Raw genomic sequence first — 72089 nt, 5'->3', positions numbered from 1 at the left:
AGAGTGGGAAGGCAAGCTTCATTTCCTAATTCTCTTGGGCTAATCTCAAAGCTTAGTCATCACAATTACAATGTGACTGTCTTTGGGCGCTTCATTTCCATTGTGATTTTCCTGTTTTGTGCTGTTCTCCTGGTTATGTTCACTTAATTCTATTAGTCCACATACATTTTCCCACCTTTCTCTGAATACCTGTTATGTACAATTCCTCTTTTTTTTTTTTCTTTTTTTCAGACCTGTCATTTTACTAGCAATTCCAAGTGTGTTAACTCCCTCCACTTGTGTAGATAAACAACTTATCTCTTTCCTTAGAGGCTTATAGGAGAGCTGCCTCAGATCCCTGAAAGGTTAAATGGCATTCCAAGGGTTCCACAGTTTGAATATGGCAGGGTAGAACCTGAACTCTCATTTTCTTGACCTACAGGCTGGCCTGCTATCTACTGGGGCCTCCTGTTTCTCATCATTTTTTCCTGTACAATAATCTATCACTATCATGTAGATATGTAATAGGTATATTTTTAAAATTTTATTTTACCATTTTTTTCAGAAAGAAATCTACCTTTTCTCGTCCAATTGCCCTACTCCTCACTGAGAAAGAAAGAACATCAAAACTCCTCTGATATGCTTGTCAAGTCAAGCAAAATAAATTTCTGCGTTGGCCATGTTAAAAAAAAATAGTCTCATTCTGTTCTCTAGCCTTACATATAATCAGCTGAACCTGAGATATCTTTTTCCAAAGAACTGCTGTAACTCCCTCAGGCCCCACCCTAATAACAGCATCAATAGGGCAACTGTAATTCTGCACAGGCCGGGCTCGAACCCAGGGTTGCCTGGCTAAGGCCAGCTCCACCCTCCCTGTGCCAGGCTCCCTGTCCCAGAGGAATCATTGCCCTGTCCTCCTGAAGGGAGAATCAGAGGAGAGAGGAACCTAGACTGCGTTTGTCCCAGGGCGTCCATCAGACATCAGAGCACCAACATGGAGCTGGTTTTCAGTCTGGGCTTCACAGAATTATTCATGGCTGGCAGACACTTGGGAAGATATCGAGACCCAAGTCTTCCCTGTACAGAATAAGCAACTGAGGCTCAGAAAGGAAGTGCTTTACCCGACTTCACAAAGGGAAACAACAGAGCGGGTCCAGGATTCGACATTCCAACCCAGGTCCTCCCAATCCACATGCCCCACCCTCCCCTTAGGTTTCACCTGGCCCCCATCGCCTTCCCTCCCACCCCCCCCCCCCCCCCGTCTTCTATGCATCCTGTTACAGCGGGAGGCTCCACAGAACCTCCAGCAGAGGAAGCAGCCAGCCCAGGGCTCAGCCACCCGATCTTGAGCTGTGGACCCCTCCCTCGGAGAGCTAACTGACCTGGCACGTGTGCACTCACCCAGGCTTAGCTTTACCCTTGGGCCCATGTGCGTGACTCCTGCATCTGGAGAAAGAATGCACATTTCGGTCCCCCTCGAGGCGTTGCTAGGGCTACAGCCGTCTCTAGGATCGATTCCTTGCTGTTACTGGCTTAGGAATCACTTCACTTGGCGCCTCTGGTGGTTAAAGTTTTCTTTGGAGAATCAGCGAAGGCCCAGAGAAGTCCGTGACACCAAGGGAGAACTCCTCGTGAATTCCCCCAACCTCTCTGAGACCCGCTGACAACATGAAGAAGATTTTAAATATCTTTGGGAGGAGGGCTGAAGGCACAGCTCCCACCTACTTCTCCCGGAGGGACAGCGGAGTCCGACCCTTCGACCCGGCTACTGGTTATTACATCTTGAAAGCCAAGGACCTCGATAAGATCCATAAAGCTGCCGCCTTCGGGAATGTGGAAAAAGTGCGGAAGTTGCTGCTGCACGAAAAGGCTGGAGTCAACGATCTGGATGAAAAGTGCAGGTGAGAGGGCGGTGGGGCAGAGTGAAGGGACGGCCTCCAGGAACAGCCTCAGACACCCCTTTCTCCTCCCTTCACGGAGGTGCCTGTGTCTGGGCTACCCCTTTGCCAAGTTCTTGCCCTCAGCACCTGGGACAGCGCAGGGTCAGGCGCTGCCTGCTGGAGAGTGGATCCCAAGTCCTTACTGCTGGCACCCCCTTCCCCTCCTGCCTACCCATTTTTAATGAAGGGAAACTCCTTCACTTTTCCTTTAGCCAGTCTCCAGCTGACTTCCGCTTGCTCAGTGGTGGGGCAGATGCTACCCTGTTCTAGTGAAATGTTGTTTTCAGCCTTTCACTTGTACCTGATTCTCTGCGAAGGCCTTCGGGAGATTTTCCTGGCACACATATCAGAGTGGTTCGCCATTTCCTTCTCCTTGTCCTTTTCCAGATGAGCAAATTGAGGCAAAGAAGGTTAAATGACTTGACCGGGGCCACATAACTGATATTTGTGTAAGGCTAGGTTTGAACCCATGAAGATGTGTCTCCTTGATCCAAGGCCTGTTGGGATGGAAGCTCAATTCCATGTGGACAGTCTCGTGTGGGTAAAGGTGGGAACTTCTAAATTTTAGAGTTCTCTTGAGGCCCCCCCATGAAACACCAGGGAATCGAGGAGTGAGACCGAGCTATCTCGTGTATTTCCGCCTCTTCCCGTGAGAAACGTGATGGGAGGAGCATCCCCGCCCTCGAGACTGTCCCGGATCTGGGCACACCTATTGTTATCTAATAGGCACGGTATTCAGGTGCAAACTACACGGCCGGAGAGCTTAAGTAGGGTCAGGAAAGCCCGAAGGCGCTCTTAGCGCTGAGGGGCCCTTACAGGACAGAAGGCCCCTCTTCCTTCTCTCTTCCCTTCTCTCTCCCCCTCTCTCCCCACTTACACTTCTACTTCCAATCTCTTACCGTAAGATATTTGCCTCCTTGGGAGATTTCTCTCTCCCTTTTAAGGAAGAGCTCCCCCTGCACATGTAACCAGGACCCTGAATAAAGCCTAACCCTTGTTCGACTCTGGAAAGTCTCTTCTCTCATACGTTTATCCGGTTTGGCCAACCGAAGACCTGGGACAGGTAAGGTAAGACTCGGGTAGCCCTCAGGCCTCTAGGACTAGCAAAGGCCCAGCACTCCTATTCCCTGGGCCACCTACCTGCCATCTGGAGAAATATGTTCACTATATAAGGAGTGTAAAAGCAACAAAGCAGAAAAATGCTTTCCACTTTTATTAATCTCGTTTTATGTTCCACGAACCCAGCTAATTGCAAGATACAAAGAAATCTGAGGGCTGTCCCTGCTTTCTAGGAGGTGAGGTTAATGGGGATGGCAATCTGCAAGGGAGACTGAGGAGAGACGCAGAAACTTAGGAGGAGAACCAGGAAAGAGTAGTGTTACAAAACACAGGGAGTTAGGAGTATCAAGGTGAAAAGGGTTCTAGTTTGAAAAGGCTTCAAGGTCAAGTAGGATGATGACTGAGAAAAGACCATTAGATTGGGCAGTTAAGGGAGCACTCATATCTTTGGACAGTTTGGAAGTAAGTGTGGTGTTGTTGTTGTTTTTATTAAAGTATATTTATTTTTAGTTTTCAACATTCATTTCCACAAAATTTTGGTTTCCAAATTTTCTCCCCATCTCTGCCCTCCCCTCACCCCAAAACACCTTGCATTTTGATTGTCCCTTCCCTCAAAATGCCATCCCTTCTATGACACCCCTCCCTATTCTTATCCCCTTCTTCTCTCTTTTCTTGTAGGGCAAAGTAGATTTCTATATCCCCTTACCTGTATTTCTTATTTCTCAGTGGTATTCAAAAACAATTCTCACTATTCATTCCTAATACTTTGAATTCACACTTCTCTCCCTTCCTCCCTCTTCACCCACCCCCACTGAGAAGGCAAACAATTCAACATAGGCTGTATAAATGTAGTTTTGTAGAAGACCTCCATAATAGTCATGTTGTGTAAGACTAACTATATTTCCTTTCATCCTATCCTACCTCCCCATTTATTCCGTTCTCTCTTTTGACCTTGTTCCTCCCCTAAAGTGTTTGCTTCTGATTACTCCCTTCTCCTATTTGCCCTCCCTTCTATCACCTCCCTCAACCCACTTGTCCCCTTCTCCTCTACCCTTCTGTAGTGCAAGGAATATTTTCACACCAAACTGAAGGAGCATGTCATTCTCTCCTTAAGCCAAATATGAAGAGAGTAAACTTCTCTTTTTCCCTTTCACCTCCTCCCTTTCCTTCTTCACTGAAAAAACGTTTTCCTACCTCCTTTGTGAATGACAATTTGCTCCATTCCATTTCTCCTTTTCTCCTCCCAATATACTCCTCTTTTATTCCTCAATTTTATTATTTTTTAAGTATCATCCCTTCTTATTCAATTCGTCCTGTGCTCTGTGTGTGTGTGTGTGTATTTGTGTGTGTGTGTGTGTCTTTATAATCCCTCCAACTACCTGAATACTGAAAAAAGTCTCAAGAGTTACAAAAATTATATTTCCATGTAGGAATGTACACAGTTCAACTTTAGAAACTCCACTATGATTTCTCTTTGCTCTTTACCTTTTCATACTTCTCTTGACTCTTGTAGTTAGAAGTCAGATTTTCTATTCAGTTCTTATCATATCACCAAAAATGCTTGAAAGTCCTCTATTTCACTGAATAATCGTTTTTTCTCTCTGAAGTATTATACTCGCTTTTGCAGGGTAGGTGATTCTTGGTTTTATTCGTAGGTCCTTTGATTTCTGGAATATCATATTCCAAGCCCTTTGATTCCTTAGCAAAGAAGCTGCCAGATTCTGTGTTATCCTGACTGTATTTCCACAATATTCGAATTGTTTCTTTCTAACTGCTTGCACTATTTCTCTTTGACCTGGGAACTCTGGAATTTGGCTACAATAGTCCTAGGAGTTTCTCTTTTTGGATCTCTTTCAGGAGGTGATTTGAGGATTCTTTCAATATTTATTTTGCCCTCTGGTTGTAGAGTATCAGGGCAGTTTTCCTTGATAATTTCATAAAAGATGATGTGTAAGCTCTTTTTTTGGTCCTGGCTTTCAGGTAGTTCCATAATTTTAAAATTTTCTCTCCTGAATTTATTCTCCAGGTCATTTGCTTTTCCAATAAGATATTTCTCATTATTTTCTTTTTTTTTCAATTTTTGGTTTTGTTTTTTAATTTGTTGTTTTCTCAAAAAATCATTAGCTTCCATGTGGTCCATCCTAATTTTGAAAGAACTATTTTCTTCAGTCAGCTTTTGAACCTTCTTTTTCATTTGGCTAATTCTGTCTTTTACAGCATTCTTCTTCTCATTTCCTTTTTGAAACTCACTTGCCAATTGAGTTAGCCTATTTTTAAAGGTGTTATTTTATTGTTGTTGTTATTATTATTATTATTTTATTTGTTTTCAGTGTTCTACAATCACTTCCATATAACTTAGATTTTTCCCCCTCCCTCTCCCTCCTTCCCACCTCCTTTCCCCATCTTTCCCCGAGTTGGCATAAAATTTTATACAAGTTAGTCACGTAGCATAGAAGAATTAGAATGAGTGGGGGAAATCATAAAACAAACCAAAGTGTCAATACAAACGAAAATGATCTGCTACATTCTGCAATCGAATTCCATAGGTCTTTCTCTGGCTGTGGAAGGCATTTAGCCTTAAGAGACCATGGAGAATTTGTTAAGTCCTTGCATTGCAATGAAGTTGAAACTCTTCCAGAAAAAGTCCTTGCACGCTGAGATTGTTTCTGTGTATAAAGTTCTTCTGATTCTGCTGCTTTCACTCACCAACAGTTAACAGAAGTCTTTCCAGGCCTTTCTGACTTCTTCCTGTTCATCATTCTTACAGCACAATAGTATTTCATTACGTTCATATACCATAATTTATTCAGTCATTCCCCAGTTGATGGGCATCCCCTTGATTTCCACTTTTTGGTCACCACAAAGAGTCCTCCTATAAATACTTTTGTACATGTGGAATTCTTTCTCATTTTTATGATCTCTTGGTCAAAGAGTATGTACATTTTTGTAGCCCTTTGGGCATAGTTCCAAATTTCTCTCCAGAATTGCTGGATCAGCTCACAGCTCCACCAACAATGAATTAATGTTCCAAATCTCCCATATATTCTCCAACATTTATCATCACCCTGTTTTGTCATGTTAGCCATTCTGATATTCATTGACTACTGGGTTTTGGGTAACTGACCTATTCCATAGGTCTACCCTTCTTTTTCTTAGCCAGTACCAAGTGGTTTGGATAATTGCTTTTTTATCATACAATTTCAGATCTGGTAGAGCTAGGCCACCTTCCCTAGCAATTCTTTTCATTAGTTCCCTTGCTGTTCTGGACCTTTTCTTCTTCCAGATGAATTTTGATATTATTTTTTTCTAACTCTACAAAATAATTATCAGATAGTTTGATTGGAGTGGCAGTGAATAAGTAAATAAATTTAGGTGGGATTGTCGTTTTTATTATATTGGTGCAGCCGACCCACGAGCAACTGATGTATTTCCACTTACTTAGATCTGACTTTATTTGTGTGAAAAATGTTTTGTCATTGTGTTCATATAATTCCTGGGTCTGTTTTGGCAGGTAGACTCCCCAATACTTTATAGTATCTACCCTAGATTTAAACGGGATTTCTCTTTCTATCTCTGGCTGTTGGGTTTTGTTAGTAATATACACAAATGCGGAAGGTTTGTGTGGGTTTATTTTGTGACTTGCAACTTTGCGAAACTTGTTTATTATTTCAAGTAGTTTTTTACTTGATTCTCTTGGATTCTCTCAGAATATCATCATATCTTACTTTCTTTTTTGCCTATGCTAATTCCTTCAATTTGTTTTTCTTGTCTTATTGTTACAGCTAACATTTCTAGTACCATCTTGAATAATAGTGGTGATAATGGACATCCTTGTTTCATCCCTGATCTTATTGGAAGTGCATCTAGCTTATCCCTATTGCATGCAATGCTTGCTGAACGTTTTAGTTAGATACTGCTTATTATTTTATGGAAAGTTCCATTTATTCTTAGCAATAGGAATGGGTGTTGCATTTGTCAAAAGCTTTTTCTGCATCTTTTTGAGATAATCATGTAGTTTTTGTCAGTTTTGTTGTTGATATTATCAATTACATTAACAGTTTTCCTAATATTGAACCACCCCTGCATTCTTGGTATAAATCCTATCTGATCATACTATATTATTCTTGTGATTAATTTTCTCTTTTCTAAAATCATATTTAAAAATTTTGCCTCTATGCTAGTTAGAGAAATTGGTCTGCAGTTTTCTTTCTCTGTTTTGCCTCTTCCTGGTTTAGGTATAAAAACTTTAATTGTATCATAAAAAGAATTTGGGAGGACTCCTTCCCCTATTTTCCTAAATAGTCTATATAATATTGGAATTAATTGTTCTTAAAATGTTTGATGGAATTCATTTGTGAACCTTCTGGCCCTGGAGATTTTTCTCTAGGGAGTTCATTGGCGGCTTGTTCAATTTTTCTTTCTGAGATAGGGTTATTTAAGTATTCAGTTTCCACTTTTGTTAGTCTGGGTAATTTGTGTCTTTTAAAATAATCATCCATCTCGTTTAGATTGTTGAATTTATGCGAATACATTTGGGCAAAGTGATTTCTTATTATTGTTTTAATTTCCTCCTGACTGGAGGTGAGTTCACACTTGTCATTTTTTTTTTATTTTCTTAAATTTATTTATTTAACTTTTAACATTCATTTTCACAAAATTTTGGGTTCCAAATTTTCTCACCATTTGTCCCCTCTCCCCACTCCAAAACACCCAGCATTCTAATTGCCCCTATCACCAATCTACCCTCTCTTCTATCGTCCTTCCCTTCCCTTGTCCCTATCTTCTCTTTTGTCCTGTAGGGCCAGATAACTTTCTATACCCCATTACCTGTGTTTCTTATTTCCTAGTAGTAAGAACAGTACTCAAGAGTTGTTCCTAAAACTTTGAGTTCCAACTTCTCTTCCTCCCTCCCTCCCCACCCATTCCCTTTGGGAAGGCAAGCAATTCAATATAGGCCATATCTGTGTAGTTTTGCAAATGACTTCCATAACAGTCGTGTTGTGTAACACTAACTATATTTCCCTCCATCCTATCCTGCCCCCTATTGCTTCTATTCTCTCTTTTGATCCTGTCCCTCCCCATGAGTGTTGCATTCAAATTGATCCCTCCTCCCATTGCCCTCCCTTCAATCATCCCTCCACCCTGCTTATCCCCTTCACCCCCACGTTCCTGTATTGTAAGACAGGTTTTCATACCAAAGTGAGTGCGCCTTTTATTCTTTCCTTTAGTCGAATGTGATGAGACTAAACTTCATGTTTTTCTCTCACCTCCCCTCTTTTTCCCTGCACTAAAAAGTCTTTTGCTTGCCCTTTTATGAGAGAAAATTTGCTCCATTCCATTTCTCCCTTTCTCCTCCCAATATATTTCTCTCTCTCCACTTAATTTCATTTTTTTAAGATATGATCCCCTCCTATTCAATTCACTCTCTGTTCTTTGTCTTTGTGTGTGCTTGTATGTGTGTGTGTGTGTGTGTGTGTGTGTGTGTGTGTAATTCCAACCACCCAGATACTGAAAAGTTTTAAGAGTTACAAATATTGTCTTTCCATGTAGGAATGTAAAGAGTTCAGCTTTAGTAAGTCCCTTATGACTTCTCTTTGCTGTTTACCTTTTCATGCTTCTCTTCATTCTTGTGTTTGAAAGTCAAATTTTCTTTTCAGCTCTGGTCTTTTCATCAAGAGTGCTTGAAAGTCCTCGATTTCATTGAAAGACCATTTTTTCCCCTGAAGTATTATACTCAGTTTTGCTGGGTAGGTGATTCTTGGTTTTAGTCCTAGTTCCTTTTACTTCTGAAATATGATATTCCAAGCCCTTCGATCCCTTAATGTAGAAGCTGCTAGATCTTGTGTCAACCTGATTGTATTTCCACAATACTTGAATTGTTTCTTTCTAGCTGCTTGTAATATTTTCTCCTTGACCAGGGAACTCTGGAATTTGGCCACTGTGTTCCTAGGAGTTTCTCTTTTTGGATCTCTTTCAAGCGGTGATTGGTGGATTCCTTGAATACTTATTTTGTCCTCTGGTTCTAGAATCTCAAGGCAGTTTTCTTTGATAATTTCATGAAAGATGATGTCTAAGCCCTTTTTTTGATCATGGCTTTCAGGTAGTCCAATAATTTTTAAATTGTTTCTCCTTGATCTATTTTCCAGGTCAGTTGTTTTTCCAATGAGATATTTCACATTATCTTCCATTTTTTCATTCTTTTCGTTTTGTTTTGTGATTTCTTGGTTTCTCATAAAGTCATTAGCCTCCTTCTGTTCCATTCTAATTTTGAAAGAACTATTTTATTCAGTGAGCTTTTGAACCTTCTTTTCCATTTGGCTAATTCTGCTTTTTAAAACATTCTTCTCCTCATTGGCTTTTTGAACCTCTTTTGCCAATTGAGTTAACCTATTTTTCAAGATGTTATCCTCTACAGCATTTTTTGGGTCTCCTTTAGCAAGGTGTGGATCTGCTTTTCATGATTTTTTTGCATCTCTCTCATTTCTCTTCCCAGTTTTTCCTCCAGCTCTCTAACTTGATTTTCAAAATTCTTTTTGAGCTCTTCCATGGCCTGAGCCCATTGAATATTTGTTCTGGATGTTTGGGATCCAGAAGCCTTGACGACTTCTATGTCTTTCCCTGATGTTAAGCCGTGTTCTTCCTCATCAGAAAGGATTGGAGGAGATATCTGTTCACCAAGAAAGTAACCTTCTATGGTCTTTTTTTCCCCTTTTTTGGGCATTTTCTCCCGAGTGACTTGACTTTTGAGTGTCCTCTCCACACCCACCTCGCCTCCAGGTCCCCCAAGCCAGCGCTTTTGGTCTGAGATTCAAATGCTGCTTCCCAGCCTCAAGGCTTTGGGAGGGGGCAGGGCTGCTATTCAGTGCGAGATTAAGTTCAGGTGCTCAGGTGGGGGCAGGGCTGCCTCATGAGGCTCAGTTCCCTCAGGGGGTTTACATGGAGACCTTCCACAATGGATCTAAGCTCCTGCCTGCTTTTGGAGCCCCTGTCTGCTGCTGCCTGTGCTGCTGCCTTCCGAGGGTGCCTGAGTTATGGGGACACCCCGCTTTCCTCTCGGTGAGCCAAAGAGACTCTCTCACTGACCTTTAGCACCCGTGGGTGGAGGGATCTGGGTGGCTGCTAGAGATGCCGTCCCTCAAGCCTGCTCGGATCAGCTCCTCTCGCTGCCTCGCAGTCGAGGCAGGGTTGGGCTCTACTCTGGGTCCAGTGTGTGACATTCCTTTCGGGTCAGTTTTTCAGGTCTTTGTGGAACAGAAATCTCCTCCACTCCTTTGTTCTGTGGCTTCTGCTGCTCCAGAATTTGTTGGGAGTTCTTCTTTACAGGTATTTTATGGGCTGTGGGTTCGGAGCTAGCACACGTATGTCTTTCCACTCTGCCATCTTGGTTCCTCCCCCCCACCCTTTTCATTTTGGAAATTGGTAATGTGGCTTTCTTCTTTTTTTATCAAATTGATCAAAAGTTTATCCATTTTATTGTTTTTTTTTTACTAAAAGCAATACTGATTTTTATTTATTAGTTCAATCGTTTTCTTAATTTCAGTTTTGTTAATCTCTTCTTTGGTTTTCATCGTTTCTAGTTTGGTATTTCCTTGGGGATTGTCAATTTGTTCTTTTTCGAGCTTTTTCAGCTCCATACTCAATTTATTGATCTCCTCTTTCTCTAATTTATTCATGGAGGCATTCAAAGATATAAAACTTTCCCTAAGAACTGCTTTTGCAGTATCCCGTAAAATTTAGTAGGTTGTCTCATTATTGTCATTCCCTTGAATGAAGCTGTTAATTGTTTCTATAATTTGTTGTTTGACTCACTCATTCTTAAAGATTAGATTGTTCAGTTTCTAATTAGTTTTTTTTTTATATTTCCATGACCTTTGAATACATATTATTTTTATTGCATTATGATCTGAGAAGGATACATTGACCATCTCTTCCTTTGTGCACTAGGCTGCGAGATTTTTGTGGCCTATTACGTGGTCAATTTTTATATACGTCCCATGTAGCTCTGAGAAAAGGTGTATTCCTTTCTATCTCCATTCAATTTTCTCCACATATTTATCATATCTGCCTTATCCAGAGTTATATTCACCTTCACCCCCTTAACTTCTTTTTGTTTGTTTTGCGGTTAGATTTATCAAGTTCAGAGAGTGGGAGGCTGAGGTCACCCAATAGTATAGTTTTGCTCTCTTTCTTCCTGAAACTCCCTTAACTTCTCTAAGAATTTGGAGCACTTCTCTATATCATTCGGAACACATATGTTTAATAATGAAATTTCTGCATTGTCTATGGTGCCTTTTAGTAGAATATAGTTTCTTTCCGTATCTCTTTTGATTAGATAGATTTCTGCTTTTGCTTTGTCTGAGATTAAGATTGCTACTCCTGCTTTTTTTTCCATCAGCTGAAGCACAATAAATTCTGTTCCAACCTTCTACCTTTACTCTGTGTGTACCTCCCCTTTTCAAATGTGTTTCTTGTGAACAACATATTGTTGGATTGCGGTCTCTAATCCATTCTGCTATCCATCTCCGTTTTCTGGGATAGTTTATCCAATTCACATTCACAGTTATGATTATTATTTCTGTCTTTACCTCCATCCCTTTCCCCCTCATTTATTCTTTTACTTCTCCCTTCTCCCTTCCCCAAGAGTTTTAATTTTTGGCTGCTGCCTCCCTCAGTCTCTCCTCCCTTCTTTCAGGCCCCTTCCCTTTTAATCCCCTTTTCCCTTATACTTCTTCCCTCCCTTTTAGCCTTCCCTCCCCTTCCTTTCCCCTTTCCTTTCCTATTTCTTATAGAGCCAGTTGTATTTCTACATTTACTGAGTTTACTGTACTCTCCTTGAATCTAATAAGATGAGAATACCTTTCAAACAACACTCATCTCCTCCCCTCTTTCCCTCTACTCGAATATATTATTGTGCCTCTTTTTGTGACAGAATTTATTTGTTCTGCCTCTTCTTTTTCACATTTCAAATTACCATCCCTTAACACCCTTAAATCACATTTGTTATCATCTCATCATTAAATTTATGCCCCCTCTCTCTATCTACGTATATCCCTTTTACTTTTCATAATAAATAAGCAATTCTCAAGATTAACAAATATTCATGTTCCCTTATAGGGATGTTAACAGTTTACCAATGCCATGTAACAAGTTTTTCCCCCTCTTTACCTTTCTATGCTGCTCTTGAGATCTGCGTTTGAAGATGAAATTTTCTATTGCATTCTGGCCTTTTCATCAGGAAGACCTGGAAATTCCTTATTTCATTGAATATCCTTCTCCTTTCCTGAAATAACATGCTCAACTCTGCTGGCTAATTAATCCTTAGTTGTAGTCCCAGCTACTCTGCCTTATGCAATATCATACTGCAATTTCTTCAAACTTTTAATGTAGAAGATGCCAGGTCCTGTGTGATCCAGACTGTATCTTCTCGATATTTAAATTGTTTCTTTCTGCCTGCCTGCAGTATTTTATCCTTCACTTGATAATTTCGCAACTTGGCAATGATATTCCTTGGTGTTTATAGTTTGGGGTCCCTTTCAACAGGTGAATGGTGGATTCTTTCAATGACTGTTTTGCCCTCCGTATCTAGAACTTCTGGTCAATTTTCCTTGGTGATTTCGTGGATGATGTTGTCCAGCCTCTTTTTTCATCATGACTTTCTGGTATACCAATAATCCTTAAATTTTCTCTCGTGAATCGCTTTTCGAGGTCAGCTGTTCTTCCAGTTACATTTTTTTACATTTTCCTCTGTCTTTTGATTCTAGATTCTCTTTCACTGATTCTTGATGCCTCGTAGATTCACTAGCTTCTACTTGGCCCATTCTACTTTTTGTCAAATTGTTTTCTTCAGTTAACTTTGGAATCTCCTTTTCCATCTGCCCAATTGTTCTTTTTAAGGAGTTATTTTCACCAGTTAGGTTTTGTACTTCGTTTTCCGTTTGTCCAATTTTCCTTTATAGAGAGCTGTTCTCTTCAGTGCACCCTTTTCTATATTTTCAAAATCATTGGTCAGTTTTTCTTCTATTTCTATAATTTGGGTTTTAAAATTCTTGCAGAGCTCTTTCAAGAAGGCTCTTTGTTTTTTCCACCAGTTCATATTCCCTTCTGAAATTTCAGATGGGAGTACACTCTCACTGCTGACCTGTTTGGTATTTGTGCTTTAGTTCTTGTCCCCATAGAAAGATTCTGTGGTCTTTTCTTTTCTGTGTTGCTTTTTATCATGAAAATAACCCTTTTCCTGACTTTTAGGGTAGTTCCTTGCATCTGTGGCATAGGGAGCTCTGTCCCATATTTGTTGTGCCTAAAACTTGAGACTTTGTGTGTTGTGGCCTCTGGTTCTTTCAGCTAGAAATTAAATGCTGCCGCTTACCTGGTGCTGAGCTAGCTAGTATTTGACAGTGGAGGCCAGTTAGGACTTTTTGGGTTTCCCCACAATTACCCTGGAAGAAGCTCGTCAGTTGTGGGGGAGGGTTGATCTGGATGCAGGCAGCTCCTCTGCTCAGCTAGAGCATAGGCAAGGTCAGCTTTCTGTGCTCATGTCTTCCTGATTCCACTGGGGTGCTGAGGCATGTCTGTGGTTCTGGCGTTGGCAGTTGCTGACTTCACCTCCCTGGGATTCAGGAACTTCACCTAGTTTGTTGGAGTGGGACTATCTGGGACAGCTCTGATCCTGCACTGATCGCCTTTAGGCCACAGCATGAGGAACCCTTCTTAGCGATCTTTCTAGCCTCTTGTGCTGCGAGTGTGTTTACCCCTTCTGCTGCTCCCACTGTTCCAGGGTTTTTTCCAGGGAAATAATCTCTGCTCTGGTCAAGGTCATCAAGGCGAAGGAAATAGCAGTTCCCAATCACTCTGCCATCTTGACTCCTGGAATTGGAAAATCAAAGGTGTTACTTTCTTCAGTATTTCTTTGGGTCTCCTATAGCAAGCTGTTGATTCGCGTCTCATGATTTTCTTGCATACCTCTCATTTCTCTTCCCAATTTTACTTCCACCTCTTTTCCTTGATTTTCAAAATCATTTTTGAGCTCTTCCATGGTCTGAGACCATTGCATATTTATTTTGGAGGTTTTGGACCCGGAAGCCTTGACTTCCTCTGAGGTAATGCTTTGTTATTCCTCATCCTAACAGAAGGAAGAAAATACCTGTTCACCAAGAAAGTAACCTTCTATTGTCTTCTCTTTCTCCCTTTTCTGGGCATTTTCCCAGCCAGTTATTTGACTTGTGTGTCCTTTGTCAAGAAGAGAGCATCTTCTGTGGACCTGTAAATTCTCAGTTCCTCCAAAGTGGCACAATCGAGGTAGAGGAGTTTACTCCCTTCCTGGCCTGCACACTGGTCTGGGAGCAATCAAAAACTTTTCTGCCTAGAACCTGTAAATGAAATTTCCTCACCACAACCATCCCCATTTCCATTGCCAGTGCGCCTTGTCATCCATGGGTGGAGCTCAGAGCTGAGAATCAGATCAGTGGCTCAATGCCCCCAGCGGCTCTAGGCAGAAGTCTCCAAAAGTTGCAGCTGCAGTGCCTGCTGCTGGAGGTCCAGATTCCTCTCCCCTCTCCTGGCTGAAGGAGCCCTCCTACTGATCTTTAAAGCTGTCTGTGGCGTTTGTGGGTTGAGCAATCTGGGAACTGCTAGCGGTGATGCCTTGAAGCCTGTTCCTGGTCCTGTCACTGCTGCATTGTGCTGTTCTGCACTCCACACGCTGAGCTCAAGTCTGTAGGGTTTAAAGAAAGGGCCCAGAGAGAAGGTGCAGACACGTATAATCAATGATCCTCTTAGAGCATTTAGACACAAACGAGATGAGAAATGTAGGATGAGAATGAGGAAAGATTAATGAAGTGAAAATGATTTTGGGAATGGGGTAGAAGGTGTGCGCATGTTTGTAGGCAAGCAGGGAAGTAGCCACTAGGCAGGGAATGATTGAAGAAAACCAGAATATGAATTAGAGGGGAGGGTGATATGCTGCAGTAGATATGATAGAATGCAATCACTTGTACCTATAGAAGTTTTTCATGGGTAAGGAGAAGAGTTATCTCTTCTTGTGAGATGGATGATGGAGGAGATAGTGACAGAAGGCATTTGGATAATGTTAGATGAGAAGAAGTGGGGCAGGGAGATCTCAGGTAATGGTCTCAATTATTTTCAGCCAAATATGAGGCAAGATTTTTAGCTGAGGAAGTGCAGAGTGAAACTTGGGAGATTTGAGGAGGGATGAAGAGGTTTGACTTTTGGCTACTGTGGGGAGTGTAAGGAGACTGTTTTTCATGTATATTTTATAGAATCTGCTTCCTTACTCTCTCAACATGCTTAATACAGCCATCTGATTAAATGTGTGTGTTAGAGTTTCTCATGGGATGTGGACTGAATATGTGGTGTCATTGGTATAGAGAATTCCCTTTACACTGCAGGCCAGTAGCTTTCCAGCAAGTTAGAATCTTAGAAAATTGCTCAGATCCCTGAGAGGTCACACTGTCAGTGTGAGTCAGAGGTAGATCTTGCCAGCATCAAGGCTGGCTTTCTATCCACCATACTGTGCTCCCTTTCTGTAGTTTATTCAAAAACATATGCATGGGGACCTTTAAACATGAGTCACTTAAATTATCCATAGGGAAGTTAAGTTCCAAATATAATTTTCAAGGCCATATATATCTTTTTTGTTTGTTTACTTTGTTTCTTAAATATTGAAAATCTGTGGAATCCAGGATGGAAATGTGACGGTTCAGAGTGTCCCAATTGAATTACATATAGTTTCTTATTTGGTGAAAATGTACAAAAATAATATGAGATGTGTTCTTAGAAACAATGAAACGCTGACTTGTTGTAACCACGACCCATATATTGAATGTAATTTCCAATATTAGTCATACATCAGCCTTCAAAATTAAAAGTGATAGCTATATTATGAGTTTTTATTAATATTTTCAGTTGTCTAAAAGCAAGAAATGCAGACATTTCCATGTTTCCTGTGAACATAGGTCCATGTCAGTTCATCTGCCTTCACATTTTTTAGAGCCAAATTAGGAATGGATATGTGAGGACAGCCTCATGGGTTAAAGCAGCTGGAGAATTGGCTCACTGAAGTGGCTGAAACCAAAGGCTTTCATGGTTCTCTGACTATCCTTACTCACCTTCCTCTGACACACATGCTGTGATTTGCAGACTAATAACTTTTGCCCTTCCCATAAATATATGTTGTTTTGTTGAGGTGATTATTAAAAAATCAATTAAAATAGAGTGATGATAACAGAAATGAGTGTAGGAAACTTTGTTTATAATACAAATGTTGTCTAAAACTGAAAGAAAAGAAAAACCTACCACCAGTCACTATACAGTTTAGTGCTAGTCCATTCTCAAGGTTGAGATACTTTTCAAAGTGTTCAATATGAACACTTATGAAGAGAATGCTAGCCTGTTGAGCCTGCATGGTATGTCAACTAGATAATTATCCCCTAGTTTGAAGACTAACTGTACTTAACATGGAAAGAAATATTCCTAGAATGATGAAAGTTGTAATTGCTAACAGCAACTACATGTGAATTCCGATTGAAAGTTGTCACAGATTCTTGTCGTTCCTCTGTCTTTGTGGTTATATTCTTCCCTAAAATGGACAGCAACGAAGTTGGCCTCCCCCACTATTGCCACTCAGTCAGTGTGATGGCTGACCCGATATCTTTCTCTTTCATGATCCTCTACCCTAACATTTGAGGCTGTTTTCCTTCCTTACTTTCTGATTTCTTTCACCACCCATAACTCGGTTTCTTGCTGAAGTAATTCTCAAATGTATATAAACACGTTTTTAAGTTCCTTCCCCTCTCTCTCCCAATGCCTTCCCAGGAATATCTCTGTCCACCCTGGCTCTTTTACCCTGATTCCCATTTCTTTTTGTCCCTTTCCTGAATAAAATTAGATCCTACCCTAATCATAGCTGATAGGGATGGGATGTAACTGGATTCAAAAATAGAAAATGAGTGTAAACTGAATGAACCAATCTCAAATTTATTTTAGTTCCCTTCACAATCTCCATAATCAAAGGCTTCATTTCATCTTCCCCTTTTTTTCTGGAAGCATTAGCATCCAATATTTTCAAGAGACACAGAAATAATATTGACTGTTGCTTTTTATGTTTTGTATAATTACGAAGTTAAGATAATATTGTCTTGGTCAAAAATGATTTTTGACTGTGGATAGGGTATTGTGCCTGGAAGTTCAGGAAGACCTGAATTCAAATTAATCCTCAGATACTTTCTAGTTGTGTGACCCTGAGCAAATTCCTTAATCATTCTTTGTCTCTGTTTGCTCAATTATGAAATGAGGCTAACAATGGCACCTCCTTCCCAAGGTTATGACAAGGATCAGATGAGAGAACATTTGTTAAGTGCTTAGCCCAGTGTCTGGGACACAGTAAATACTTACTACATACTAGTTGCCTTACTTCTCTGGCTTCATCCAAGCACATCATCATTGCAGCTGGGAGGAGGAAAAGGAAGAGCTGTTCCCTCTCCCCATGTGAAGAAGGCATGAGGGAAAAGGCAAACAGGGAGTCCCGAGGAAGAAGGAAAATGAAAACTATCGATCTTTGAATATTTAGATCCACATTCATTACTTCAGGAATACGTGATATTGTTGGTATGGATATTCCCTCCACCAGTACATATCATGAACCTTAAGGGGCAGGTAGGTGGTACAGTGGATAGAGCCAGTGCAGGAGTCAGGAGGACCTCAATTCAAATCTCACCTCAGACACTTGACATTCACTACCTGTGTGACCTTGGCAACTTAAGCTGGATTATCTCCAGTCATCTTGATGAATATCTGGTCACTGGATTCAGATGGTTCTGGAAGAGAAGTGAGGCTGGTGTCCTGCACAGCCCTCCTTCACTCAAAACAAAGTCAGTACAAGTCATTTCATTATTTCTCTGGTGACATGGTCTTCTTCAGCAACGAAGGACAAACACATACACACATACATACCATGACCTCTTTACAACTTGGCCGATGATCAGCCAGAGGCAGCTAGGTGAATCAATGGATAGAATGCTGGGCCTAGAGTCAGGAACACTCATCTGTGTGGGTTCCACTCTGGCCTCAGACATTGATTAACTCTGTGACTCTGGGCAAGTCACTGAATCCTGTTTGCTTCAGTTCCCTCATTATTACAATGAACTGGAGAAGGAAATGGGGAACCATGCCAACATCTTTTGTCAAGAAAACCCCAAATGGGGTTCACTAAGAGTTAAACATGACTGAAAGACTGAACAACACAGCTCATCTTTGAGACTAACTTTTGATAAAACAATCCATCCTCCTTTGAACAACCTGGTGAAATCTTTATCAGCTCAGTTAGGTTGATCTGTGGACAGCAGACATACCAGGCTTTTACCTTGCCAGCATGGTAGAGCTACCAAAACTTGCACCCTGCTGGGATAGCCTTTAGCATCACAGAGCCCCTTCACCTGTCCAATGTTGCATTGCAGTATGGCTTTAGTGGGGATTGCACACACATATGCATATGTTTTTGTCGCAATACACAATATACAAATTTGAAAATGCTTTTTTCCCCCCTGAGGCCCCTTCCTTACTAAATACTTTGTTATTATGAATCCTTTTAGTGTAAAAAGTTATTATTAGAATTAACAGCCAACCAAGGTGATGCACACCTATAATCCCAGTTGCCAGCGAGGCTGAGGCTGGCAGATCTCTTGGACTCATGAGTTCTGAGCTGCAGTGGGTTATGCCAGTAAGGTGTCTGCACTAAGACTGGCATCAGTATGGTGAGTCTCAAAGTACAAGGGACCATCAAGTTCCCTATGGAGAAGGGAACCACTTGAGGTCAGAAACTGAGCAAAGTTTCCATGCCAGTCTCTCGTGAAATCTAAATTTACTGCTCTTTGTCCCCCAGGCACTTTTGTTCATCATATCCAGTAATGAGAGCTAAAACACACTGTAGGTATCTTCAGGTGACAGTAGTGACCACTTATATTTATTTTGGCAGTGATTTACAGTTCAGGCATCATAATAATTTTTATTTTTTATTGCTATGTTAAAATTTTTCTATGTTAGAACTACAGTATATAATAATAGAACAATTTTGGTTTTTGTAATTATGAAGCAATCACATCGCCCTCTCATTTCCATAGGACACCACTCCACCTGGCCTGTGCTCATGGATTTCCAGATGTTGTGGCCCTCTTAGTGGAGAAAAAATGCAAGCTAAACCTATTTGATAATATGGGTCAAACACCTTTAATAAAGGTATGCGCTAGTTAACCATTTTGGTCTATTTAATGTCTTTTGATTTCTCTCAGATTAAGAAAATATGCTTTACTCATTTAAATACCATGAATGATATTTCAATACACTAAATTTTATCTTAGAGTACCTATTACCTCTTTCTCTACATTATATTGACAGGCAGTAGAGTGTCAGCAGGAGGAGTGTGCAGCTGTCCTGCTGGAACATGGTGCAGACACTCTTCATCGGGATACCTACCACAACACTGCACTTCACTATGCTGCCTGTGAACATAACATCAAGATAGCAGCCGAGCTGCTTAAGCATAATGTAGTAATGGAAGCAAGAAACAAGATAGAATCACACCTCTTGTTAACAGAGCATTTTGTAAGTTAAAACATGTAAATCAGTTAATGTCCAATTCACATATTTATATTTCATATATTCTTGGAAGCATTTATTTAATGAAAATAACTTAAAATAGTTCTGTAGTCGAAGTTCATTGTCCTTTCTAATTTTCTGATGGCAAGGGAGATCAGAGGAGACGATTTCATTCACATCTAACCTCCAAATGTAGAACTTCCCTTTACTGCTTTAGACCAGCATCTGTTCTGAAATTTAATCTTAGAGTAGGGATTCTTAACCTAGGATCCATTAATTTAAAAAAAATCAACTTTTACTTTATAGTTATTTCAAACTATTGTTATAGTCATTGGCTTCCTTTGCATTCTTTATATTTTAGGTATTTAAAAATGGTATCCTGAAAAGGTGTCCATGACACAGAAAAAAGTAACGAAACCCTGACTCAGGGAGTGTTCTGAAATGCTGAAATGACCAGGAACTTCCCAGTGTCACCCAGCCAGTACCGGCAGCAGACCTTGAATCAGGGTCTTACTGACTTTGAGGCTAGCTCTCTATTCATTGCATCACAACTGTCTAGTCAGCATTTTCTTCGCATGATATGTTATGTCTGCTCCTCAGAATGCAATGTTTCCATGAGATATTTGTCTACAGTGCTTTTCTACCTGTAGGCCTTTACTTGTGATAATGCAATGTTAATTTGTCATGTAGAAATGCCATAATGTTTTTAAAAATGATCTTCTAAAAATGTGTTCTTATTAAGCGTAAAACTACACAGAATTTTCACAAGAACAAATTCTTACGTGTATGTAGGTTTGTGTTTTGTTTTTTTTTTTCTATTTTCTAAACACTATGCCATTCCCTTTCTGAAATTACTGAACAATGCCTGAATTTTAAGAAAAAGGTTTAGCTCTTAGTCACTGCCACTTGAGTGAGAAAACAAAATAAATTATACATATGAAAGGTTGGGAAGGGAGGGAAAATGTCAAGGGAATGACTTTCTTCCAGATTTAACAACGTCGAGGCGAGATTTTCTTGAGTTTTCAGGCTGGTTGTACACACTTCAGGGGAACGGGTGAAGAGAACCAGGCAACCTTAAAACTGACCAGAATATAGTTTTAGCTTTGCAGAGTACAGTGGAAATAAGGTTGGCTGCATGCAGACAATAACTTGTCATGACATGAAGATAGCATGAAAGGAGGATACTCCTAAAGTAATATGAAACAGTCTCTTACAAATCTTGGGTTTCTATGTCCTGATCACAAATTAATCGCTGGAAGAATTCCCAGAGGCTTTCTACTTTCATTTGGTCATTTTATATATGAGGACACTAAGTTCCAGATAGATGAAACAACTTACTTATGATCACATAGAAATTACTCAACAGGAGCAGGATTTATGCCCTGTTCTTCTCTCCGAAGTTCCATTGTCCCATACTTCCTTGGCATGTTAGTTAGCAAGTTCACAGATGTTCACAAAATACCTTAAACTGAATTGAAGTGTATAAATATTTCTTGCATAGTGTAACCATATCTTTCATATGATTTTGCAGGAAGACCTTACACCACTCTTGCTTGCAGTTATGGAAAATGACCGAGAAATGGTGGATCTTTTCTTAAAGCATGGAGCAAATGTGAATGCCTCAGATAGTTTTGACAGGTATTGTAATTAAAGTTTGCAAGAAAAAAGAGGGAAAAGACACTAAAGGAATAAGAACAACTTAAATCATGGAACTCTTAGTGAACAACAGTAATTGGAATTGATCATCATTGTAAATGGATGAAAATGTCCACAAACATCAAGTATGAAAAGTTATTATTACTAATTCTATAACAGGGAAGGCAGTTCATGCGGGCATACCATCCAATGTGAATTGGTGATATCTATTTGCAATTTTCTCTATTTGATTTTAAACTGATTTTTTACTGAAGATCATCACACAGAAGTTTTGTGCACTAGTGATGCAATTGATTCTCTATATGAAATCATCTTCGTGTCACCCATGAGAATTGAAGGGAAGTATTTACATGGGGGTGAGAAGAATCCATAAAGGGACACTGTCAAGTTCTCTCTTAAGAATTTTGGAATTGACTGTGTGTCCTGGGAATACACTGACGCACGACCATTCATCGTCGCCTGCCCACATCAGAGAAGGTTTTGTGCTCTGTGAACAAGGCCCAATTGAGATGGCTGCAAGGAACAGTGGGATGCTCATACTGGGAGTATCCAATTCAACTATGCACACTCAGTAATCGTGCCTCTGGTGTAGTCGACAATGAAAAGAAACCGTTGGTGTGATCCTCCACAGCTGGATACATCGAATCTTGACTCTGCCATAGTTGCGCCACTTTGGTCCTGTTTGGGAGCAAAGGGCACTCATGCTGACAGCATTGGCAGACTGAAGAGAGAGACACTCAATTGCTGGTGACAACTGGATCACATCTTTCATTTCCAGGAGGGACGGATAGCTTGTGCAGCTACAGCTGAGCAATATTTGTTCGTATGTGCCTACTCTGTGTGGATATCCTTCCAAATCTGGCAATAGGCAGATGACTTTCCCCTGGCAGAAATGCATAAAGCAGACTCTACATACCTCAGAACATAGGCAGAGGCCAATGAGGCCTCAATCTCTCTCAGTTTCCACAGCATCTAGAGCAGCATCAAGAACGATGAAACCACGGTTCCTTGGGCTCAATGAACATTTAATTCTCTTCGTTTCTCCCGACTGTTGAATCTGTATTACTCTTTCTGAGGAGTACCTAAGGAACGATGACCCTTGTGTCTCCTCTCGTAAACGTGGGAAGGATTGCATAATCATGCATGTAGTCATATGTGCTGTGTAATATTAACTCCTATTCTTTATAACAAGTATCCATTTACAAGCAACCAAAACATCGATACAAGGAGACATAATTGTCAGGAAGACTAGTGAAATGCAGCAAATTGTCCAGGAGCTTACACCACACACAGTTTCTGAAGGAAGAGAGAGTTCAAGAGATGACCTGAAGGCATACAAGGAGGGAACACCAGGCAGCAAGATGTGCAGACTAACTGATGTATTTGTTTGGTTTGAAGATGAGTGTGAAGATGAGCACGATGAAGGAAGGCTGGTTAGGGTCTGACTGTCAAAGTCCTTAGTAGTCAAGACTTCTTCCCTTCTGAAACATTTCCAAGCACGTGAGTTACTGTGCTGAACCACAGGGAATTTCTTTTGGAACTTTCTATGTTATCCTAGGGTCACCTAATTCAAGCATCCTTAGACTGTGTAACTCGATGGAAACATGCAGGACAACAAGCCACAAGCTGGTGAGAATGACGAGAAGAGACAGCATCAAGGCCTCGCGGGGAAATGAATATGGGGAGGGGAAACATGTATCTGGATGAAAAAAGTCAAGGAAACTCGTATTAGAGAGTGAGGTCCTCATAATCTCCACCGTTAAATTGAAGAAAGCCAAGGGATCGCTGGTTCCTTTCTCTTCCTGGTTGCAATGAAGCCACGTACTACTATGGTCGTTTAGGATTTCCCGGTGCCTGCTCTTTGCTCATGCTTTATTGGCATCACGCAATGAAATCTTTCTAAACGTTGAAGGGTCTGAAAATTCAGAGGTTTTAGTAAGGAGACTTGTCCGATTTGGGGAAAGAAGAAGGTCATTGCACATTTGCTTCACTTTGCGTTTTATTGAATAGGCGTAGGGAATCAATAAGCAAAGGCTTCACCAGCCAGGAGATCAGAGAGAGAGACGAACGAAGTTTGAGAGGCAGCGTGGAGGGACATCTGACTCCAAAACGAGCAAGGCCTGCTCGGGAGTCTCAGCCTTGCTTTGGATATTGCCGGTGTGACTCTTAACAAACCACTTCTGCTTTCAGAGCTCTAGTCAGTTCTCTGAAACCTTCCTTTCACAGAAAGTACTAACCTGCCCTGGTCAAGGGAATGAATTGCTCCCAGTCGCTTACAAGTCTAATCTCTAGCACTAAAAGGAATTGTGGCATACTGACTTGCACCGTAGGATGTCATCTGCAGAACAAGCTCGTTTGAATGAAATTGATCTTCTTGGGTTTTCTGAATGTAACCACCAGAAGAGAAACGTGATTTACAAGAGAACGTCATGTGTAAATTTACCTCCTTACAGGACACATGAGTTCTGAACTAAATTCACAGACAAAGAATCAGGTCTGAGGAAGTGCCAGCATTCGTTGTCCTTCGGAAATGACAAAATCAATCTGATGATCTCAAAAGAGACAGGGAACAAAACCGAACTCTTCAAATGGAAACCACGAACAAGGACCGTTTCAAAAGAAGTGGGAAAAAAGTTCTCTCCTTGAAAACATACTGCAAGGCGAAGTCAAAAACATGGGATCTGAATCACTAAGTAACTCTTAGGCCAAGAAACACGACAGCAAGTTCTGCAGAGAACACAGCAGCAGTTCTGTGGAGTTCACTGTAAAAGGATCAGTTGCCTCAGATGTAGACAAGAATATGGTTGCACGCAGTGAAATGCACATGAATGAAAAGACTGGCAGCACTTCTGTAGAGGAGGAAGACATAAGTGCATATGGCCCAGGTCAACGATTTCTGTTGAAACACAATCAACTTCCACATTGAAACCTGAATATGACACCATGATCATCATTTCTGGAGTTTGTAAGGACAGCATTATTAATGAATTAATATTATTACTGTTAATTCATATAAGCCAAATTGTTTACCTTGTTAAATACTTGAAAAGGCAAATAGGAAATGACAGTTATCCCGAAGAGGACCTCTTTATGACAATGGTCAGTGCTTGTGAAATATGTCACAGCCATTAAGGGTGAAAACAAAATAGCTGTCCCAAAAGACCTGCTTGATTGTGGGGTGCATGAGAGGAGCAATGAGCATGAATTTTGCCAGCGCATGATTTGTCATTGATCCTTTCTTATCTATTGTAATAAAGAGTGGAATGTAACAACTTGAGAAAAGAAGCGACCCACGCAAAATTCATAATGTGAACTACAGAGGCTTCTCCTTGAGCTTCTTTACCTTGTGTTCAAGAAGGAGGGAGCAGTCGTTCCCCGTGCGTTTCAGGGACGGGTTTTGCTTCTGGAATCAAAGCCGTGCGTGCGTTCCCAGAACCACTTCCAGGTCCAGCTCCTCCTTCACTTTGGACAGGACTCATTCTAGAGCTTGTGGATCGTGACAGGCTTTTAGTCACTGGCAGTGAGTGGACAGGATGATTCAAGTTCACGGTGACATCTTAGGACGTCTGTAGCTGTCCTTTTTCCGACAACTGATGGTAGATTCATCTGAAAAGGAAATAGCGCAGCTAAATTGTGTATCGCTTCTATCCACCTGAGACATGATGTAAATTTCTCACGAGATGGAACTCAAATTACTCCCGAAGTTTAGGACTTGGTCTTGTGAATTTACACATCATCGATGTTATCTCTTGTGTCACGTGTGAAAAAATCATCCCGGCAATGGTTTCTTTCTTTGTTTCAGCCAATCGTCTCTTTCTCGGATATCCAGCTCTTACTTCCTCATGAAGATTTCTCTCCATGAGTAGTCCCAAAGAATTACTTAGTAAGATGCTGGAGGAAAGACTTTTCTCTTGAGATACCCTTTTAAAAATTCCGCCCACGTTGGACTTTTCCAATTCTTCTTTTGTCTTAGGAAATAGGTTCTTCACCAACAAGGTGCAACCTGTGCTTCACTGACAGCGAAATATCAGGTGAGAAAACTCCCCTTTAGTAATGGAAGTTGGCACGCTCTCTGCCTCATTTAGTCTTACAGAGTATCCCAGAGCACAAAGTGGTGAAGCAATTTGCTGAGGATCACCTAGTCAGGCTGTGTCAGAGATGACACTTCAATCTATGTCTCTGTGACTTTGAGGAGAGCTCTCTATCCACCATGTTCAAACACTTTCTCACAGAAAATACTCACAGTTACCATCCGTCCACGGACATGATTTTCTGTAACCACCTCCCGTTTGTTCCATGTTTAGTCGCAATAATATTGCAGCATTTCAACTACTTTAGTCACATGGCAAGACTGCTTTAATTCACTAATTTAACTTGCTATAGATTAAACTTTTAGCTTTCAATACCCACAATCAATTCTGCATGAAAATCACAGTGTATTGAGCTTAAGCGTTTCCTTTGAAAGTATGAGAAGCCGACTTCTATAGCAGCACACAAAAGTGCAACTCGAGGACTACGATGTAAGAAAGTGATCGAAACAGCAGAGGAGGGAATCCACATTTACTTTCTTTGGCTTTCAACTTTCTCTGACACTTCCTGCAAACATGGCATTCCATCGAGTTATTATTCCCCAAGTTCGTTCCTCCTTCATACTCTCTCAGTGCTAGAGGTATTCATATTCACTCCTCTCGCAATTTTATCTTTTAGGAAGGCTAAGCTTCTACGGAAGCTGTTGACTCCCAGATTATCAATGGCATCTTCACTGCGAAAGCTGATAGTCTTTTTCTGCGTCGTCCTCTTCCTGCCACTTACACAGCAACATAGCCTTGCCCAGGAGGGTGACTCACGCATTGGCAGAACAAGCTCATTGCTTGGGAGGCTCCAGAGCAAACTGTGGGAGAGAAGAGGTAATGGACCCTGCTGTGCCTCTGAAACCTGCTCCCTAGAGCAGCGCCACGCCAGGGAACTGAGTCGCTTTCCTCTGAACTTTCTTATTAAGGTACTGAAGATCATCTGGCAAGATAGGTTAAGGTTCCAGGCCTTGTGGTCCTTACTCGGAACTCAACTGCCAAGTCTTCAAACTCTCCAACTCCAACTTGGGATGGTGATGTTGAATCTCAGATTTGCGCTACCATAAAAGCAATTTTAGGAGGAACTGCAGAAGGTAAGTATTCACATGGGGGTGAGAAGAATCCATAAAGGGACACTCTCAAATGCTCTCTTAAGAATTTTGGAATTGACTGTGTGTCCTGGGAATACATTGACACACGACCATTCATCGTCGCCTGCCCACATCAGAGAAGGTTTTGTGCTCTGTGAACAAGGCCCAATTGAGATGGCTGCAAGGAAGAGCGGGATGCTCATATTGGGAGTACCGAACTCAACTATGCACACTGCGTAATCGTGCATGTTTGTGGTGGACAATCCAAAGGAACCGTTGGTGTGATCCTCCACAGTCGGACACGTGGAATCTTGACTCTGGCGTAGTTACGCCACTTTGGTCCTCTTTGGGAGCAAAGGACACGCACGCTGGCAGCCTTGGCAGACTGAAGAGAGAGACACTCAATTTCTGGTGACAACTGGATCCCATCTTGAATTTCCAGGAGAGAGGGATAGCTTCTGCAGCTACAGCTGAGCCATATTTGTTCGTATGTGCATATTCTGTGTGGATATCATTCCAAACATGGCCATAGGCAGATGACTTTCCCCCGGCAGAAATGAATAAAGCAGACTATACGGAACTCAGAACATAGGCAGAGGGCAATGAGGGCTCAATCTCTATCACTTTCCACAACATCCACAGCAGCATCCAGAACAATGAAATCATGGCTCCGTGGGCTCAATGAACATACAATTCGTTTCGTTTCTGCCTACTGTTCAATCTCTATTTCTTTTTCTCAGGAGTTCCTAAAGAACAAGGACCCTTGTGTCTACTTTCGTAAACTTGGGAAGGATTTCATATTCATGCGTGTAGTCATGTGTGCTCTGTAATATTAACTCACATGCTTTATAACAAGTATCCATTCCAAAGCAACCAACAAATCGGTATAATGACACATAAATGTCAGGAAGACTAGGAAAATGCAGGAAATAGTCCCGGAGCTTACACCACGCACTGTTTCTGAAGGAAGACAGAGTTCAAGAGATGACCTGAAGGGATACAAAGAGGGAACACCCGGCAGCAAGTTGTGCACACTTACTGATGTATCTGTTTGGTTTGAAGATGAGTGTGAAGATGAGCAGGATTAAGTAAGGCTGGTTAGGGTTGGACTGTCAGAGTCATGAGTAGTCAAGACGTCTTCCCGTCTGAAACATTCACACGCACGTGACTTACTCTGCTGAACAACAGGGAATTGCTTTTTGAACTTTGTATGTCATCCTATGGTCACCTAATGAAAACATCCTTGGACTACGTAACTCGATGCCAACATGCAGGAAAGCACGCCACAGGCTGCTTAGAATGACGAGAAGAGACACCATCCACGCCTCGTGGGGAAATGAATATGGGGAAGGGAAACTTGTATTTGGAGGATAACAATAAAGAAAATTCGAATTCAAGAGTGAGGCCCTCATCATCTCCACCGTCAAATTGATGAAAGCGAAGGGATCGCTGGTTCCTTTCTCTTCCTGCTTCCAATGAAGCCACGTACTACTGTGGTCGTTTAGGACTTCCTGATGGCTACTCTTTGCTCATAATTTTTTGGCCTCACGCAATGACATCTTTCTAATCGTTCAAGGGTCTGAAAATTCAGAGGTTTTACTAAGGAGACTTGTACGATTTGGGGAAAGAAGAAGGTCATTGCACATTTTCTTCACTTGGCGTTTGATTTCGTAGACATAGGGAATCAATAGGCAAAGGCTTCAGCAGCCAGGAGATCAGAGAGAGAGACGAATGAAGTTTGAGAGGCAGTGTGGAGGGACATCTGACTCTGAAACGAGCAAGGCTTGATGGGGATTCTCAGCCGTGCTTTGAATATTGCTGGAGTGACTCTTCACAATTCCTGTAATTCTGTACTTAGAGTTCTTATTCCTTGGTATTAGATATGAGTTCTCATGATGAAGCTTCAAAACATCTCCACCACACTTGTACCACATTATACAATAAATAACATAAATCCTTAGGCTAAAATTGCAACTATGCACTGCGGCTACGCAATGAGATACAGAGATCATGTCAGGTAAACTGGTAGGCTATTGCTGGCAATACATCTTCTTTGCCTGATACCCTATAAAGCAGGTGGACACTCGTCAGTGAGTGGGATTTCCTTAGGGCTGAATGCATAAACTAGAGCGCTGTATGTAAATGTGTGGGAAGAATGTTTGTTTGCCTCATCCTAGCCCCACTTAGGCTTGAATCTCACCTCTAATTTTGATAGGAGAGTGCACAAGCTGTGGTTGCCTTGACTGACATGTCGAGATGTAGGGGTAGTGGCTCCCCGCTTCTCCCCAGACCCTGTGAGAAGGGTGATTAGGGAATGTTGAAGGAAGCAGTACTCCCATTGCCAGAAACTCCCTTTCAAAAGATCAGACTAGAATAAAGCAAGAGGATTAAGCCCTCTGAGGTGTCCTCTGGCCCACTACATGAACAGTGACTCTATGACAGCATCCATGCCGTGTGCTAGTATTTATCTGTCTTGTAATCAACTAACTCGTTCATTTCATATCTCGGAAAAGGCAAATTGATTAAATTTCAGCTTTGGGGAAGACAGCTCTAAAGAATCCAAAATCATGCACAGATGGGCATTTTGTGTGGATATAAATTCATATAAGCCGAATTGTTTAGCTAGTTAAATATTTGAAAAGGGAAGTAACAAATCGCAGCTGTCCCAGAGAAGATTAATTTATCACATTGGTCTATGCTACTGCCTTTCAGTGCTTGTGAAACACCTTACATTGATTCAAGGCGAATATAAAAATACTTGGTGAAAGACATCTGCTTGATTCTAGGCTCCAGGAGAGGAGAAACGCGAAGTGAATTTTGTCATCACATGACTTTATCATTTATATTTTCGTATCTCTTGTAATAAAGATTGGGATGTAACAATTTGAGAAAGCAATCGGCCCATGGGAAATTCATAATGTTGACTGTACAGGCCTCTTCATTAGCTTCTTTACCTTCTATTTTTAGAGGGAGGTGTAGCTCACCCTGTTTCTGAGTGACTGGTTTTGCTCCTGGAATCGCAATCTTGTACACATTCTCAGGGCCACTTTCAGCTCCAGCTGCTTTATCTTCTTGTACAGGAGACACTCTAAACTCATTGGATCCTGAGTGTTCTTTCATCACTGGCAGTGAGTGGCACGGATGATTGACATTACAAGTCCTGTCCTTAGAGTACTTGTAGCTCTCCTTTTCCCGACGACTCATGGCAGATGCATCTGAAAAGGAAATGGTGGAGTTAAATAGTACATCCGTTTTATCCACCTGATGCATTATTTAAAGTTACCCCAGGATGTCATTCAAATTACTACCTAGCTTTATGATTTTATTTTCTTAATTCATGTGTCATGTATTTTATCTCTTTTGTAACGTGTGGAAAAATACTCCCAATAACGGTTTCTTTTTTGGAGCCTATCCTCCCTTTCTCAATTACCAGTTCTTACTCCCTCATCAAGATTTATCTCCATGTGTAGTCTCAAAAAATTTCTTAATACGATGCTTCAGGAAAGGCTTGTCTTTTCAGATAACCTTTTAAAAATAACATGCTTTTGACTTTTGACTTTTCAAACTGCTTAGGCTTTGGAAATCGACTCTGAACCTAAGATTTTTTGTTCTGTCATTAATTTATAGAGAATGCTCCTGTAAGGAAACTTCCCTCTAATAATGGAGGCTGGTTCCATCTCTGCAACTTATAGTCTTAGACAGTTTCCTTAGGCACTTAGAAGTTAAGAGACGTGCCCAGGGTTACCGAATCAGTGTGTGTCAGTGATGAGACTCGAAACCATGTCTCTTTGCCTTTGAGGCCAGCTCTCTACCCACAGTGCTAAAATTTTTTTCTGGAGAACATGCTTACAATTATGATCCTTTCAATTTCTATAGTTTAAAAAATGTACGAAGTACAGTCGCATCATTTTTTATAATGTGAACGGCTTTAATTTGACTAGAAGATACGCTTTTTCATGAATATGCTAACTTCTTGAAGATTAAGCTTTTAGCTTTCAGTATGCATTACAAATTTAGCATGAAAATGCCAGTTTACAGAGATTAATTGTTCCCTTTTCAAATATGATATGGCTATTTTATACTAGGTTCAAAAAGTGCAAATAAAGGACAACGATGTCTGAAAGGGATAAACACCAGTATATGTAATCAATATTTAATTTTCTGGGTCTTTAAATATTCTTCCATCCTTCCCTTAGTCATGGAATCCAATATCTCCTCTCGTTTTCACTATCTCGTTTCTAAACTTTTTTATATTCACTCCTAAAACCTTTTATCGCGTTTTGGCCTAACACTAATGAAAGTGCTTACTCCCAGATTATCAATGGTTTCCTAACTACTAAGTCTTACAACCTTCTTCTCAGTCTTCCTCTTTCTTGACCTTACATAACCTCAGGAACTGCTAAAATCCCATGCCTCAGGGATAATCTTCCTCCATAGTATTTCTTTGCCACTCTCCTAATTTCATTGGGATGTGATCAGAACAGCTTATAACAGACTTTCTTCACGTATTGACCAAGGGCCTAGACTGACTGACTGCAGGATTATTCTCATTATAGTTTACCTGAATTTCAGCAAAACATTTGGCAAATTCTCTCATGTCTTCTTTGTGGACAAAATGACAAATGCAAGTTAAAGCACGAGACACAAGTAGTATGGCTAGATACATTTTCATCTCCCTTTCTTGCAATTCGTTCGACTATGTGCTCAACATGATTCAAATAACGGCTAGAGCAATTTTAGATTTCATTACAATAGAGATCATGTTCAGAGCAAAAGAGAGGTTAGTCTGGTTGACCTCTGCTTGAATACTGTTCTTAGTTCCAGGCAGCACATTTTAGGGCTGTCTCCTGGATCTCTCAGCCTGTTTTTCCTCCTGAACCTTTAAATTCAACATGAACAGATCTGAACGCATCATTTCCTGTCTTCTCATCTCTGTCTCTGAAGTCATCAATCCTTTAATATTGCTCATCTTTGTTAAAAACAAGCCATCTTCTCAGTCGTCTGGCTCTATGTTTTAACACTTCTTTCATTCCACAAATGTGTGTGTGTGTGTTTGTGTGAGTTTATGTAGACACAGAGATCCGAAAGTTACTAAGTCCTTTTAATTCTACCTCTATATAACATCTGTCATCCTCTCCAGTTCCTTCATTCCTAAATTCACCTCCTATTTCATGAACTTTTATCTGAATTCTTGCAATAAATTACTAACTGATATTCTCATCTCTGGTTCGTATCTTCTCTGGTCCCTTCAACACAAAGTCAAAAAGTAATCTTCTTAGGGTACTTACCTGGCCATTCTCTTACTGTAAAACCTTCTGTGGTACCCTACTGACTCCACTCAGAGAGCATCAGAGTTGCGAAATCTTCCTTCCTCAACTATTATCCTTTTTCATCCTCTGCCCCCCTCAATTTTCCTAAAGCACAATTATCCTTCTCCCTTACCTCCTTTACTCCAGACATAGTTTGCATGTTGTATCGCTTCATGGAAGGTAAATTCCTTGAGGTAAAGGAATGTTTGTTTTTATCATTTCATCCTGCAGTAACACAGCAGACATTTGAGATGCACAGGATACATAACAGTTGCTTAGTGGTTATTAACTTGAACTGGGAGAATACATATGTAACTGGATTTATTGCCTTCATGCAATATAGAAAAAAAGCCAGGAACCATAAAAATACAATTTGAAAAATGGTGTTCAGAACAGAAATGTAAAAACCTGAAGACTACAGGAAATGTCTTCTATTAGCTGTGATTTTTAAAAATTCATTCATCCTCATATTTGTAAAAAGGGGAAAAAGTACAATACCATAAATGACATCTGGATCATCTAAAACTAATTCTTCAAATAAATCTGTAAGAGAAGTGGGGAGAAAGGGGAGAAAAAAGAAATGTGAATACTGAAAATTATTTTTTGCAATAAATTACTAACTGGTCTTCTCATCTCTGGTTCTTACCTTCTCTGGTCCATTCTATACAAAGGCATGAAATATTTTTCTTTAGGCACATAACCAGGCCATCCTCTTGCTCGAAAGTCTCCTGTGGTACCCTACCTGCCTCAGTTGCACGGACATCAGAACTATGAAACCGTCCTTCTTCAACCAATACCCATTTCTATGCTCCGTCCCTCTTCAATTTCATAGAACACTATTATCTTTCTCCATTCCCTTAACCTCCTTTACTCCAGTGTTTGTAATATAGACCATAAAAAGGAGAAATTGTAGGTGAGTAAAACTATTTATAGCAACTCTTTTTGTGTTGGCAATAATTGGAAATTGAGGGAATACCTTTCAGCTGGCAATGGTTGAGCCAATTGTGGTATATGAACCTAAGGGAATATTATTTTTCTATAAGAATTTTGTAAGAATTTATTCTATAAGAATTGATGAGCAGGTAGACTTGAGAAAAACCTGTAAAGACATACACAAACTGATGCTAGTGAAGCGAGCAGAAAATAGAAACCATTGCATACAGTAACAGAAAATTTATATGATGACAACCTTCGATCGATTTAACTCTTCTCAGCAAGACAAGTATCTAAGACAATTTCAAAAGATTCGTGTTGGAAAATGCTATTGAAAAGCAAAGAAAAGAATATGCAGATAGAAGGATACAATTTTCTTCTTCTTTTTTTGGGTCTTCATTCTCAGAGTTTTTCCATTGGGTTCTAATTCATCTTTACAGCATGAATGATGTGTAAGTATCTTTGATTAAAAAAACAGAATTGTGCAAATGGAAAAAAATCCGCTGAAGAAAGCAACTCTTTTAAAAGTAGAAATGGCCAAGTGGAAAAGGAGGCACAAAAGCTAACTGAAGAAAATAATGTCTCCGAAATTAGACTCTGGAAATGTCCGTAAATCACAGAAGGATTGAGTTAGTCAAACAGAAAGTCATAGAAATGATCAATAATTTTATCAAAAGAATGACAATAATGAGAAAACCCACCAAAACATAGGATGAAGTCAAAGCAGTCCTTAGGGGAAATGTTATACCTCTACATGCTTACAATGAATAAAATAGAGAAAGAGATCAATGAATTGGGCATGCAAATAAAAAAGGAAGAAAAAGAACAAATTAAAAATCTCTGAACATATGCCAAATTAGAAATGTTGGAAATCAAAAGAAAGTTTAATAAAATTTAAAGTAAGAAAACCAATGAACACATACATAAAACTAAGATTGGTTTTATGAAAAAACCAAACACATAGATAATACTTTGGTTGTCTTGATTAAATAAGAAACAAGAATAACCTATTCCCAGAGAAAAAAATGAAAAGGGTGAATTCACCACCAATAAAGAAGAAATTAAAGCAACAATTAGGCACTATTTTGCTCAACTATAGGCCAATAAATCTGACACTCTTGGTGAAATGGATGAACACTTACAAATATATGAATTGTCCAGATTAATAGAAGAGAAATGAAAATACTTAAATAATCCCATTTTAGAAAAAGATATAGAACAAACAATCAATGAACTTCCTGAGAAAAAATCTCCAGGGCCAGATGGATTTGCAAGTGAATTGCAGCAAACTTTTGAAGAAAAACTAATTCCTATACTATTTATGGTATTTGGAAAAACAGGTGAAGAAGGAGTCGCGCCAAACTTCTTTTATGACACAAATTTGCTACTGATTTACTACCAGGAAGACTCAAAATAGATAAAGAAAATTATAGACGAGTTTCCCTAATAATATTCATGCAAAATTATAAATGAAATGTTAACAAAGAGAGAGGGGAGGGAAGTGAGAGAGAAAGAAAAAGTTGGAACTTAAAATTTTACAAATTGAATGTTGAAAACTATCTTTACATGCAGTTGGAAAAAATACTACGAAGAAAAAATTAAAAAAAAATTTAAACACTAATTGAATGTCATTTGCACTGTTATTCAGAAAAGCAGACAAAATTTAGAAAAAGAATTAAGAAGTAAACAATTAAGATGCCTATGCCATGTTCATTTCAATAAATTTCAAACTTTCCTAACCATCTATGTTGGTTCTGAAATATTCCACTTTTCATTTAAGTGCTGACCCTATTCTTTTTTTTCAATAAAATAATGGAAACATAAACTAATGCTAGAAGGGATATCAGAGGATATCTAGTCCAACACAATTATTTTAGAGGTGAGAGAAATGCAGCTGAGGAATGTCAAGTGACTAGTTCACATCCGCACAGGTGATATTTGAATCCAGTTTTTCAGACTTTGATCTCTGTTTTTCCAATGAGAATGTGCCAGCTTCTTTTAATTTGAAATATTAAATATAATAGAATATTTTCCAGCTCCTGGGCACATAGCACTCTATCTTCAGCCTTAAGCTAAAGAGACTGTGAAAGTGGTCACTATGCAGGTCAGAATTCCAGCTTAGATGCTGAAGGCTCTTTCGATAGCAGTATTGAGGTTCTTTTCTCTGGCTTATTTATTCACTGCAATGCAGTGAAGCAGTATTGATGACCTAAGGGAGTACAAATTATGAATTAAAGTTCTCATGCACTTCTGGCGCCAAGTCACAGGAGTGTTTGAATTTAAAAAATGCACAACTAAAGAGGCAGTTGTATGTCATGCTATAGACTAGTATTTAAACAGTATAAAATATTTTATAAGGGAAGATGATGAATGAAATCATTGCAGTTGACTAGCCATATTATCTATTGTCAAAATAAAAAAAAATACTTCACGAATATCAAAAAATAAATTAGCACAGAAACATAGTACTTTAGAAGGGATAGAATTTCAGAGGGCATTCCAAACTTTACTTTACTTTCTGTTAGTAAATGGAAACTAAATGAAAATGAAATTCAACGAGTTGAAGGAGCTAATTTGTGGAAGAGCCAGGAATACACCACATAGTCCTAACTCCTGCCTGCTTTATCTATCTACACTACAGCACTGTCTCATTGGAGAAGAATAACTTTACTTGCTTGCATTTGTCATTCCTGGTTCATGGTATTACCCACGATGAACTATGCAGGAATGTGACATTACACAATTAAAATTTTATGGTTGCAAAAAAGAAAACTGAGTATCAATATTCAGAGAGCAGGAAAAAAAAGAATTTTGGATTTCAGTGTTTTGGGATAATTTATGGCTTTTCTCCCACCACCCTGAATTAAAATATCAAAGTAATCAGAATAAAGAATTAGGGAATACACAACTCCAGAAGATAATAATTTTTCAAAGTTGCAGAAAACTCATAATATTGGGTGATTCTGACAAGGAATTTAGGGTTATTCACAATTAATGTGAACACAAGAATGCAAGAGATAATTGCAAGAAAGCAAGATGTTGTTCTAGGGAAGTGAAAATGACTACCAGGCCCCAGGATCAGAATTCTAACACACTCACACTTCATGATAAGAGTCCTGTTCCCTTTGACAATATGATTTGTAAGGAAATTTGTATGCAAAGGGTTCACGATTAAAAATACTCAAGAAAGAAAAGGTTCTCAATTTATTACTACTCTAAGCTTCACCCAAAATCAATGAAGGTTTATGGTTTAAGGTAAATAGTTCCCTAACTCCGCAAGTTCAAACGAAGTGAAGAGATCATCAGTTTCAAGTCTAGTGACAAGTGAAGCGATGCGGCGCTACTTCACTTATCCATCGAATAAAGAATTTTACCAGTTTTTTGAGGAACGTAAATGGAGTGCAACAAATAAATGTCTTTTGGTGGAGAATGGGTATTTGAAGAAAAATATGTATTTTGTAACAGCAATTTATAAAAATTTATTGTTCTTCTTATGACTATCCCCAGTTGTTTCAAACTTTTAAAATTCTAACACCAATAAGTTTATGTTTATACTATGATTTTGGCTGCTATAGAAAATGTTATTGGTTACTATATATTTCATAAAATAATTGTCCACAATCAGTTATCTGCCATGACCATATTTGTGAATAGTTCTTATCTCTCAGAATTCCTAGTCTTCAATTGTCTTTATATTTAGTTCTGTATTCTAGAATATAACATTTTCTTGATTGGTAAACTTCATAGATACTCCATCTTCAATGAAATTCCTTAGTACAATTATGTTTATTAAAACTGGATATGGCATTTTAAAAATATTTGCACCTAAAATTTGTTTATATAGTTATATGATAAAAATTGAGTAATAAAACTTGACTTTTTTAGCTTTAATCGCTTGTCATAACAATTTCATGTATGTAGCTATGGATAGCCTATTTTACAAATGAACAAATGAGGGAAAATGTGGTTCACTTATCACCTGAATGGCTATAGGAAATTGAAATACGTTGTTTTGGGAAAGGTGATTTTTCAGGTAGTAATAATATATACCTACAATTAAATACTCTTTCTTCTGCCATTATGATTTCTCATTTCTTTCACGGAAGGGTTTACATAGTTCATCTCTTTCAGATAGATAGTGTAATATACCATGGTTAAAAGTACATGATAACACTTTCCTTTTAGCTCTGTTAGCATGTTCAAGTCACTTAAGCTTTCTGTTCCTCAGTTTCATCCCCATTCAAATGAGAGTACACAGAATCAGAACACCCACACTAAATTTCTCACAAGGCAATGAGTAAATTGATTTGAAAAAGAAATCTCATAAATGTGGAATGAATTCATTATTACAAGTCCTGGTCATTAAGATCCCAAAGGGCCCAGCTGGCAGGATTAAATATTAAGAGCTAACTCAGAAAATCTCCTCACATTGAAAGTTTGAATCAAGAGATTAGAAAGTCTTTCTAGGGCCATGTTGGAGATGGGCACATATGTAAATATCTACCAAAATTCTAGGAACATATATGTATTATATTTCATATCTCTGTTACAGGGCCCAGCTAACTCCTGTGGCTTTTGTATCTTCTATGGTATCTCTGACATGAAAGCTTTATGAAGATTAACGAATTTTGGAAACACTTAAAATGTATACATTTTGAAAGCTTGGATAAATGATTTACATAGAGTTCCAAAAATGGAAGAGGGCTTTGCTCATCACTTATTTTACTATTCTATCTTTATATGTCCGATCAGGTCATCTGTGTGTGTGTGTGGGTGTGTGTGTGTCTGTATGCAAACATGTTACAGTTATAGGAGGTCCTTATATGTTTATTTTCCCCATGTTTAAGAATCAAATATAAATAAAATTGCTAAATGTAATATATTTTAAAAGTATTCAAAGCTTTTTTGATTATTTGGTTAAATACCTTTAGAATAATGAAGAAATGTGAAAATTGGTATTGTAACCTACTTGAAGAATTTTTGGATAAAAAAGAAAATACTAACACAAAAAATATTGAGGTTGTTTTTAGTAAACAGTTCCAGGATAGTAAACTTCAAGGGTAATTTAGTAAATAATAAATAATTAGAAGTAATAAAAATATATAAAATAAATAATAGAACAATTCCAAACGTTTTAAATAGAATATACATATATACATGTATATGTACACACGAATTTTAAGACTGCTTTTTCATTTCCATTAATTACTTCTTTGAATTTGTCAGTCCTACCTTCTTTATCCTCATCAGGTCCATGGAAAGAAACTTTTGGATCAGAAGAACTCTCCAAACTGCTGATTTGGGATGAATTGAGCTGCTTTCGTTTCTTCTGTCTTTCATATGTTTCAATTTCTAGGTAATTGCTATGTATAAAATAAAATATAAACCATAATATTTCTACATCAAACAAGATAAAATTATATGCACCAAGTTTCATCATATCTCAAACTTTAAATAATTAGATTGTTACCAAAATTTTTTTATTCTTTTGATAAAGTATGTAGAGTATAACTAATCACCTATATTTACTACACCTGCACGCTGAGTCACAGCAATATAGAATTAAATATAGGCTCAGAGCTTTAGGTCATCTACTCCCTCTCTTCATTTTACAGATTAAGTAACTGAGTCACGGAAAAGTTAACAGCTATCCAGCATCACACATGTATTGAGAAGCATGATTTCTCCCAGGGCATCTCTGACTCCAAATGAAGCACTTTTTCCCCTATACCAAACTGCCATTCTGTAAATTTTAATGTTGGCTGTTAATATCTATGAATTACCCCTTTTATTATCTCTCATTTGCAAGCATACCAGACATAATGTGATTTTTTCTAAAACACACTTTTGTCTAATATAAGTGAAATGTGTCAGGTAAGGTTAAAAAACAAAGTGGACGGAGGAAAGATGGTGGAGTAGTAAGACACACATACACTAGCTCTTCCCTCATAGCCCATAAAATACGTGTCAACAATGACTCTCAACAAATTTTAGAGCAGCAGAAGCCACAGAACAAGGAAGTGAAAGAGATTCCCAGCCCAGGGTGAACTGGAAGGTCGACGGGAAAAGTCTTTTGCACCGCATGCAGAGTGGACCACAGCCTAGTCTTGGCCAGGCAACACTTGGAGGGGCAGGACCAGAACAGCTCTCAGGGGTGGAACCCACAGCAGCAGCAGGGGATCTCGATTCCCTCAACCCACATGTGCCAAAGACAACTTCAAAGGTCAGTGAGAAGGCTTTTTCAACTGCTCCCCCACTATCCCTGGCTCCAGACACTGTTAAAGGCAGCATGGTGAGGGGCAGTGGTGGCTGTGGTGGCTACGGTGGCTGTAGTGGCTGTGGCAGGTAGCAGCCAGCCTCCAATTTGTGTCCCTCAGCTTAAAACCTCTGGGGGAATTGACCAGCTGACATGAATCTCAGCTGCATGCACTAACTGGGGGTGAGGAGGAGCGCTAACATGGTCACAGATTCTGGGCAGAAAAGTTTTTGGTTGCTTCCTGTTCAGTGTTTACTCCTCTCCCTTGATTGAGCCACCTTGGAGGAACTGAGATCTTTCAAGTGTCCAGAGTATACCCTAATCTTGACAAAGGATCCAAAAGTCAAGTAACTGGTTGGGAAAGTGTCCAACAAAGAGGGGGGAGGGGAAGAATAGAGAAGAATACGTTCTTGGTGAAGAGGTATTTTCTCTGATCGTTTTGGATGAGGAAGAAGGTTGCTCACCATCAGGCGAAGACATAAACGTCAAGACTTCTGCATCCCAAACATCCAGAATAAATAGACAATGGCCTCAGGCCAAGGAAGAGCCCAAAAAGGATATTAAAAGTCAAGTTAGATAGGTGGAGGCAAAACTGGGAAGAGAAGTGAGAGTGATGCAAGAAAATCATGAAAAGTGAATCAACAGCATGCTAAAGGAGACAAAAAATGCTGAAGAAAATAAGCTTTAAAAATAGGTTAACTCACTTGGTTAAAGAGGTCCTAAAAGCCAATGAGGATAAGAATGCTTTAAAAAGCAGAATTAGCCAAATGAAAAGCAGGTTCAAAAGCTCACTGAAGAAAATAGTTTTTTAAAAATTAGAATGGAAGAGACAGACGCTAATGACTTTATGAGAAACCAAGATCTAACAAAACAAAATGAAAAGAATGAAAAAATGGAAGAGAATGTGAAGTATCTCATTGCAAAATCAACTGACCTGGAAAAGAGATCCAAGACAGACTATTTAAAATTATGGGACTATCTGAAAGCCATGATCAAAAAAAGAGCCTAGACATCATCTTTCATGAAATGCTCAAGGAAAACTGCCCTGATATTCTAGAATCAGAGGGCCAAATGAATATTGAAAGAATCCATCAATCATCTCCTAAAAGAGGTCCAAAAAGAGAAACTCCTAGGAATATTGTAGTCAAATTCCAGAGTTCCCAGGTCTAGCAGAAAATATTGCGAGCAACTAGAAAGAAACATTTCAAGTATTCAGGAAATACAGTCAAGATAATAGAAGCTCTAGCACCTTCTATATTAAGGGAACAAAAGGCTTGGAATAGGATATTCCGGAAGTTAAAGCACCTGAGATTAAAACAAAGAATCACGTACCCAGCAAAACTGAGTATAATACTTCAGAGGAAAAAATGGTCATGCAAGGAAACAGAGGACATTCAAGCATTCTTGATGAAAAGTCAAGAACTGAAAAGAAAATTTGGCTTTCAAACACAAGAATGAATAGAAGCATGAAAAGGTAAACAGGAAAGAGAAATCACAAGGGACTTACTAAATTTGAACTGTTTACATTCCTACATGGAAAGATAATATAGGTAACTTTTGAAACTTTCTTTATCTTGGTAGACAGAGGGATTATAAACACACACAGACATATACATATACATATATGTGTGTATATAACTATGTGTGTGTGTATATATATGTATATATATATATATATATATATATATATATATATATATATATATATATATATATACATATATATATATGGAGAGAGAGAGAGAGTAAGAGAGAGAGCACATGGTGAGCTGAATAAGAAGAAATCATATCTAAAAAAAGAAAATTAAGTGATGAGAGAGGAATATATTGGGAGGAGAAAGGAAGAAATGAAATGAGGCAAATTATCTCTCATAGAAGAGGCAAGAAAAACTTTTCCAATGGAGGGGAACAGAAGGGAGGTGAGAGAGAAAAAGGGACGCTTACTTTCATCACATGTGGCTCAAGGAAGGAATAACATGCACACTCAATTTGGCATCACAATCTATCTTACACTACAGGAAAGCAGGAGAGACGGGAACAAGCAGGGTAGAGGAGATGATGGAAGAGCGGGCAAATGAGAAGAGAGAGTATTTAGAAGTAAACACTCTTGAGGAGGGACAAGGTCAAAAGCGAGAATAAAAGAAATGGGGGGCATGATAGGATGGAGGGAAATATAGTTAGTTTTACACAACGTGACTATTTGTGGAAGTCATCTGCAAAACTACACATACATAGCCTATATTGAATTGCTTCCCATGTCAGTGGGGATGGATGGGGAGAGAGGAAGGAAGAGATGTGAGAACTCAAAGTTTTAGGAACAAATATTGAGAATTGTTTTTGCATACACCTGGGAAATAAGAAATACAGGTAATGGGGTATAGACATTTATCTTGCACTACAGGACAAGAGAGAAGATGGGGATAAGGGAAGGGAGGTAGTGTTAGAAGGGAGGCCACATTGGTGGAAGTGGCCATCAGAATGCAAGGTGTTTTGGGGTGTGGGCAGGGGAGAGATGGGGAGAAAATATAGAACTCAAAATTTTGTGGAAATAAATGTGGAAATCTTAAAATAACAAAAAAACTCACTTCTCTAAATCACACCTTATAAGTAAATTATAGAACTTTTATGAAGATAAGATAATAAAATGTATGTAAAACATCAGAAAACCTTAAAGATGGCAGCTATTGTCATCATCATTATTACTTCTGAAAATTCTGTTCTCAGATTACCTGACTCTACTTTGTAGCCTGTCTCGTGTTTGTTTCCTCTTGAACCTGGATGACCTAACTTGCCCATTTGCCTAATTTCTTCTAAGTTCCTTGAAGTATGCTGGCCAGATGCTTGCTATATTATGCAACTATGAAAGTCGCAGGCAGTCTCAGTTGTATAAAAGAAAAAGTATTTTACATGCAACGATGTAAAAATAATTAGAATTATAATCTTACTACTTACAGGACATGAAGAGTGTCAATAGCAAAGTCTTCAGCTTTCTTTCCATTTTTATCTTTACGAGAGATATCAATATCATATTTAAGAAGCAGGCTGATGACACCGCTTGGTTCAGAACTGGCAGCAATCATCAGAGGTGTTCTAGAGTGCCAAAGAAACAATTCACATTTAAAAATTTAAACTAGTGACATGTAATTTGATGTTTCTTGATATGTTTCAACAGGATCATATGTCCTATATGAGTCAACATGCATGTGGAACATGAACACTTAGTGATGGATATGAGTACTTTTACTATTTATGTGCAGCACGAAAAATGGCAATTAAGACCAACATGACAGATAAGAAAAAGAGGGCTTTTTTGGTCCCCATAGAGTTTTAGCAAGGACTGTAAAATTTAAGGATTTATGACAGAGAAGAAGAGAGGGTGTCAAAGTCACTTGTTTACAACAGTTCAGGACTTTCAGAAGGACCATTCACAGAGTTTCCATTTGTCTACTAGCGTTCAAAGTCAAGTGGAGGGTCTTTGCAAATGATTGGATTAGAAATTGGCAACTCACTCCGTTGCTATTCCAATGCCACTTCCAAATGTGGAGCTGACCCTTGGTTGTCAAAGGTTAATCCAGAACAAGCTGTCTTGTGTCTTAACAAACCTGCAAGTCTTTGACCATGGATATAGCAATGAATTCTGCTGTTTAAAGACAAGTCCAGAAAGATTCATCACCAGAAAGCAAGCACCACTTGATTTGAGGAATGCCCATTAAGTCATGAAGGCAGTTGATTAAGAGTTAGTGTGATTATGAGCTGCACTAGTAGAGAGAATTTCCATGATGAGAACACAAATTTTCTAAAATACCGAGTTTTTGGTATGCTGAATGATTCATGGACTTTCTGCCTCAGGCAGTATTATACCAATATTAGTAATGTCAAGTAGAGGTTTGCTACCCATTGGCTACTTAGCGATAACAATACAACAGGCTGACTCTGCTAAATGTTGAAATAGTTTAAGAAGTATCCTCACTGATGAAATCATGGATATTTTAAAGGTATTTTGAAGGGTTAATAAGCTCTTTCTAGCAGGTAGAAATATTCATTCTGTTTACAGTTTCTGTCTGATCCAAACTATCAATAGCAAACATAATAAGAGCCCAAAAGGAACTAGTGAATTATAATTGGGTGGGAAATAAGGGATTACGAGAAAGACTGAAACGAATGGAGTCATCAACTCTGGCATTAGTGGTTAATATCATATGTTTTAAAATATGAGCTTTTTTAGATAGTGTTTAATTCTGGGGACCAAGATGGTGGAGTAAGCAGCAAATTTCCATAACTTTCCCACATTTACCTCCAAACAACCATAAAATAGTGCCCCTAAACAAATCCTGGAACACCACAATCAGCAAAAATATGGGGTGAAACAATCTTTGAGACCAAGAAATTTGGAAGGTTGGCAGGAAAGGTCTTCCTTACCTGGGAAAAAGGGAGCACAGTCCAGGACAGGAAGTGTCCCACTAGGCCAGGAGTAAGCCCCACCTCAGCAAAGCAGTGGTAGGTCATGAGCCCCAGTATGGTGGAACAGGGCAACGGCAACAGCAGGACCACCCATGTGCCTCAGAATAGGCAGGAACAACGGCAGACTCCAGCTCTGAGAACCCACATGCCTTCACCAGAGCCCCAGGCAAACAGGTAGGCTCCATCCTTACAGGTGCTTAAGCAAACAGCCATCCCCCTGTGGCTACAATGACAAATGCTTCAGTGTGTCCTTAGGGAAATGCAAAAACACTCCACCAGCCATAGCACATGCCAGACATCAGCATCAGAACATCAGTTCAACATCAGGCAAACTGTCAGACTCCTACTTCCTACAGCAGTGCCAGTCATCTCCACTCCCACCCCCTTAGCACAGCTCCAGACAAGAGTGTCCGCAATGGACCTCAGTAGAATATCAGTGCAGCACAAGGTAAACAGTCAGGACCTGTAGACCCTCACACAAGAAGCCTGAAACAGTGCCCTTTCCACACTGCGAGCAGAGATCAAATTGAAAAGAAATTGACACTGAAAAGAAAGAAGACCAAAAAATATGAGCAAAACAACCACAATTTTAAAAAATCTGCCCATAGAAAGTTATCGTGGTCACATGGAATATGGAGAAAAAAATTCAGAGGAGGACAATTTCAAAACACCTATAGGCAAAATCCCAAAGAAAAAGGAGATGTGTTCTCAGTCCCAGAGAAAGCTCGTGGAACAGATTAGACAGGAACTTAAAAATCGTAGAAGAGAGGTACAAGAAAATGTGGGAAAAGAAATGAGAGTGATCCAAGAGAATTACGACAATATGAAAGATACAATTCAACCAATGACATGAGCACAATTACAAAACACTTTTCACACAAATAAAGTCAGATCAAAATAAATGGAAAAATGTCAGTTCCTCATGAATAGGCCAAGCTAATATGATAAAAATGACAACTCTACCAAAATTAATTGACTTATTGAGTACCATACCAATCAAACTACCAAACATTATTTTTTAGAGATTAAAAGAATAAAATTCATCTGGAGGAACAAAAGGTCTAGAATATCAAGAAAATTAATGAAACGTTATGCAAGGGAAGCTGGCCTAGCTCTACTGGATCTAAAAGTGAATTGTATAAAGCAGCAATCATCCAAACTATTTGATACTGCCTAAGAAACAAAATGCTGGATCTATGGAATAGATTAGGTATCCAACACACCATAGTCAATGACAGCAGTAATCTATTGTATGATAAACCCAAAGGCTCTTTAAGGAATAAGGATAAGGACAAAAACTGCTGGAAAAACTGGAAAAAAGGACTCGTGACAGAAAATATAATCCACATCCAGAGAAAGAACTAGGAATCTGAATGGAGATTGAAGCATACTATTTTCCCTTTTTTTTGCTTTTTCTGTCTTCGGATTTTTCCCTTTTATTCTAATTCTTCTATCACAACATGACTAGTATAGAAATAGGTTTAATACGATTGCACATGTACAGCCTATATCAGGTTACATACGTTCCTGGGAAGGGGAGAGGACAAAGAAAAAGGGAGAGCAGGGAAGGAAAACATTTTTGAACTCAAAATCTTAAAAAAGGGAAAGTTGAAAACTAAGTATGAACAATTAAACTTAAAAAGAAAACAAGTGAGAGAAGAAATCGAGAGAACATAGTGCTTTCCTCGGCCTCAAATATTAAAAGAACCAGGAGAAGGCTCCAGTGTCTTTCTGGGATCCTCTATGAAGAATTCATGGATTGACAAGTCAAAAATTATGTGAGATTAAAAGGCATGGCAGAATTAAAATCTGAACCAGGAGCATTATAAGATCATGGGGCCAACAAAGTCATTCCTATTATTCTTGCATTGATTTGTATTTGCTAATGCACATATCCTTAAGGATAATCAAAGGAAGAAAGAGCAAAAATTACACACTTCAATTCTCATGGGTGACACGAAGATTATTTCATATAGAGAATCAATTGCATCACTAGTGCACAAAACTTCTGTGTGATGATCTTCAGTAAAAAATCAGTTTAAAGTCAAATAGAGAAAATTGCAAATAGATATCACCAATTCACATTGGATGGTATGCCCGCAGGAACTGCCTTCCCTGTTATAGAAATAGAAATAATAACATTTCTTTTCATACTTGATGTTTGTGGACATTTTCATCCATTTACAATGATGATCAATTCCAATTACTGTTGTTCACTAAGAGTTACATGATTTAAGTTGTTCTTATTCCTTTAGTGTCTTTCCCCTCTTTTTTGTTGCAAACTTTAATTACAGTACCTGTCAAAACTATCTGAGGCATTCACATTTGCTCCATGCTTTAATAAAAGATCCACCATATCTCGGTCATTTTCTATAACTGCAAGCAAGAGTGGTGTAAGGTCTTCCTGCAAAATCATATTAAAGATATGGTTACAGTATGCAAGAAATATTTATACACTTCAATTCAGTTTAAGGCATTTTGTGAACATCTGTGAACTTGCTAACTAACATGCCAAGGAAGTATGGGACAATGGAACTTTGGAGAGAAGAACAGGGTGTAAATCCTGCTCCTGTTGAGTAATTTCTGTGTTCATAAGTAAGTTGTTTCATCTATCTGGAACTTAGTGTCCTCATATATAAAATGACCAAATGAAAGTAGAATGCCTCTGGGAATTCTTCCAGCGATTAATTTGTGACCAGGACATAGAAACCCAAGATTTGTAAGAGACTGTTTCATATTACTTTAGGAGTATCCTCCTTTCTTGCTATCTTCATGTCATGACAAGTTATTGTCTGCATGCAGCCAACCTTATTTCCACTGTACTCTGCCAAGCTAAAACTATATTCTGGTCAGTTTTAAGGTTGCCTGGTTCTCTTCACCCGTTCCCCTGAAGTGTGTACAACCAACCTCAAAACTCAAGAAAATCTCGCCTCGACGTGGTTAAATCTGGAAGAAAGTCATTCCCTTGACATTTTCCCTCCCTTCCCAACCCTTCATATGTATAATTTATTTTGTTTTCTCACTCAAGTGGCAGTGACTAAGAGCTAAAGCTTTTTTTTAAAATTCAGGCATTGTTCAGTAATTTCAGAAAGGGAATGGCATAGTGTTTAGGAAATAGAAAAAAACAAAAACAAAAAACAAACCTACATACACGTAAGAATTTGTTCTTGTGAAAATTCTGTATAGTTGTATGCTTAATAAGAACACATTTTTAGAAGATCATTTTTAAAAACATTATGGCATTTCTACATGACAAATTACCATTGCATTATCACAAGTAAAGGACTACAGGTAGAAAAGCACTGTAGACAAGTATCTCATGGAAACATTGCATTCTGAGAAGCAGACCTAACATATCATGCGAAGAAAATGCTGACTAGACAGTTGTGATGCAATGAATAGAGAGCTAGCCTCAACGTCAGTAAGACCCTGATTCAAGGTCTGCTGCCTATACTGGCTGGGTGACACTGGGAAGTTCCTGGTCATTTCAGCATTTCAGAACACTCCCTGAGTCAGGACTTCGTTACTTTTTTGTGTGTCATGGATACCTTTTCAGGATACCATTTTTAAATACCTAAAATATAAAGAATGCAAAGGAAGCCAATGACTATAACTATAGTTTGAAATAACTATAAAGTAAAAGTTGATTTTTTTTAAATTAATGGATCCTAGGTTAAGAATCCCTACTCTAAGATTAAATTTCAGAACAGATGCTGGTCTAAAGCAGTAAAGGGAAGTTCTACATTTGGAGGTCAGATGTCAATGAAATTGTCTCCTCTGATCTCCCTTGCCATCAGAAAATTCGAAAGGACAATGAACTTTGACTACAAAACTATTTTAAGTTGTTTTCATTAAATAAATGCTTCCAAGAATATATGAAATATAAATATGTGAATTGGACATTAACTGATTTACATGTTTTAACTTACAAAATACTCTGTTAATAAGAGGTGGGATTCTACCTTGTTTCTTGCTTCCATTACTACATTATGCTTAAGCAGCTCGGCTGCTATCTTGATGTTATGTTCACAGGCAGCATAGTGAAGTGCAGTGTTGTGGTAGGTATCCCGATGAAGAGTGTCTGCACCATGTTCCAGCAGGACAGCTGCACACTCCTCCTGCTGACACTCTACTGCCTGTCAATATAATGGAGAGAAAGAGGTAATAGGTACTCTACGATAAAATTTAGTATATTAAAATATCATTCATGGTATTTAAATGAGTAAAGCATATTTTCTTAATCTGAGAGAAACCAAAAGACATTAAATAGACCAAAATGGTTAACTAGCGCATACCTTTATTAAAGGTGTTTGACCGTTATTGTCAAATAGGTTTAGCTTGCATTTTTTCTCTACTAAGAGGGCCACGACATCTGGAAATCCATGAGCACAGGCCAGGTGGAGTGGTGTCCTATGGAAATGAGAGGGCGATATGATTGCTTCATAATTACAAAAACCAAAATTGTTCTATTATTATATACTGTAGTTCTAACATAGAAAAATTTTAACATAGCAATACAAAAATAAAAATTATTATGGTGCCTGAACTGTAAATCACTGCCAAAATATATATTAGTCGTCACTACTGTCACCTGAAGAAACCTACAATATGTATTAGCTCTCATTACTGGATATGATGAACAAAAGTGCCTGGGGGACAAAGAGCAGTATATTTAGATTTCACTAGAGACTGGCATGGAAACTTTGCTCAGTTTCTGACCTCAAGTGGTTCTCCTCTCCATAGGGAACTTGATGGTCCCTTGTACTTTGAGACACACCATATTGATGCCAGTCTTAGTGCAGACACCCTACTGGCATAGCCCACTGCAGCTCAGAACTCATGAGTCCAAGAGATCTGCCAGCCTCAGCCTCTCTGGCAACTGGGATAATAGGTGTGCATCACCTTGGTTGGCTGTTAATTCTAATAATAACTTTTTACACTAAGAGGATTCATAATTACAAAGTATTTAGTAAGGCAGGTGCCTCAGGGGGAAAAAAACATTTTCAAATTTGTATATTGTGTATTGCGACAAGCACATATGCATATGTGTGTACAATCTCCACTAAAGCCATACTGCAATGCAACATTGGACAGGTGAAGGGGCTCTGTGATGCTAAAAGCTATCCCAGCAGGGTGCAAGTTTTGGTAGCTCTACCATGCTGGCAAGGTAAAAGCCTGGTATGTCTGCTGTCCACAGATCAACCTAACTAAGCTGATAAAGATTTCACCAGGTTATTCAAAGGAGGATGAATTGTTTTATCAAAAGTCAGTCTCAAAGATGAGCTGTGTTGTTCAGTCTTTCAGTCATGTTTAACTCTTAGTGAACCCCATTTGGGGTTTTCTTGACAAAAGATGTTGGCATGGTTCCCCATTTCCTTCTCCAGTTCATTGTAATAATGAGGGAACTGAAGCAAACAGGATTCAGTGACTTGCCCAGAGTCACAGAGTTAATCAATGTCTGAGGCCAGAGTGGAACCCACACAGATGAGTGTTCCTGACTCCAGGCCCAGCATTCTATCCATTGATTTACCTAGCTGCCTCTGGCTGATCATCGGCCAAGTTGTAAAGAGGTCATGGTATGTATGTGTGTATGTGTTTGTCCTTCGTTGCTGAAGAAGACCATGTCACCAGAGAAATAATGAAATGACTTGCACTGACTTTGTTTTGAGTGAAGGAGGGCTGTGCAGGCCACCAGCCTCACTTCTCTTCCAAAACCATCTGAATCCAGTGACCAGATATTCAGCAAGATGACTGGAGATAATCCAGCTTAAGTGGCTTGCCCAAGGTCACACAGCTAGTGAGTGTCAAGTGTCTGAGGTGAGATTTGAACTCAGGTTCTCCTGACTCCTGCACTGGCTCTATCCACTGTACCACCTACCTGCCCCTTAAGGTTCATGATATGTACTGGTGGAGGGAATATCCATACCAACAATATCACGTATTCCTGAAATAATGAATGTGGATCTAAATACTCAAAGATCGATAGTTTTCATTTTTCTTCTTCCTCGGGACTCCCTGTTTGCCTTTTCCCTCATGCCTTCCTCACATGGGGAGAGGGAACAGCTCTTCCTTTTCCTCCTCCCAGCTGCAATGATGATGTGCTTGGATGAAGCCAGAGAAGGAAGGCAACTAGTATGTAGTAAGTATTTACTGTGTCCCAGACACTGGGCTAAGCACTTAACAAATGTTCTCTCATCTGATCCTTGTCATAACCTTGGGAAGTAGGTGCCATTATTAGCCTCATTTCCTAATTGAGCAAACAGAGACAAAGAATGATTAAGGAATTTGCTCAGGGTCACACAACTAGAAAGTATCTGAGGATGAATTTGAATTCAGGTCTTCCTGACCTTCCAGGCACAATACCCTATCCACAGTCAAAAATCATTTTTGACCAAGACAATATTATCTTAACTTCGTAATTATACAAAACATAAAAAGCAACAGTCAATATTATTTCTGTGTCTCTTGAAAATATTGGATGCTAATGCTTCCAGAAAAAAAGGGGAAGATGAAATGAAGCCTTTGATTATGGAGATTGTGAAGGGAACTAAAATAAATTTGAGATTGGTTCATTCAGTTTACACTCATTTTCTATTTTTGAATCCAGTTACATCCCATCCCTATCAGCTATGATTAGGGTAGGATCTAATTTTATTCAGGAAAGGGACAAAAAGAAATGGGAATCAGGGTAAAAGAGCCAGGGTGGACAGAGATATTCCTGGGAAGGCATTGGGAGAGAGAGGGGAAGGAACTTAAAAACGTGTTTATATACATTTGAGAATTACTTCAGCAAGAAACCGAGTTATGGGTGGTGAAAGAAATCAGAAAGTAAGGAAGCAAAACAGCCTCCAATGTTAGGGTAAAGGATCATGAAAGAGAAAGATATCGGGTCAGCCATCACACTGACTGAGTGGCAATATGGGGGGAGGCCAACTTCGTTGCTATCTATTTTAGGGAAGAATATAACCACAAAGACAGAGGAACGACAAGAATCTGTGACAACTTTCCATCGGAATTCACATGTAGTTGCTGTTAGCAATTACAACTTTCATCATTCTAGGAATGTTTCTTTCCATGTTAAGTACAGTTAGTCTTCAAACTAGGGGATAATTATCTAGTTGACATACCATGCAGGCTCAACAGGCTAGCATTGTCTTCATAAGTGTTCATATTGAACACTTTGAAAAGTATCTCAACCTTGAGAATGGACTAGCACTAAACTGTATAGTGACTGGTGGTAGGTTTTTCTTTTCCTTCAGTTTTAGACAACATTTGTATTATAAACAAAGTTTCCTACACTCATTTCTGTTATCATCACTCTATTTTAATTGATTTTTTAATAATCACCTCAACAAAACAACATATATTTATGGGAAGGGCAAAAGTTATTAGTCTGCAAATCACAGCATGTGTGTCAGAGGAAGGTGAGTAAGGATAGTCAGAGAACCATGAAAGCCTTTGGTTTCAGCCACTTCAGTGAGCCAATTCTCCAGCTGCTTTAACCCATGAGGCTGTCCTCACATATCCATTCCTAATTTGGCTCTAAAAAATGTGAAGGCAGATGAACTGACATGGACCTATGTTCACAGGAAACATGGAAATGTCTGCATTTCTTGCTTTTAGACAACTGAAAATATTAATAAAAACTCATAATATAGCTATCACTTTTAATTTTGAAGGCTGATGTATGACTAATATTGGAAATTACATTCAATATATGGGTCGTGGTTACAACAAGTCAGCGTTTCATTGTTTCTAAGAACACATCTCATATTATTTTTGTACATTTTCACCAAATAAGAAACTATATGTAATTCAATTGGGACACTCTGAACCGTCACATTTCCATCCTGGATTCCACAGATTTTCAATATTTAAGAAACAAAGTAAACAAACAAAAAAGATATATATGGCCTTGAAAATTATATTTGGAACTTAACTTCCCTATGGATAATTTAAGTGACTCATGTTTAAAGGTCCCCATGCATATGTTTTGGAATAAACTACAGAAAGGCAGCACAGTATGGTGGATAGAAAGCCAGCCTTGATGCTGGCAAGGTCTACCTCTGACTCACACTGACAGTGTGACCTCTCAGGGATCTGAGCAATTTTCTAAGATTCTAACTTGCTGGAAAGCTACTGGCCTGCAGTGTAAAGGGAATTCTCTATACCAATGACACCACATATTCAGTCCACATCCCATGAGAAACTCTAACACACACATTTAATCAGATGGCTGTATTAAGCATGTTGAGAGAGTAAGGAAGCAGATTCTATAAAATATACATGAAAAACAGTCTCCTTACACTCCCCACAGTAGCCAAAAATCAAACCTCTTCATCCCTCCTCAAATCTCCCAAGTTTCACTCTGCACTTCCTCAGCTAAAAATCTTGCCTCATAATTGGCTGAAAATAATTGAGACCATTACCTGAGATCTCCCTGCCCCACTTCTTCTCATCTAACATTATCCAAATGCCTTCTGTCACTATCTCCTCCATCATCCATCTCACAAGAAGAGATAACTCTTCTCCTTACCCATGAACAAACTTCTATAGGTACAAGTGATTCCATTCTATCATATCTCCTGCAGCATATCACCCTCCCCTCTAATTCATATTCCGGTTTTCTTCAAATCATTCCCTGCCTAGTGGTTACTTCCCTGCTTGCCTACAAACATGCCCACAACTTCTTCCCCATTGCCAAAATCATTTTTACTTCATTAATCTTTCCTCGTTCTCATCCTACATTTCTCATCTCGTTTGTGTCTAAATGCTCTAAGAGGATCATTGATTATACGTGTCTGCACCTTCTCTCTGGGCCCTTTCTTTAAACCCTACAGACTTGAGCTCAGCGTGTGGAGTGCAGAACAGCACAATGCAGCAGTGACAGGACCAGGAACAGGCTTCAAGGCACCACCGCTAGCAGTTCCCAGATTGCTCAACCCACAAACGCCACAGACAGCTTTAAAGATCAGTAGGAGGGCTCCTTCAGCCAGGAGAGGGGAGAGGAATCTGGACCTCCAGCAGCAGGCACTGCAGCTGCAACTTTTGGAGACTTCTGCCTAGAGCCCCTGGGGGCATTGAGCCACTGATCTGATTCTCAGCTCTGAGCTCCGCCCATGGATGAAAAGGAGCACTGGCAATGGAAATGGGGATGGTTGTGGTGAGGAAATTTCATTTACAGGTTCTAGGCAGAAAAGTTTTTGATTGCTCCCAGACCAGTGTGCAGGCCAGGAAGGGAGTAAACTCCTCTACCTTGACTGTGCCACTTTGGAGGAACTGAGAATTTACAGGTCCGCAGAAGATGCTCTCTTCTTGACAAAGGACTCACAAGTCAAATAACTGGCTGGGAAAATGCCCAGAAAGGGGACAAAAAGAAGACAACAGAAGGTTACTTTCTTGGTGAACAGGTATTTTCTTCCTTCTGATAGGATGAGGAATAACAAAGCATTACCTCAGAGGAAGTCAAGGCTTCAGTGTCCAAAACCTCCAAAATAAATATGCTATGGTCGCAGACCATGGAAGAGCTCAAAAATGATTTTGAAAATCAAGGAAAAGAGGTGGAAGGAAAATTGGGAAGAGAAATGAGAGGTATGCAAGATAATCATGAGAAGTGAATCAACAGCTTGTTATAGGAGACCCAAAGAAATGCTGAAGAAAGTAACACCTTTGATTTTCCGATTCCAGGAGTCAAGATGGCAGAGTGATTGGTAATTGCTATTTCCTTCGCCTTGATGACCTTGACCAGAACAGAGATTATTTCCCTGGAAAAAACCCTGGAACAGTGGGAGCAGCAAAAGGGGTAAACACACTCGCAGCACAAGAGGCTAGAAAGATCGCTAAGAAGGGTTCCTCATGCTGTGGCCCAAAGGCGATCAGTGCAGGATCAGAGCTGTCCCAGATAGTCCCACTCCAACAAACTGGATAAAGTTCCTGAATCCCAGGGAGGTGAAGTCAGCAACTGCCAACGCCAGGACCACAGACATGCCTCAGCACCCCAGTGGAATCAGGAAGACATGAGCACAGAAAGCTGACCTTGCCTATGCTCTAGCTGAGCAGAGGAGCTGCCTGCATCCAGATCAACCCTCCCCCACAACTGACGAGCTTCTTCCAGGGTAATTGTGGGGAAACCCAAAAAGTCCTAACTGGCCTCCACTGTCAAACACTAGCTAGCTCAGCACCAGGTAAGCGGCAGCATTTAATTTCTAGCTGAAAGAACCAGAGGCCACAACACACAAAGTCTCAAGTTTTAGGCACAAGAAATATGGGACAGAGCTCCCTATGCCACAGATGCAGAGAACTACCTTAAAAGTCAGGAAAAGGGTTATTATCATGAGTAAAAAGCAACACAGAAAAGAAAAGACCACAGAATCTTTCTATGGGGACAAGAACTAAAGCACAAATACCAAACAGGTCAGCAGTGAGAGTGTACTCCCATCTGAAATTTCAGAAGGGAATATGAACTGGTGGAAAAAACAAAGAGCCTTCTTGAAAGAGCTCTGCAAGAATTTTAAAACCCAAATTATAGAAATAGAAGAAAAACTGACCAATGATTTTGAAAATATAGAAAAGGGTGCACTGAAGAGAACAGCTCTCTATAAAGGAAAACTTGACAAATGGAAAAGGAAGTACAAAACCTAACTGGTGAAAATAACTCCTTAAAAAGAACAATTGGGCAGATGGAAAAGGAGATTCCAAAGTTAACTGAAGAAAACAATTTGACAAAAAATAGAATGGGCCAAGTAGAAGCTAGTGAATCTAGGAGGCATCAAGAATCAGTCAAACAGAATCTAGAATCAAAAGACAGAAGAAAATGTAAAAAAATGTAACTGGAAGAACAGCTGACCTCGAAAAGCGATTCACGAGAGATAATTTAAGGATTATTGGTATACCAGAAAGTCATGATGAAAAAAGAGGCTGGACAACATCATCCACGAAATCACCAAGGAAAATTGACCAGAAGTTCTAGATACGGAGGGCAAAACAGTCATTGAAAGAATCCACCATTCACCTGCTGAAAGGGACCCCAAACTATAAACACCAAGGAATATCATTGCCAAATTGCGAAATTATCAAGTGAAGGATAAAATATTGCAGGCAGGCAGAAAGAAACAATTTAAATATCGAGGAGCTACAGTCTGGATCACACAGGACCTGGCATCTTCTACATTAAAAGTTTGAAGAAATTGCAATATGATATTGCATAAGGCAAAGTAGCTGGGACTACAACTAAGGATTAATTAGCCAGCAGAGTTGAGCATGTTATTTCAGGAAAGGAGAAGGATATTTAATGAAATAAGGAATTTCCAGGTCTTCCTGATGAAAAGGCCAGAATTCAACAGAAAATTTGATCTTCAAACGCAGATCTCAAGAGCAGCATAAAAAGGTGAAGAGGGGAAAAAACTTGTTACATGGCATTGATAAACTGTTTATATCCCTATAAGGGAACATGATATTTGTTAATCTTGAGAATTGCATATTTATTATGAAAAGTAAAAGGGATATACGTAGATAGAGGGAGGGGGTATAAATTTAATGATGTGATGAAAACAAATGTGATTTAAGGGTGTTAAGCGATGGTAATTTGAGATGTGAAAAAGAAGAGGCAGAAAAAATAAATTCTTTCACAAAAAGAGGCACAATAATATATTCGAGTAGAGGGAAAGAGGGGAGGAGATGAGTATTGTTTGAAAGGTATGCTCATCTTATTGGATTCAAGGAGAGTACAGTAAACTCAGTAAATGTAGAAATACAACTGGTTCTAAAAGAAATAGGAAAGGAAAGGGGAAAGAAAGGGGAGGGGAGGCTAAAAGGGAGGGAAGAAGTATAAGGGAAAGGGAGATTAAAAGGGAGGGAGGCTGAAAGAAGGGAGGAGAGACTGAGGGAGGCAGCAGCCAAAAATTAAAACTCTTGGGGAAGGGAGAAGTAAAAGAATAAATGAGGGGGAAAGGGATGGAGGTAAAGACAGAAATAATAATCATAACTGTGAATGTGAATTGGATAAACTCTCCCAGAAAACGGAGATGGATAGCAGAATGGATTAGAGACCGTAATCCAACAATACGTTGTTCACAAGAAACACATTTGAAAAGGGGAGGTACACGCAGAGTAAAGGTAGAAGGTTGGAACAGAATTTATTGTGCTTCAGCTGATGGAAAAAAAAGCAGGAGTAGCAATCTTAATCTCAGACAAAGCAAAAGCAGAAATCTATCTAACCAAAAGAGATAAGGAAAGAAACTATATTCTACTAAAAGGCACCATAGACAGTGCAGAAATTTCATTATTAAACATATGTGCTCCGAATGATATAGAGAAGTGCTCCAAATTCTTAGAGAAGTTAAGGGAGTTTCAGGAAGAAAGAGAGCAAAACTATACTATTGGGAGACCTCAGCCTCCCACTCTCTGAACTTGAGAAATCTAACCGCAAAACAAACAAAAAGAAGTTAAGGAGGTGAAGGTGAATATGACTCTGGATAAGGCAGATATGATAAATATGTGGAGAAAATTGAATGGAGATAGAAAGGAATACACCTTTTCTCAGAGCTACATGGGACGTATATAAAAATTGACCACGTAATAGGCCACAAAAATCTTGCAGCCCAGTGCACAAAGGAAGAGATGGTTAATGTATCCTTCTCAGATCATAATGCAATAAAAATAATATGTATTCAAAGGTCATGGAAATATAAAAAAAAAAAAACTAATTGGAAACTGCAAACAATCTAATCTTTAAGAATGAGTGAGTTAAACACCAAATAATAGAAACAATTAACAACTTTATTCAAGGGAATGACAATAATGAGACAACCCACCAAATTTTATGGGATACTGTAAAAGCAGTTCTTAGGGGAAGTTTTATATCTTTGAATGCCTCCATGAATAAAAGAGAGAAAGAGGAGATCAATAAATTGAGTATGGAGCTGTAAAAGCTCGAAAAAGAACAAATTGACAATCCCCAAGTAAATATCAAACTAGAAACGCTGAAAACCAAAGAAGAGATTAACAAAACTGAAATTAAGAAAACGATTGAACTAATAAATAAAAATCAGTATTGCTTTTAGTAAGAAAAAAAGAACAATAAAATTGATAAACTTTTGATCAATGTGATAAAAAAAGAAGAAAGCCACATTACCAATTTCCAAAATGAAAAGGGTGGGGGGGAGGAACCAAGATGGCAGAGTACAAAGACATACATGTGCTAGCTCTGAAGCCACAGCCCGTAAAATACCTGTAAAGAAGAACTCCCAACAAATTCTGGAGCAGCAGAAGCCACAGAACAAAGGAGTGGAGGAGATTTCTGTTCCACAAAGACCTGAAAAACTGACCCGAAAGGAATGTCACACACTGGACCCAGAGCAGAGCCCAGCCCTGCCTCGGCTGCCAGGAAGCGAGAGGAGCTGATCCGAGCAGGCTTGAGGGACGGCATCTCTAGCAGCCACCCAGGTCCCTCCACCCACAGGTGCTAAAGGTCAGTGAGAGAGTCTCTTTGGCTCACCGAGAGGAAAGCAGGGTGTCCCCATCACTCAGGCACCCTCGGGAGGCAGCAGCAGAGGCAGCAGCAGACAGGGGCTCCAAAAACAGGCAGGAGCTTAGATCCATTGTGGAAGGTCTCCATGTAAACCCCCTGAGGGAACTGAGCCTCATGAGGCGGCCCTGCCCCCACCTGAGCACCTGAACTTAATCTCACACTGAATAGCAGCCCTGCCCCCTCCCAAAGCCCTGAGGCTGGGAAGCAGCATTTGAATCTCAGATCCTAAGCACTGGCTGGGGGGACCTGGAGGCGAGGTGGGTGTGGAGAGTACATTCAAAAGCCAAGTCACTGGCTAGGAAAATGCCCAGAAAAGGGGGAAAAAAAGACCATAGAAGGTTACTTTCTTGGTGAACAGATATCTCCTCCAATCCTTTCTGATGAGGAAGAACAAGGCTTACCATCAGGGAAAGACACAGAAGTCGTCAAGGCTTCTGGATCAAAAACATCCAGAATAAATATTCAATGGGCTCAGGCCATGGAAGAGCTCAAAAAGAATTTTGAAAATCAAGTTAGAGAGCTGGAGGAAAAACTGGGAAGAGAAATGAGAGAGATGCAAGAAAATCATGAAAAGCAAGTCCGCACCTTGCTAATGGAAACCCAAAACATGCTGAAGAAGATAACATCTTGAAAAATAAGTTAACTCAATTGGGAAAAGAGGTTCAAAAAGCCAATGAGGAGAAGAATGTTTTAAAAAGCAGAATTAGCCAAATGGAAAAGAAGGTTCAAAAGCTCACTGAAGAAAATAGTTCTTTCAAAATTAGAATGAAACAGATGGAGGCTAATGACTTTATGAGAAACCAAGAAATCACAAAACAAAACCAAAAGAATGAAAAAATGGAAGCTAATGTGAAATATCTCATTGGAAAAACAACTGACCTGGAAAATAGATCAAGGAGAAACAATTTAAAAATTATAGGACTGCCTGAAAGCCATGATCAAAGAAAGGGCCTAGACATCATCTTTCATGAAATTATCAATGAAAAGTGCCCTGAGATTCTAGAACCAGAGGACAAAATAAGTATTCAAGGAATCCACCAATCACCGCTTGAAAGAGATCCAAAAAGAGAAACTCCTAGGAACACTGTGGCCAAATTCCAGAGTTCCCTGGTCAAGGAGAAAATATTACAAGCAGCTAGAAAGAAACAATTCAAGTATTGTGGAAATACAATCAGGTTGACACAAGATCTAGCAGCTTCTACATTAAGGGATCGAAGGGCTTGGAATATCATATTTCAGAAGTCAAAGGAACTAGGACTAAAACCAAGAATCACCTACCCAGCAAAACTGAGTATAATACTTCAGGGGAAAAAATGGTCTTTCAATGAAATCAGGGACTTTCAAGAACTCTTGATGAAAAGACCAGAGCTGAAAAGAAAATTTGACTTTCAAACACAAAAATGAAGAGAAGCATGAAAAGGTAAACAGGAAAGAGAAATCATAAGGGACTTACTAAAGTTGAACTCTTTACATTCCTACATGGAAAGACAATATTTGTAACTCTTGAAAATTTTCAGTATCTGGGTGGTTGGTGGGATTACACACACACACACACACACACACACATATACACGCACACACAAAGACAAAGAACAGAGAGTGAATTGAATAGGAGGGGATCATATCTTAAAAAAATGAAATTAAGTGGTGAGAGAGAAATATATTGGGAGGAGAAAGGGAGAAATGGAATGGAGCAAATTATCTCTCATAAAAAGGCAAGCAAGAGACTTTTTAGTGCAGGGAAAAAGAGGGGAGGTGAGAGAAAAACATGAAGTTTAATCTCATCACATTCGACTAAAGGAAACAATAAAATGCACAATCACTTTGGTATGAAAACCTGTCTTACAATACAGGAACGTGGGGGTGAAGGGGATAAGCAGGGTGGAGCGATGATTGAAGGGAGGGCAATGGGAGGAGGGATCAATTTCAATGCAACACTCATGGGGAGGGACAGGATCAAAAGAGAGAATAGAAGCAATGGGGGGCAGGATAGGATGGAGGGAAATATAGTTAGTCTTACACAACACGACTGTTATGGAAGTCACTTGCAAAACTACACAGATATGGCCTATATTGAATTGCTTGCCTTCCCAAAGGGAATGGGTGGGGAGGGAAGGAGGAAGAGAAGTTAGAACTCAGAGTTTTAGGAACAACTGTTGAGTACTGTTCGTGCTACTAGGAAATAAGAAATACAGGTAATGGGATATACAAAGTTATCTGGCCCTACAGGACAAAAGAGAAGATAGGGACAAGGGAAGGGAGGGATGATAGAAGAGCAGGCAGATTGGTGATAGGGGCAATTAGAATGCTCGGTGTTTTGGAGTGGGGAGAGGGGACAAATGGTGAGAAAATTTGGAACCCAAAATTTTGTGAAAATGAGCGCTAAAAGTTAAATAAATAAATTTTTAAAAAATTTAAAAAAATGACAAGGGTGAACTCACCTCCAGTCAGGAGGAAATTAAAACAATAATAAGAAATTACGTTGCCCAAATGTACTCGCATAAATTCAACAATCTAAACGAGATGGATGATTATTTTAAAAGACACAAATTACCCAGACTAACAAAAGTGGAAATTGAATACTTAAATAACCCCATCTCAGAAACAAAAATTGAACAAGACGCCAATGAACTCCCTAGAGAAAAATCTCCAGGGCCAGAAGGTTCACAAATGAATTCCATCAAACATTTTAAGAACAATTAATTCCATTATTATACAGAGTATTTAGGAAAACAGGGGAAGTAGTCCTCCCAAATTCTTTTCATGAAACAATTAAAGTTTTTATACCTAAACCAGGAAGTTGCAAAACAGAGAAAGAAAACTGCAGACCAATTTCTCTAACTAGCATAGAGGCAAAATTTTTAAATATGATTTTAGAAAAGAGAAAATTAATCACAAGAATAATATAGTATGATCAGACAGGATTTATACCAAGAATGCAGGGGTGGTTCCATATTAGGAAAACTGTTAATGTAATTGATAATATCAACAACAAAACTAACAGAAACTACATGATTATCTCAAAAAGATGCAGAAAAAGCTTTTGACAAAATGCAACACCCATTCCTATTGCTAAGAATAAATGGAACTTTCCATAAAATAATAAGCAGTATCTACCCAAAACCTTCAGCAAGCATTACATGCAATGGGGATAAGCTAGATGCACTTCCAATAAGATCAGGGATGAAACAAGGATGTCCATTATCACCACTATTATTCAAGATGGTACTAGAAATGTTAGCTGTAACAATAAGACAAGAAAAACAAATTGAAGGAATTAGCATAGGCAAAAAAGAAACTAAGATATGATGATATTCTGAGAGAATCCAAGAGAATCAAGTAAAAAACTACTTGAAATAATAAACAAGTTTGCCAAAGTTGCAAGTCACAAAATAAACCCACACAAACCTTCCGCATTTGTGTATATTACTAACAAAACCCAACAGCCAGAGATAGAAAGAGAAATCCCGTTTAAATCTAGGGTAGATACTATAAAGTATTGGGGAGTCTACCTGCCAAAACAGACCCAGGAATTATATGAACACAATGACAAAACATTTTTCACACAAATAAAGTCAGATCTAAGTAAGTGGAAATACATCAGTTGCTCGTGGGTCGGCTGCACCAATATAATAAAAACGACAATCCCACCTAAATTTATTTACTTATTCACTGCCACTCCAATCAAACTATCTGATAATTATTTTGTAGAGTTAGAAAAAAATAATATCAAAATTCATCTGGAAGAAGAAAAGGTCCAGAACAGCAAGGGAACTAATGAAAAGAATTGCTAGGGAAGGTGGCCTAGCTCTACCAGATCTGAAATTGTATGATAAAAAAGCAATTATCCAAACCACTTGGTACTGGCTAAGAAAAAGAAGGGTAGACCTATGGAATAGGTCAGTTACCCAAAACCCAGTAGTCAATGAATATCAGAATGGCTAACATGACAAAACAGGGTGATGATAAATGTTGGAGAATATATGGGAGATTTGGAACATTAATTCATTGTTGGTGGAGCTGTGAGCTGATCCAGCAATTCTGGAGAGAAATTTGGAACTATGCCCAAAGGGCTACAAAAATGTACATACTCTTTGACCAAGAGATCATAAAAATGAGAAAGAATTCCACATGTACAAAAGTATTTATAGGAGGACTCTTTGTGGTGACCAAAAAGTGGAAATCAAGGGGATGCCCATCAACTGGGGAATGACTGAATAAATTATGGTATATGAACGTAATGAAATACTATTGTGCTGTAAGAATGATGAACAGGAAGAAGTCAGAAAGGCCTGGAAAGACTTCTGTTAATTGTTGGTGAGTGAAAGCAGCAGAATCAGAAGAACTTTATACACAGAAACAATCTCAGCGTGCAAGGACTTTTTCTGGAAGAGTTTCAACTTCATTGCAATACAAGGACTTAACAAATTCTCCATGGTCTCTTAAGGCTAAATGCCTTCCACAGCCAGAGAAAGACCTATGGAATTCGACTGCAGAATGTAGCAGATCATTTTCGTTTGTATTGACACTTTGGTTTGTTTTATGATTTCCCCCACTCCTTCTAATTCTTCTATGCAACGTGACTAAGGCGAAAATGTATTTAATAAGAATGTATGTGTAGAACTTGTATAAAATTTTATGCCAACTCGGGGAAAGATGGGGAAAGGAGGTGGGAAGGAGGGGGAGCGAGGGGGAAAAATCTAAGTTATATGGAAGTGATTATAGAATACTGAAAAGAAATAAAACAATAATAATAACAACAACAACAATAAAATAACGCCTTCAAAAATAGGCTAACTCAATTGGCAAGTGAGTTCCAAAAAGGAAATGAGAAGAAGAATGCTGTAAAAGACAGAATTAGCCAAATGAAAAAGAAGGTTCAAAAGCTGACTGAAGAAAATAGTTCTTTCAAAATTAGGATGGACCACATGGAAGCTAATGATTTTTTGAGAAAACAACAAATTAAAAAACAAAACCATAAATTGAAAAAAAAGAAAACAATGAGAAATATCTTATTGGAAAAGCAAATGACCTGGAGAATAAATTCAGGAGAGAAAATTTTAAAATTATGGAACTACCTGAAAGCCAGGATCAAAAAAAGAGCCTACACATCATCTTTTATGAAATTATCAAGAAAAACTGCCCTGACACTCTAGAACCAGAGGGCAAAATAAATATTGAAAGAATCCTCAAATCACCTCCTGAAAGAGATCCAAAAAGAGAAACTCCTAGGACTATTGTAGCCAAATTCCAGAGTTCCCAGGTCAAAGAGAAATAGTGCAAGCAGTTAGAAAGAAACAATTCGAATATTGTGGAAATACAGTCAGGATAACACAGAATCTGGCAGCTTCTTTGCTAAGGAATCAAAGGGCTTGGAATATGATATTCCAGAAATCAAAGGACCTACGAATAAAACCAAGAATCACCTACCCTGCAAAAGCGAGTATAATACTTCAGAGAGAAAAAACGATTATTCAGTGAAATAGAGGACTTTCAAGCATTTTTGGTGATATGATAAGAACTGAATAGAAAATCTGACTTCTAACTACAAGAGTCAAGAGAAGTATGAAAAGGTAAAGAGGAAAGAGAAATCATAGAGGAGTTTCTAAAGTTGAACTGTTTACATTCCTACATGGAAATATAATTTTTGTAACTCTTGAGACTTTTTTCAGTATTCAGGTAGTTGGAGGGATTATAAAGACACACACACACACACACACAAATACACAGACACACACACAGAGAGCACAGGACGAATTGAATAAGAAGGGATGATACTTAAAAAATAATAAAATTGAGGAATAAAAGAGGAGTACATTGGGAGGAGAAAAGGAGAAATGGAATGGAGCAAATTGTCATTCACAAAGGAGGTAAGAAAACGTTTTTTCAGTGAAGAAGGAAAGGGAGGAGGTGAAAGGGAAAAAGAGAAGTTTACTCTCTTCACATTTGGGGTGTCTGAGGCTGCTCCTGGGGGCCGTCCCTTCACTCTGCCCCACCGCCCTCTCACCTGCACTTTTCATCCAGATGGTTGACTCCAGCCTTTTCGTGCAGCAGCAACTTCCGCACTTTTTCCACATTCCCGAAGGCGGCAGCTTTATGGATCTTATCGAGGTCCTTGGCTTTCAAGATGTAATAACCAGTAGCCGGGTCGAAGGGTCGGACTCCGCTGTCCCTCCGGGAGAAGTAGGTGGGAGCTGAGCCTTCAGCCCTCCTCCCAAAGATATTTAAAATCTTCTTCATGTTGTCAGCGGGTCTCAGAGAGGGTGGGGGAATTCACGAGGAGTTCTCCCTTGGTGTCACGGACTTCTCTGGGCCTTCGCTGATTCTCCAAAGAAAACTTTAACCGCCAGAAGCGCCAAGTGAAGTGACTCCTAAGCCAGTAACAGCAAGGAATCGATCCTAGAGACGGCTGTAGCCCCAGCAACGCCTCGAGGGGGACCGAAATGCGCATGCGTTCTCCAGATGCAGGAGTCACGCGCATGGGCCCAAGGGTAAAGCTAAGCCTGGGCGAGTGCACACGTGCCAGGTCAGTTAGCTCTCCGCGGGAGGGGTCCACAGCTCAAGATCGCGAGGGTGGCTGAGCCCTGGGCTGGCTGCTTCCTGTGCTGGAGGTTCTGTGGAGCCTCGCGCTGTGACAGGATGCATAGAAGACGGGGGGAAGGCGATGGGGGCCAGGTGAAGCCTAAGGGGAGGGTGGGGCATGTGGATTCGGAGGACCTGGGTTCGAATGTCGAATCCCGGACCCGCTCTGTTGTTTCCCTTTGTGAAGTCGGGTAAAGCACTTCCTCTCTGAGCCTCAGTTTCTTCTTCTGTACAGGGAAGACTTGGGTCTCGATATCTTCCCAAGTGTCTGCCAGCCATGAATAATTCTGTGAAGCCCAGACTGAAAACCAGCTCCATGTTGGTGCTCTGATGTCTGATGGACGCCCTGGGACAAACGCAGTCTAGGTTCCTCTCTCCTCTGATTCTCCCTTCAGGAGGACAGGGCAATGATTCCTCTGGGACAGGGAGCCTGGCACAGGGAGGGTGGAGCTGGCCTTAGCCAGGCAACCCTGGGTTCGAGCCCAGTCTGTGCAGAATTACAGTTGCCCTATTGATGCTGTTATTAGGGTGGGGCCTGAGGGAGTTACAGCAGTTGTTTGGGAAAAGATACGTCAGGTTCAGCTGATTATAAGTAAGTCTAGAGAACAGATGAGACTATTTTTTTTTAACATGGCCAACGCAGAAATTTATTTTGCTTGACTTGACAAGCATATCAGAGGAGTTTTGATGTTCTTTCTTTCTCAGTGAGGAGTAGGGCAATTGGACGAGAAAAGGTAGATTTCTTTCTGAAAAAAATGGTAAAATAAAATTTTAAAAATATACCTATTACATATCCACATGACAGTGATAGATTATTGCACAGGAAAAAATGATGAGAAACAGGAGGCCCCAGTAGACAGCAGGCCAGCCTGTAGGTCAAGAAAATGAGAGTTCAGGTTCTACCCTGCCATATTCAAACTGTGGAACCCTTGGAATGCCATTTAACCTTTCAGGGATCTGAGGCAGCTCTCCTCTAAGCCTCTAAGGATAGAGATAAGTTGTTTATCTACACAAGTGGAAGGAGTTAACACACTTGGAAGTGCTAGTAAAATGACAGGTCTGAAAAAAAGAAAAAGAAAAAAAGAGGAATTGTACATAACAGGTATTCAGAGAAAGGTGGGAAAATGTATGTGGACTAATAGAATTAAGTGAACATAACCAGGAGAACAGCACAAAACAGGAAAATCACAATGGAAATGAAGCGCCCAAAGACAGTCACATTGTAATTGTGATGACTAAGCTTTGAGATTAGCCCAAGAGAATTAGGAAATGAAGCTTGCCTTCCCACTCTGTGGAGATGGGGAACTGTGGGAGCAGAATGTCACACAGGTAGTAAATGTCTGAGGCCATGTGAACTCAGGGCTTCCTGACTCCTAAGGCTCTACCCCCTGACCACATAGTTGCCTCTTAGACAAAATGGGTTAAGCGACTTTCTCAAGGTCACACAGTAAATATCTGAGGCCATTTGAACTCGGGTCTTCCTGCCTCCAAACCCAGCATTCTGTCCACTGAACCATCTAGCTGCTCCCCCTTGCTGAAGTTAGTAAATGAGTATTCCTGTCTTCACAAGGGAATCCTGTGATGACAGCAAAGATGCATCCATGATCAAGAGCTTGGTACCCAGACCAGACTTTCCGCATGCTACCATTTGCATGAAGGACAAGACTGCTACCCTGAAGGTGGAACAATTTTTGTTTTCAGTCTCAAGAGAGGTACCTACTGAATGCCCAAGAGTGCCTTTGCTTTTTCTCTGGAGATGCAGGCGTGGCATCTACTAGGACCACACCAATCTAAACAGTGGAGATATATATATAGACATATATATATATATATATATATGTATATGTATATATATATAAATATATATAAAGAAATATATATACACATGTGTGTGTGTGTGTGTGTGTGTGTGTGTGTGTGTGTGTGTGTGTGTGTGGCTGGACTGAAGATCACAGCCTCGCTTGAGAGGCAGGCTGATCTTACTTCCAACCCCTCCTAAAGGCATCCTTCTCCAAAGCCCTCTCTTAACTCCTCATCTTTTCCCTCCTTCCTTCCTGGAAAGTGGCTCCTCACTGTTCAGCCCCAAAACCTCTAGCCACTGCAAGGGAGCCCTGTTTAAAAGCAAAACTCCAACTCCATCACAAGAGTGAAGCCTCTGCACTTTTTATTCCTAGACCTACTCAGCTCTGGTCCTTTGTATACTGCACCCTGAGGTCTATGAAGGTCTTTCCACCTGACTGACAATGGAAAGATCCTCTATTTTTTGTCTTCAAATATAAGCTCCTTGAGGACAGCCTTACTTTTCTAAATATATTCCCAGTTCATTTCATAAACGTCTAATGAATGCTTTCCCATTCATTGTTTGTTCCTCATTCATACAAAGTAAACAGAACCCGGAGAATCCAGACTGTGACTGCAATGGTGGCAAGGAAAAGAAGACACTCTCTTAGGGAACAGAAGAAAAAGGAAGCAGAGTTTGAATTAAAATGGCTAATGTTTGTCCAGGGAAACAGATCATCAAAAAGGCTTGCATCCTATCTACTTGTAATCACTCAAACATGTTGGATTGCTCTCAGGTCCTGTTGAAGAGAGAGTCACTGAGACTTTCTCTGTAGCCCTTGGGAGCATTATTGAAGCCAAAGCGGTGGGCCTGAGATTTAGCAAGGAGCTAAACACAGGCCATGGTATAGGAAAAGGACCAGATTTACGTGGGATGATTTTAGGGTTTCCTTGTGGGGGTTGGAGATCTAGGGTAAGTCTTGCAAGATAAAGGCACAGGGTGAAGAATGTAAAGGACACATAATAAGGAAATCCCATTCCCCAGGAAGAGGGTTGGGAACAGGGAAATTTATGTTCCCCCAGGATGAGGGGTGGGAATAGGGAATTTGATGGTTCAGGATAAGGGGAAGTTGTGGTAAAGGGAAACTTTAGGGCACCAAGGGATTCACAAAGTCAATCATTGTTATTTTAACTCTCAGGGCACTGTTTCTATCCACATCGGTCCTGACTGCAGAAAGAACCAGACCCTAAATATCCCATCGACGTCATGATGTGGTTGAGGAGCTAACCATAAATTGCCCTTGAGAGAGCAGGAATAAGGCAGTAAGGACTCAGAATTGGTTGGATGACTGTGATGGGGTGTTTGAATGCATGTGCTTGGACCCTAGTTCTAAAATCACATCTCTTAATAATCACATTTCTCTGACCTCAAAACACTATCTCAGGCAGTCTCCCTCCAGCTCAAGGACAGCCTGTCCCAGCACGAACCGTTATCTCCCTTCCTGCCATAGTAGCCAGCTGCACCTATAGAATTTATCACTTAGAGACAGCTGCATACTGACTAGACGAGCTGTGCACTGGATCATAGCAACATTTATTACTCACTGACCAGTCATATATATCTTCTGCTTAAATGTATGTGAGCTCCTTTACATTAATCTTGTCTAACAAGGTATTGATGGCAGAAGTATGATTTTTTCTGGTGAACCCTTACCATTGGTTGCCTTAGTGACGTTTCAGACTTAAAACCACACCTCCATATAGCCCTGCCTTGGGCTATTTCCCGAAGAATATTGGGTAAAATACCTGCACAGTAGGTACCAAAATCTTTAAAACTGACCACTCCCTAATCACTCCCCAAAATACCTAGTTAGCATATTTGGCACACATCGTACTATACAATGATTTATACAAAGTTTTCTATAACTCTTTTAAATGGCAAGTTCCCTAAGAACTCTTGCCCACTGAAAAGCATAATAATAATCAACTTTTTTGCCTACTTGATTTAAGACTGCTTGAATCCAGCGAATTCTTTCCAGACTAGTTGACAGGGACCTCTAGCGGTTCCTATACCTTTCTTGACCCTCATCATATTTTTGGCGACTCCTCCAGGGCATAGTCAGACATCTCAAGTCTTCTCCAAGTCAAGGGGAGCTGTCTTTTCCCTTCAGCTTCCTAAGCTTTCCCCTCTCCTTGCCCTATAGTTGAGGTTCACCCCATCAGCACTTACGAAGTCTTACCGGGGTTCAGGCAGAGCCTCCAACGGGCTCTGGCATTCTTCCCTGAAACAAGAGATGCCTTGTGAGGTTCAGTGCACTTTCTCTCCCGTAGGACTCCTGGAGACGATTGACTGTCGGCACTGTTGGTACTCTTTCCCCCTTTTGCCTATCCTCCTAAAGCTTACGGGCAGAAAAGATGCACCAATCTCCTCCTATACCTCGAGACTTCTCTCTAGGCACTCTTGGAAAAAACTTGGTCTTCAAGACCTCAACAAAAAGTGTCTTATGTTCTTTTGCAGCACTGCCTGGCCTCAATACATTCTGGAGGATCAGAAGCAATGGTCTGGTGGTGGAACCCTAAATTATAACACGGTCTTACAGCTACATCTCTTTACCCACAGGGAAGGGAAATTTACAGAAGTTCCCTACGTCCAGGCTTTTATGACTCTGTCCCAGAATCCAGACGTCTGGAAGCAATGTAGGATGCTCCTAGTTAAACTTCAACCAGCAAAGGGGAATCAGAATGAACTTCACATACTTGATGATCCCCTCCTTTCAGAACCCCAGCTTTGGCTCCTGGAGCGCCTTCACAATCTCACAACCCCCTTGCCACTCCATCGGCCCCTCCCCTTCTTCCTCCCCTTCCAAACCATATAAGGAAATTAACAGACTCCTGCAACTAATCCCTCCCCCTTACCTGCCGGTGCCACTTGCCCATTGGTCTCCGAAACCTACACTTTCAGGGAATTCACCACTGGCAGCACTCCCGAACTACATTTCCCAGGAGCCTCTGATATTAGCAGAACCGCCTGCTCATTGGTCTTCTGGGCCTCTGCACCCAGACTCCATTACCCAGAATCCTTCGTTCCCGTGTCCCCCTCTCACTAGTCAGGGAACTCTTTACCTTACCCCAGTCCAAAGCTCCTGAATCCTCCTTTCCCTCCAAGGTATTCCCATTAGGGAAAATGGCAGATACCACTACAGGAACGATTCGGGTGCATGTTCCCTTTTCAATGGCTGATCTCGCCCAGGTTAAGGAAAAACTTGGTCATTTCTCAGAAAACCCGACTAAGTTTACAGAGGGCTTTAGAGCAATCCGTCTCCAATTTAAATGATCATGGGGAGGCTCAAATATCATTCTTTCCACTTGTTGCACCGTTGAGGAGAATAAGAGTATCTGGGATTCAACCCAGAGGTTTGGGGATAATCTGACTATACCCACACCCACCAGGTACACTCTGGGAGCCACAGAGGTCCGGTTGTGGATCTTGGATGGAATTATCAAAGGGATGCAGACAGGGAAAAAAGGGACCATATGTTGTTATGCCTAATAGAAGGAGTGCAAATGGGAATTAAAAAGACTGTGAATTATGACCCTCTCAGAGAAATTACCCAAGGAGCTTATGAAAGCTGAGCCCTCTTCCTAGGATAGCTAGTGGAAGCCTTAAAGCAATTCTCTAACCTGGATTCCAAGTCCCCTGAGGAAGCAACTATTGTGGGCATGCATTTTATTGGCCAGTTCACTCCACACCTTCAGCATAAACTTAGGAAGTTGCCCATGCGACCCCAGGCACCCCATCAGCTGGACTGAAAGATCTGTGAATGATTCAGTGTCACCACAGCAGGAGGCCTGTAGACCTGTAGAAATGTATATTTGGTGGCTAGAACTTGCCTCCCCAAGGTCATTTAAAGTCATTATCAATAATTCTGATAAATTCTTAAATGGCTTATCCACCAGATTTGTCAATGTCACCAAGGTGGAGGGATAATATATTCAAATACAAACTCAGGATTCAAAAGAATGTCAATGAGCTGGATGTAATGGGATTCATTTTGATGTTGAAAAATGTAAAACTGCATAGTTCAGCTTCACAGGGATAAAATTAAGGATGTTGGTCTTTAGATGGCAATTCTTCTCAAAAAGATCTGGCAGTTGTAGAGGATTCTAGTGTGAAAATGATTTTTAGTTGTCAAATCCAAAAACCTTTCTCAATCGTGATTCTCCTTGCCCTGTACACAGCCTTGGACACTCGATCAGTCCATTCTCCTTGATTATCTCTTCTCTCTAGACTTTTGGTTCTGTCTCTCCTTTTCCTCTTACCTATTTGATCATTCCACAACCCAAATTATGACCTGTAACCATGGGCATCTCTCAGGATTCTGCCCTGGGTTCTCTTCTCCTCTACTATTTACTTGTTAATCTCATCACCTCCAGAGTAGATTTAATTCACGTAGAGATTAATTTATCTCTATGCTGACAATTCTCAAGTTTACCTTTCCTGCCCAAATCTCGGTGCAGAAATGCTGTTTCACCTTTGAGGCCTCTCCAGTTGCAAGACATTTGCAAAACAGAACTCATTATCTTTTCCCCAAAACCTCCCCCATTCCTACCTTCCCTATTATTGTAGACAGCAACAACACCTTCCCATTCTCTTTGACTCACAACCTACGAATCAGCCTGGATTCCTCACTGTCTCTCATCGCCACTCCTCTTTTCCACCACATCCAAGCTCTTGCCAAGGCCCATTGATTTCACCTTTGCAACAACTCTAGAGTATGCCCTCTTCTCCCTTCCCAAGCAGATTTTCATGAACTTATGTCTACATTGTTGCAGTGGTTGCTTGCCTCTTCCCACTACAATTCATTCTCCATTCTAATTCTAGGTTGTTAATTAGTTAATTGTTTCTGGACTTGAAACCTAGGGCAACCCGCTGGAGGGACATCAAAGAAGTAGCCAGTGTAAAAATATAGATCAGGTACGGAGGAGGTAGCTGTATTCCTATCCAGATAAGAGTATGCTGAACCAAAAAGAATCATAGAATGCCTACAATAGAATATATTCTAGTTCAGACAGTCCAGGAGTTAATATTCAAACCTTACTGGAATAGTAATACCTACAGGAGTATAAACTACTCTGGTGGAGGTAACACTTGTTATCTACATTTCTTAAGTATAAAAATGCACACATTCAAGGGTAAGTTGAATTGTTCTGTTTCCATCAGAAAAGCTTTCCCCATCCCTTCTTGAAATTCAACTGGTGTGAAAACTCACCTTCATTTTGACTGATTTAATTTTTCTTACTAGCTGCTGCAGAATGGTGTTTAAAAGAGATGTATATTTATATATATTTTTAAAGTTTCTAACCTATACTCCTTGTGGATGCTTGTACAGGAATTTCTACCATGCTAGCCTAATAAAGGCTTCTTTTGCTTTATCTCAAGACTCTTGCTGAGGTGTTATCCCAGACTTATAATGACTCCTTAGGGTCAACTTCAAATATTATTTCCACCACACCCATGATCTATTCATATAGACGCAGATTCCAAGGATGAATTGGAGTTCTGAGGGGGTGTACTATCTCTATAGTGTATTCAAGGAGTTCCAGTCCATTAATTAATTAGAAGGCTTTTGTCATCTGACAAAATATGAATACATCTGAGTACATCATCTGAGTACAAAGACCTGAGTCTTCATGGTCTACAGAAATTAGTTACACGATATCTATATATGTTCTGGAGGCAATTGGGGAGGTGTGTGTGTGTGTGTGTGTGTGTGTGTGTGTGTGTGTGTGTGTGTGTGTGTGTGTGTGTGTGTGTGAAAATAGCCTTGTATTTGATTGGAATGCCACTATATCACTTTCTAAGTCGGGGACAGGGTGGGTGTGCACAAGGGATGCTACACATGAATACTTTCCCTCTAGGGGTAGCTAGGTTGTGCAGTGGATAAAGCACCAGTGCAGGAGTCAGGAGGACCTGAGTTCAAATCTCACCTCAGACACTTGGCACTCACTAGCTGTGTGACCTTGCCCAAGTCACGTAACCCCAATTGCCTCATCATGGGTCATCTCCAGTCATCCTGATGAATATCTGCTCACTGGATTCAGATGTGTGTGTTCATCATTCGTTGCCGAACTAGACCATGCAATCAGAGAAATAATGACCTGACTTGCACTTGACTTTGTTTTGCACAGTGTGCAGGTCACCAGCCTCACTTCTCCTCCAGAGCCCTCTGAATCCAGTGACCAGATATTCATCAGGATGCCTGGAGATGACCGGGGATGAGGCAACTGACTTGCCCATGGTCACATAGCTAATGAATTTCAAGTGTCTGAAGTGAGATTTGAACTCAGGTCCTCCTGATTCCTGCAGTAGTGCTCTATCCACTGCACCACCTAGCTGCCCGTATGCAACATGATACGGCTCTACACATGCATACCTTTTAAACATATTTTATATTAGTTATGCTGCACAGAAAAAATTGCAATGAAGAGAGAGAACATGAGAAAGAGAAAACAACAGAACAAAAAAAGAAAATAGATTGCTTTGATTTTCATTCCAACTCCACAGTTCTTTCTCTGGATATGGATGGCATTTACCATCATGAGTGTTTTAGAATTGTTTTAGCTTCTTGCTTTTCTGAGAAAGGCTAAGTCTATCAAAATCAGTCATCTCACACTGTGGCTGTTATAGAGAACAATGTTCTCCTGCTTGTTCTGCACACTTCACTGAGCATCAGTTCATTTAGGTGTTTCCAGTATTTTCTGAAATCTCCTTGTTTATCATTTCTTATAGTACAGTAGTATTCATATACATGTGTGTGAGTGTGTGTGTGTACACATA

General features: G+C 39.8%; 1 protein-coding gene across 2 annotated transcripts; it reads right to left on the bottom strand.

The window, feature by feature from the left end:
• Positions 1-18990: 18990 nt before the first annotated feature.
• On the bottom strand, positions 18991-63286 carry LOC140524847 (uncharacterized). Of its 2 annotated transcripts, XR_011973855.1 has the most exons (8): positions 62898-63286; positions 47658-47772; positions 47325-47498; positions 45660-45766; positions 41854-41991; positions 37878-38008; positions 31846-32255; positions 18991-29618 (listed from the first exon to the last, which is right to left on the bottom strand). XR_011973855.1 is itself a non-coding variant. In XM_072639683.1 (7 exons), the coding sequence occupies exons 1-7, from the start codon at positions 63128-63130 to the stop codon at positions 32128-32130; spliced, it is 1026 nt and encodes a 341-aa protein (XP_072495784.1). In that variant the 5' UTR covers positions 63131-63286; the 3' UTR covers positions 18991-32127. The 2 variants fall into 2 exon arrangements, 1 of the variants encoding a protein (XP_072495784.1); XM_072639683.1 differs by having other exon boundaries at positions 18991-32255.
• Between the last annotated feature and the right edge of the window lie 8803 nt (positions 63287-72089).

This window comes from Notamacropus eugenii, chromosome 2, assembly GCF_028372415.1.
Source record: "Notamacropus eugenii isolate mMacEug1 chromosome 2, mMacEug1.pri_v2, whole genome shotgun sequence".
Lineage (NCBI taxonomy): Eukaryota > Metazoa > Chordata > Mammalia > Diprotodontia > Macropodidae > Notamacropus > Notamacropus eugenii.
This window is presented reverse-complemented; position numbering and strand designations above follow the sequence as displayed.

What these genes read in the sequence shown, in the direction of transcription:
- LOC140524847 (XM_072639683.1), bottom strand. Translation starts at nt 63,130, where the DNA reads ATGAAGAAGATTTTAAATATCTTTGGGAGGAGGGCTGAAGGCTCAGCT. An exon ending in GCCTCAGATAGTTTTGACAG is followed by an intron (nt 41,992 to 45,659) that starts GTACTGTAATTA and finishes TTGGCACTCTAG; the next exon opens with AACACCTCTGATGATTGCTG. An exon ending in ACCTGATGAGGATAAAGAAG is followed by an intron (nt 32,256 to 37,877) that starts GTAGGACTGACA and finishes CTTCTCTTACAG; the next exon opens with ATTTATTTGAAGAATTAGTT.